Source organism: Aegilops tauschii, chromosome 3 (genome assembly GCF_002575655.3).
Source record: "Aegilops tauschii subsp. strangulata cultivar AL8/78 chromosome 3, Aet v6.0, whole genome shotgun sequence".
NCBI lineage: Eukaryota > Viridiplantae > Streptophyta > Magnoliopsida > Poales > Poaceae > Aegilops > Aegilops tauschii.
Window position 1 is genome coordinate 83,647,764 of NC_053037.3, and position 72,089 is coordinate 83,719,852.

Sequence of the window (72,089 nt, forward strand, 5' to 3'; positions counted from 1 at the left end):
TTCTATTTGTTCCACATCATAGTAATCATATATACCTCTAGCATAAGAAGCCAAGGTTTTATTATCATTAAAATTGCATGAAAAGGGAAGGTCTGGAGACTTCATCCTAGAGAAACAAGTATAATCATATCTCAAGCATAGTTGCCTAGCATACCACTTCAACATATGAATTTGATCCCATAATAGTTTCCTTTTTTGAGTCAAGCGATAATCCCTAAAGTATTCACGTTGGTCCAATGTGTCTCCCATTACATAATTGAATGGGGTTTTCTCAGGATTATCAAAGTAGTACATAATATCTTTCACATAATGAGCATCGAGGGTTTTAGGAGGTTCCCCATCTCCATGAGTAGCAAGTAAACCTAATTTTTTTGGTATTTCGTGTTCCATATCCATAACTAAAGGTAGAGAACAACTAAGAACATCAAATAAAAACTACTTAGTGATAAAGCAAACAAGCACACACGAGAATATTCACCCCACGCTATAACTCCCCGGCAACGGCGCCAGAAAAAGGTCTTGATAACCCACAAGTATAGGGGATCATTGTAGCCTCTTTCGATAAGTAAGAGTGTCGAACCCAACGAGGAGCTAAAGGTAGAACAAATATTCCCTCAAGTTCTATCGACCACCGATACAACTCTACGCACGCTTGACGTTCGCTTTACCTAGAACAAGTATGAAACTAGAAGTACTTTGTAGGTGTTGTTGGATAGGTTTGCAAGATAATAAAGAGCGAGTAAATAAAAAGTAGGGGCTGTTAAGGTAAAGAAGCAACTAAATTAGTTTTAGTAAAGAGTGTTTTGTTACGAGAAAGTTATTTGTCCCTAGGCAATCGATAACTAGACCGGTAATCATTATTGCAATTTTATTTGAGGGAGAGGCATAAGCTAACATACTTTCCCTACTTGGATCATATGCAGTTATAATTGGAACTCTAGCAAGCATCCGCAACTACTAAAGATCATTAAGGTAAAACCCAACCATAGCATTAAAGCATCAAGTCCTCTTTATCCCATACGCAACAACTCCCTTACTCGGGTTTGTGTTTCAGTCACTCACGCAACCCACTATAAGCGAATCATGAACGTATTGCAACACCCTACAGCGGGGATCCCTCACGCTTGCGTGACACGGAGAGCACCATAGGACATCACCAATAATAAAACATGCAACTCAAACCAATCTTGATCATCAAATAACCCATAGGACAAAACGGGTCTACTCAAACATCATATGATAGCCATACATCATTGGGAAATAATATATAGCGTTGAGCACCATGTTTAAGTAGAGAGTATAGTGGGTAAAAGAGGGGTTACACCGCTGCATAGAGGGGGGAAGAGTGGTGATGATGGCGGTGAAGTTGTTGGTGAAGATTGCAGTGATGATGATGGTGGCCACGGCAGCGCTCCGGCGCCACCGAAAGAGAAGGGGAGAGGGGGCCCTTCTTCTTCTTTTTCCTTGACCTCCTCCCTAGATGGGAGAAGGGTTTCCCCTCTGGTCATTGGCCTCCATGGCATGGGAGGGGCGAGAGCCCCTCCGAGATTGGATCTGTCTCCCTGTCTCTCTCTGTTTCTGCGTTCTCTTCTGCTGCCCTTTCACCGTTTCGTATATATATGTATGGAGATCCGTAACTGCGATTGGAATGAAATCTTCGCCGTGATTTTTTCCTAAAAATTAGCTTTCTTGCGGCCGAAGAAGGGCATCAACCGCCTTACGGGAGGCCCACGAGGGTCAGGGGCGCGCCCAGGGGGTGGGGCGCGCCCCCTGCCTCGTGCCTCCCTCGGGCACCGTCTCGCATTGATTTTTCTTCCCATATTCTCCGAATATTCCAAAAATAATCTCCGTCCATTTTTATCCCGTTTGGACTCCGTTTGATATTGATATTCTGCGAAACAAAAACATGCAACAAACAGGAACTGGCACTCGGCACTGGGTCAATATGTTAGTCCCCAAAAATAGTATAAAAAATTGCCAAAAATATATGGAAGTTGTAGAATATTGGCATGGAACAATCAAAAATTATAGATACGACGGAGACGTATCACATTTCTCCGATTTGGGGTCGAGCTTATCAGGTTGAAACTTTTTCACATAAGCATCGCCGCCCCAAACTTTAAGAAACGACAGCTTAGGTTTCTTGCCAAACCATAGTTCATATGGTGTCATCTTAACGGATTTAGACGGTGCCCTATTTAACGTGAATGTAGCTGTCTCTAATGCATAACCCCAAAACGGTAGTGGTAAATCGGTAAGAAACATCATAGATTGCACTATATCATATAGTATGGTTATGACATTCGGACACACCATTATGTTGTGGTGTTCCAGGTGGCATGAGTTTGTGAAACTATTCCACATTGTTTTATTTGAAGGCCAAACTCGTAACTCAAATATTTGCCTCCGCGATTAGATCATAGAAACTTTAATTTCTTTGTTACGATGATTCTCCACTTCACTTTGAAATTCTTTGAACTTTTCAAATGTTTCAGACTTGTGTTTCGTCAAGTAGATATACCCATAACTGCTCAAATCATCTGTGAAGGTCGGAAAATAATGATACCCGCCGTGAGCCTCAATACTCATCGGACCGCATACATCGGTATGTATTATTTCCAATAAGTCAGTGGCTCGCTCCTATTGTTCCAAAGAACGGAGTACTAGTCATCTTGCCCATGAGGCATGGTTCGCAAGCATCAAATGATTCATAATCAAGTGATTCAAAAAGTCCATCCGCATGGAGTTTCTTCATGCGCTTTACACCAATATGACCTAAACGGCAGTGCCACAAATAAGTTGCACTATCATTATTAACTTTGCATCTTTTGGCTTCAATATAATGAATATGTGTATTACTACGATCGAGATTCAATAAACCATTTATATTGAGTGTATGACCATAGAAGGTTTTATTCATGTAAATAGAACAACAATTATTCTTTGACTTAAATGAATAACCGTATTGCAATAAACATGATCCAATCATATTCATGCTCAACACAAACACCAAATAACATTTATTTTAGGTTCAACCTTGGAATCACTTCCAACACACATCATCACCTCGCCCTTAACTAGTCTCTGTTTATTTTGCATCTCCCGTTTCGAGTTACTACTCTTAGCAACTGAACCAGTATCAAATACCGAGGGGTTGCTATAAACACTAGTAAAGTACACATCAATAACATGTATATCCAATATACCTTTGTTCACTTTGCCATCCTTCTTATCCGCCGAGTATCTAGGGCAGTTCCACTTCCAATGACCATTTCCTTTGAAGTAGAAGCACTTAGTTTCAGGCTTGGGTCTAGCTTTGGGCTTCTTCATGGGAGTGGCAACTTGCTTGCCATTCTTTCTTGAAGTTCCCTTTCTTTCCCTTGCCATTTTACTTGAAACTAGCGGTCTTGTCAACCATCAACACTTGATGCTTTTTCTTGATTTCTACCTTCGCCGATTTCAGCATCGCGGAGAGCTTGGGAATCATTTCCGTTATCCCTTGCATATTATAGTTCATCACGGAGTTCTAGTAACTTGGTGATAGTGACTAGAGAACTCTGTCAATCACTATCTTATCTGGAAGATTAACTCCCACTTGATTCAAGCGATTGTAGTACTCAGACATTCTGAGCACATGCTCACTAGTTTTGCTATTCTCCTCCATCTTGTAGGCTAGGTACTTTGTCAGAGGTCTCATACCTCTTGACTCGGGCATGAGTCTGAAATACCAATTCCAGCTCTTAGAACATCTCATATGCTCTGTGGTGTTCAAAACGTTTTTGAAATCCCGGTTCTAAGCTGTAAAGCATGGTGCACTAAACTATCAAGTAGTCATCATACCGAGCATTGTCAAACGTTCATAACGTCTGTATCTGCTCCTGCAATAGGTCTGACACCTAGCTGTGCATCAAGGACATAATTCTTTTGTGCAACAATGAGGTTCATCCTCTGATCACGGACCAAGTCCGCATCATTGCTACTCTCATCTTTCAACTTATTTTTCTCTAGGAACATATCAAAAATAAACAGAGAGCTACATCGCGAGCTATTGATCTACAACATAGTTATGCAAAAACTATCAGGACTAAGTTCATGATAAATTAAAGTTCAATTTAATCATATTACTTATGAACTCCCACTTAGATAGACATCCCTCTAGTCATCTAAATGATCACGTGATCCATATCAACTAAACCATGTCCGATCATCACGTGAGATGGAGTAGTATTCAATGGTGAACATCCCTATGTTGATCATATCTACTATATGATTCACACTCGACCTTTCGGTTTCAGTGTTCCGAGGCCATATCTGCATATGCTAGGCTCGTCAAGTTTAACCCGAGTATTCTGCGTGTGCAAAACTGGCTTGCACCCGCTGTATGTGAACGTAGAGCTTATCACACTGTGACGCCCCCGATTTGACCGTACACTAATCATGCACGCAAATGTGTACGATCAAGATCAGGGACTCACGGGAAGATATCACAACACAACTCTAAAATATAAATAAGTCATACAATCATCATAATACAAGCCAGGGGCCTCGAGGGCTCGAATACAAGTGCTCGATCATAGACGAGTCAGCGGAAGCAACAATATCTGAGTACAGACATAAGTTAAACAAGTTTGCCTTAAGAAGGCTAGCACAAAAGTAACAACGATCGAAAAGGCAAGGCCTCCTGCCTGGGACCTCCTAACTACTCCTCGAAGCCGAACTCCATGTAGAATCATCCTCGGGATCTCTAGCTCCTGGACTCCAGCATCTGGTTGCGACAACCAGGTAGAATGGAAAGGGGGAAAAGAGGGAGAAAAGCAACCGTGAGTACTCATCCAAAGTACTCGCAAGCAAGGAGCTACACTACAGATGCATGGGTATATGTGTAAAGGGCCATATCGGTGGACTGAACTGCAGAATGCCAGAATAAGAGGGGGATAGCTAATCCTGTCGAAGACTACGCTTCTGGCCACCTCCATCTTGCACCATGTAGGAGAGAGTAGATGGTAAGTTCACCAAGTAGCATCGTATAGCATAATCCTACCCGGCGATCCCCTCCTCGTCGCCCTGTTAGAGAGCGATCACCGGGTTGTATCTGGCACTTGGAAGGGTGTGTTTTATTAAGTATCCAGTTCTAGTTGTCATAAGGTCAAGGTACAACTCCGGGTCGTCCTTTTACCGAGGGACACGGCTATTCGAATAGATAAACTTCCCTGCAGGGGTGCACCACATAACCCAACACGCTCGATCCCATTTGGCTGGACACACTTTCCTGGGTCATGCCCGGCCTCGGAAGATCAACACGTCGCAGCCCCACCTAGGCTCAACAGAGAGGTCAGCACGCCGGTCTAAATCCTATGCGCGCAGGGGTCTGGGCCCATCGCCCATTGCACACCTGCACGTTGCGTACGCGGCCGGAAGCAGACCTAGCCCCCTTAATACAAGCGCGAGCTTACGGTCCAATGCGGCGCGCGCCACTCAGTAGCTGACGTCAAAAAGAGCTTCGGCTGATACCACGACGCCGAGTGCCCATAACTGTTCCCGCGTAGTTGGTTAGTGCGTATAGACCAAATGGCCAGACTCAGATCAAATACCAAGATCTCGTTAAGCGTGTTAAGTATCCGCGAACGCCGACCAGGGCCAGGCCCACCTCTCTCCTAGGTGGTCTCAACCTGCCCTGTCGCTCCGCCATAAAGTAACAGTCGGGGGCCGTCAGGAACCTAGGCCCACCTCTACCTGGATGGAGCCACCTGTCCTTTCAGCCCCCTCATCAGAATCACTTGCGGGTACTCAACGAGCCGACCCGACTTTAGTCACCACATGTGTCATGTATATAAAGTATATAGAACATACCCATGATCACCTCCCGAAGTGATCACGGCCCAGTAGTATAGCATGGCAGACGGACAAGAGTGTAGGGCCACTGATGGAACACTAGCATCCTATACTAAGCAGTAGGATAGCAGGTAAGGGTAACAACTGTAGCAACAATGACAGGCTATGCATCAGGATAGGGTTAACGGAAAGCAGTAACATGCTACACTACTCTAATGCAAGCAGTATAGAGAAAAATAGGCGATATCTGGTGATCAAGGGGGGGGCTTGCCTGGTTGCTCTGGCAAGGAGTCGTCAACAGCGTAGTCGGTCGGGGCACCAGCAGCGACGTCGGTCTCGGTGTCTAGCGAGAGAAGAGGGGGGAAGAAACAATAAATATAATGCAAACATATGCATGACGATGCATGACATGACAATGAGCGTTGCTAGGTGTGCCCTAATCGCGGTGGTAGGTGATACCGACGAAGGGGAAGCATCCGGGAAAGTATTTCCGGTGTTTCGCGTTTTCGGACAGACGAACCGGAGGGGGAAAGTTGCCTGTTTGCTATGCTAGGGATGTGTGGTGGACGAACGGGCTGCGTATCCGCATTCGTCTCGTCGTTCTGAGCAACTTTCATGTACAAAGTATTTTCATCTGAGCAACGGTTTATTTTATATTGATTTTAAAAGAATTTATTAATTTCTGGAATTTATTTAATTATTTAATATATACATTATCCGAAACAGTGTTGCGATGACATCATGCTGACGTCAGCAGTCATCTGACACGTGGGTCCCACATGTCATAGACTGATTAGGGTAATTAGGGTTAACTAATTAATTAACTATTAATTAAACTAATTAATTAAATTAGATTAATCTAAATAGGGTTAATTAACTAATTAATTAATTATTTTTATTTTCTTTATTTATTTATTTATTTATTTATATATTATTATTCTTTTTAATTCCCTTCTTTTCTTTTTTTAATTACGTTCTGGGCGCGGGGCCCACCTGTCTATGGCCCATAGGGGGTTCGGGCCCAGGGCAGTGGCTCAGGGGCGCGGGGCCCCACCTGGCAGTGGCCCAGGGGCCACAGGCGGGCGCGGCGCGCGTGTGCGGCGCGGGCGCGGGCGCACGAGCGTGGGCGTGGGCGACGGGCGCCCGTAGCCTGCCCGGGGCAGGGCGGGGCCGTGGCCATGGCGGGGGGTTGCCGCAGCGGAGCACGAGGGCCACGGTGGGCGGAGGCGGGGCGAGCGGCGAGCGCCGTGCGGGGCGGAGGAAGTGGTCACGGGGCAAAGTGGCAGAGGCGACGGCGGTCGCGGGCGAGCACGGGATGGAGGGGCGGGTGCGGCACGGCGGAGCGTGGGGCGGTGCAGGGGCGAGGTGAGCGCAGGCGTGGGGTCTCGGCAAGGTGCGGGCGCGGCGGTGAGCGCGGCCGAGCGCGCGCGCGGGGCGCGGCGACCGCGGCGTGTGCGCGCTGGACAGGGGGGGTGCGGGGCAGGCGACGGGACTGCAGAGGCGGGGCGGAGTGCAGTGGCCGGACGCGGCCACGGCGGGCGCGTGCGGGCACGCACTGGCGGGGCATGGGGAAGAGGAGAAGGATGGGGGTCCTCACGGGGGGGGGGGGCGCGGGGTCTGGGGCAGCGGGGCTCGGGGTGGAAGGCGGGGATGACGTGCGTAGTGGGGGCAGGCCGGTGAGGGAGGTCCGGCGAGCGGCGGGGTCCGGCGTGGTCCAGGCGGCGTCGGTGGTGGAGGGGCGAGGGGATCGGCCTCCTCCCGATCCAGATCCAGCGGGGAGGAGAGGAGAGGAGTGGGGAATGTGGGGAGGGGACGACGGGGTGTCGGTGGAGTGGATAAGGGGAGTGGGGGCGCGGGGTGGGCCGGCCCATTCGGGCGGCTGGGGGCCCGCGTGGATGGCCAGCTGGGCCAAAGGGCCCAGCGGGGGGTTCCCTTTTTATTTTTTTTGTATTTGCTTGTTTTCTGTTTTTATTTCTTTTGTTTATTTTCCTTTTCTATTTTATTTAATTTTAGAGCACTTAAGAATTTTATAAATTTGTGTTTTCTTTACTATAATTATTTTTGTAATATTCGGCACCGCCCGAGCATTTTTGTTTCCACTTCTAAAAACTTTAATTGTTTGACTTATTTTGTATTTAAATTTTGAAACGTTTTCGAATCATTGCGAGGTTAGCAACAGTAACCAAAGTGACGTGCCATGATTAGCGTGGGATTACTGTAGCATGATTATCCGGGCGTTACAAATCTCCTCCACTACAAGAACCCGATCATCACATGGTGTCTCGGCACGACAAACTGTCGCAACGGTGCATACTCAGGGAGAACACTTATACCTTGAAATTTAGTGAGAGATCATCTTATAATGCTACCGCCAAACTAAGCAAAATAAGATGCATAAAAGATAAACATCACATGCAATCAAAATATGTGACATGATATGGCCATCATCATCTTGTGCCTTTGATCTCCATCTCCAAAGTACCATTATGATCTCCATCGTCACCGGCATGACACCATGATCTCTATCAACGTGTCATCACATGGTCGTCTCGCCAACTATTGCTTTTGCAACTATTGCTATCGCATAGCGATAAAGTAAAGCAATTACATGGCGCTTGCATCTTATGCAATAAAGAGACAACCATAAGGCTCCTGCCAGTTGCCAATAACTTTTACAAAACATGATCATCTCATATAACAATTTATATCTCATCACGTCTTGACCATATCACATCACAACATGCCCTGCAAAAACAAGTTAGACGTCCTCTACTTTGTTGTTGCAAGTTTTACGTGGCTGCTACGGGCATAGCAAGAACCGTTCTTACCTACGCATCAAAACCACAACGATTTTTCGTCAAGTGTGCTGTTTTAACCTTCAACAAGGATCGGGCATAGTCACACTCGATTCAACTAAAGTTGGAGAAACAGACATCCCCTAGCCACCTTGTGCGAAGCACGCCGGTAGAAGCAGTCTCATGAACGCGGTCATGTAATGTCGGTCTAGGCCGCTTCATCCAACAATACTGCCGAATCAAAGTATGACATGCTGGTAAGCAGTATGACTATTATCGCCCACAACTCTTTGTGTTCTACTCGTGCATATAACGTCTACGCATAGACCTGGCTCGGATGCCACTATTGGGAAACGCAGTAATTTCAAAAAAAAATCCTATGATCACGCAAGATCTATCTAGGTGATGCACAACAACGAGTGGGGAGAGTGTGTCCACATACCCTCGTAGACCGAAAGCGGAAGCATTATATCAACACGGTTGATGTAGTCGTACGTCTTCACGATCCGACCGATCCTAGCACCGAACGTACGGCACCTCCGTGTTCAGCACACGTTCAGCTCGATGATGTCCCTCGTACTCTTGATCTAGTTGAGGCCGAGGGAGAGTTCCGTCAGCACGACGGCGTGGCAACGGTGATGATGAAGTTACCGCGTAGGACTTCGCCTAAGCACTACGACAATATAACCGAGGTGTGTAACTGTGGAGGGGGGCACTGCACACGGCTAAAAGATCAACTTGTGTGTCTATGGGGTGCCCCCTCCCCCGTATATAAAGGAGTGGAGGAGGGGGCCGGCCGGCCTCATGGGGCGCGCCCCAAGGGGGAAATTCTACTCCTACTAGGAGTAGGTTCCCCCCTCTCCTAGTCCAACTAGGAGGGGAAGGAAGGGGAAGAGGGAGAGAAGGAAAGGGGGGCCGGCCCCACTCCCCAATTCGGATTGGGCTTCGGGGGGTGCGCGCCTCCTCCTCTCTTCTACTAAGGCCCATGAAGGCCCATTAACCCCCCCCCCCCCGGGGGGGGTTCCGGTAACCCCCGAGTACTCCGGAAAATGCCCGAACCTATCCGAAACCTTTCCGGTGTCCAAACATAACCTTCCAGTATATCAATCTTCATGTCTCACCATTTCGAGACTCCTCGTCATGTCCGTGATCACATCCGGGACTTCGAACTACCTTCAGTACATCAAAATACCTAAACTCATAATATCGAACGTTAAGCGTGTGGACCCTACGGATTCGAGAACTATGTAGACATGACCGAGACTTATTTCCGGTCAATAACCAATAGCGGAACCTGGATGCTCATACTGGCTCCCACATATTCTACGAAGATCTTTATCGGTCAAACCGCATAACAACATACTTTGTTCCCTTTGTCATCAGTATGTTACTTGCCCGAGATTCAATCATCGGTATCCTCATACCTAGTTCAATCTCGTTACCGGCAAGTCTCTTTACTCGTTCCATAATGCATCATCCCGTAACTAACTCATTAGTCACATTGCTTGCAAGGCTTATAGTGATGTGCATTACCGAGAGGGCCCAGAGATACCTCTTCGATTCACGGAGTGACAAATCCTAATCTTGATCTATGCCAACCCAACAAACACCTTCGGAGACACCTGTAGAGCATCTTTATAATCACCCAGTTACGTTGTGACGTTTGATAGCACACTAAGTGTTTGTCCGGTATTCGGGAGTTGCATAATCTCATAGTCATAGGAACATGTATAAGTCATGAAGAAATCAATAGCAATAAACTAAATGATCATAGTGCTAAGCTAACGGATGGGTCAAGTAAATCACATCATTCTCTAATGATGTGATCCCGTTCATCAAATGACAACTCATGTCTATGGCTAGGAAACTTAACCATCTTTGATTAACGAGCTAGTCAAGTAGAGGCATACTAGTGACACTCTATCTATGTATTCACACATGTACTAAGTTTCCGGTTAATACAATTCTAGCATGAATAATAAACATTTATCATGATATAAGGAAATATAAATAACAACTTTATTATTGCCTCTAGGGCATATTTCCTTCAGGAATGGCCTTCAGTCTTGCGCACCGCCACTCCCGGGAGGAGACCCGTGCGAGGTCGCGCTCAGACTCCTTCCGTCGGGAATCCATTACGTCCGCCGAAATAACGCATGGATCCGCCCATAGGTGTGCCATCAGCCCATCGCTACCTCACCGGAGGCGGTGCGGTCCGCCTGGCGTCCGAACGCGATGGCGGATGCGCAACTCCTCCGTTGGCGCGCCGAGGCCATGGAAGCACCATGGGTGTTGTCCGACGCAAACATGGCGCGGCGTACCGCCGTGCGAGGCAACGGGCGCAGGAGGTGGCGGCAGCCCTCGCAGTGGTGGGCGGCTGCGAGGCGGAGTCGCATTCTTCGGTGCCCTGTATGGTGCACCAGTTCGGGGACCGCAACCACCTCGTAGTGGATGTCGCTGGCTCGTCCCAGGATGGATCCATCGTTGATCTAACATCCACCGGCATCGTCCGGGTTTCGGGCCCGACAATGAAGAGTATGGCATGGGAAACAGTGGCACCTTGTGTAGCGGCCCCGCGGAATAAAAAGACGGCCCCGCGGGATAAAAAGAAGTCCATCCCCGTCGCCTAATAGGTTAAAAACCCGCGAGGATGCGGGTTTCCGGGCCCATTGCCATCTACAATTGTGCATGTCGTCGCTGGCCGGCTTGCAGCAACGCCGCCAGCCGGTGGTAGTACCAACCCCATCTACCGTTCGCATCGTTGCAGCGTCCGCGACCGTGCCATGCCTCGGTGTGAACCAGTCGCAGCATCGTCGACTGGGGTGACAACTATAAAGAAACTGTGCGTGAACAGTAATGAGTGTTCCATTGATGACGATGAACTGTACATTTACATTCCCTGAAAGGGTGCATTGCACAGCCGTGATGGTTTAAGGGTGACGGGATTAAAGGTTGCGTCAGTTAGGATAGAGAGAGAGAACGGGCGCATCCCCTCGGTGAGAAAAGCACACACGCATGTCGGTTTGGAAAAGCTGGGATTTCCTTTTAATTAAACTAATTAACTAAATCTTAACACTCCCCCTAATCTCTACTTTAATTATTCTTGTAAACATCATCATCATCATTATGATCAGCTTGATTAGTCTCCTCCAAAAAACCCTGTAGGAAAAATATGAGGAGATATGCACAATATGTCATCAAAAACTCCTTCCAAAAACCCAGTGGGAAAATAAGGAGAAACTGACATATCAAAATGCTTGCATTACTATTGCCACATTAAAAACCTTTCATAAGAAACCATTCAGGAAAAACTTATAAAGGAAAAGAGTGCAATATCAAAAGTCCGAGGATCACAAACAGATTATCATTTAGGGATACACCCCCCCGGAACTTTGCAAGTCTCGAAGTCGTTTCATACCAATTCCATTGATGTACTTCTCAAATAAAGAACTTGGTAATGACTTTGTAAACAAATTAGCAAGATTATCACATGACTTCGTTTGCAAAATATTTATCTCCCCAGTTTCTTGTAACTCATGGGGATAAAATAATTTAGGAGAAATATGCTTTGTAATATTGCTCTTTATATAACATGTTTGCATCTGTGTAGTGCATGTAGCATTATCTTCATAGATAATAGTGGGTGATTCCAATGATCCAATCCCACCTGTACTTTCAATAAAGTTTATCATTCTGCGAAGCCATGCACATTCACGTGATGCTTCAAACAAAGTAATAATTTCAGAATGATTCGTGGACGTAGCCACCAGAGTTTGTTTTGCCGACTTCCAAGAAAAGGTTGTACCTCCACTCAAGAAGGACAAAATCAGTCTGTGATCTGGCATTATGGGGATTTGATAGGTATCCAGCATCAAAATATCCCACCATGGTATTATCTTGATTTCTCTGATAGAACAAACCAAGATCTTTGGTGCCTTGAAGATATCTAAAAATGTTCTTCACACCAACCCAATGCCTCTTTGTTGGTGATGCACTAAATCTAGCCAATAAATTTACTACAAATGATATATCAGGCCTGGTGCAATTTGCTAGATACATTAGTGCTCCAATAGCACTGAGGTAAGGAAACTCAGGTCCTAATACCTCTTCATCATCACCCTTAGGTCTAAATGGGTCTTTATCTCTATCAAAAGATCTAACAACCATTGGTGTTTTCGATGGATATGCTTTATCCATATTAAATTTCTCAAGAATCTTTTCGATATAAGCAGACTGATGAACAAGTATTCCTGAAGGAAGATGTTCAAGTTGTAAGCCCAAACAAAATTTAGTCTTACCCAGATCTTTCATCTCAAACTCCGTCTTAAGATGATTAGTTGCCTCATGTATTTATTGTGTAGTCCCAATGATATTCAGATCATCCACATACACAGAAATAATACAAAATCCATTCTTAGATTTCTTAATAAACACACATGGGCAATCATTATTAATTAGTTGAGTAACCCTTCTGAAGAAGAAATATACTCAGTCGGTTATACCACATTCTTCCCGACTGCTTCAAGCCATACAATGACTTCTGAAGCTTTACACAATACATGTTGCGATTAGCCTTTGGATTCGAAAGCTTCACTCCCTCGGGAACTTTCATATAAATATCCGAATCTAGTGACCCATATAAATATGCAGTCACAACATCTATCAGTTGGATAGACAAATTCATTTTCACTGCCAGTGATATTAAATATCGGAACGTTGTTCCACTCATAACAGGAGAATATGTTTCATCATAATCGATGTCGGGTCTCTGCGTGAACACCTGTCCTACAAGCCTCGCCTTATATCTCACCACCTCATTGTTCTCGTTCCTCTTACGAACGAAAACCCATTTTGCTCCCACAGGGAACACGTGCTAAGGAGTGGGTATTACTGCAGCAAATACCCCTCTTTTTATGAGCGAGCACAATTCATCCTCAATTGCTGCCTTCCATTTGGACCAGTGTGAGCGCTTCATGCACTCTGCCATGGACTTAGGTTCGCAATCCAAATCAAGGCCTTCTGCCATTCTAGAGGAGAAATAAATGTCGACAACTGTAGTCTTTCTATTGTATGATTCTCCTGAATCAATATAGTTAATGGATATCTCATCAATACCTTTTGATCCTTCGTGATTTCCCTCAACAATTGGATCAAGGTCTTCCGATGTCCCAGCACCAAAATTTGTGTGCGCACCGGTGCCGGGTTCTGGATGTCCAACATCCTTCAGGTGTCCTTCAACCCTGGGTTGAATATCAACATCTTGTTGACTTGCATTTACTTTTTGAGGACTCCTCATTCCCCTTGGATGCTTCTGCAAAGCCTTGTCCTTTGTGTCCAGATTCCTCCCCCTCTTAGGTGGCTGAGTAGATCTATGGGTCACATCCACTCTCTCTGGCACATTCATAGTGGAAACATTTGATTTTGTGACACCTTTATAATCAGTAAATGCATCTGGCAGATTATTTGCAATATTTTGCAAATTTATAATCTTCTTAACCTCCAGTTCAGACTCATTCGTACATGGATATAAGGACTGGATGCCTTTCACATCCCAATCTATTTCTCGGCATTATTTGTGGTTATTCTCTCCCCCTAATGCCGGGAAATTGTCCTCATAAAAAATGCAGTCAGTGTACCAGGCTGTAAACAAATCCCCTGTCAGGGGTTCCAGGTACTTAATGATTGACGGAGAATTGTACCCCACATAGATCCACATTCGTCTATGAGGGCCCATCGGTGTACGCTGCGGTGATGAGATCGGTACATATACCCCGCAACCAAATTACCGCAGATGGGAAATACTTGGCTGGTTTCCACGGACTAACTGCAATGGGGAGACCGTATGATATGCAGTTGGTCGAATTTGTATCAATTCTGCAGCATGTAAAACTGCATGACCCCAACATGAAGCTGGAATATTACTATTCTGCAGGAGTGGTCTTGCTATCAACTTGATCCTCTTGGTAAGTGATTCCGCAAGACCATTCTGGGTATGTACATAAGGTACCGAGTGCTCCACAGAAATGCCCAAAGCTAGGCAGTAATCATTAAATGCTCGAGAACTGAATTCTGCAGCATTATCCATTCTAATGGTTTTTATCCTATGCTCAGGATGATTTGCTCTCAATTTAATGATCTGACCAATTAGCTTTGCAAAAGCATGGTTCCTTGTCGACAGTAGACACACATTTGACCATCTTGTTGATGCATCAATTAGGACCATGAAATATCTAAATTGTCCAGATAACGGTTGTATTGGATCACAAATATCTCCTTGAATGCGTTCAAGGAAATCAAGTGGCTCGTCCTTTAATTTCACATAAGATGGCCTTGTGATCAATTTCCCAGTTGCACATGATGTGCATATAAAATCTGATGATTTTGGGAACTTTCTATCTGTTATGTTGTGTCCAACAGAACCATCAATAATTTTTCTCATCATCCCAACACCAGGATGACCCAGGCGACCATGCCAAATCTTGAACTTATCAGCATTCTGAAAAACTATCTTGTACGCCATATGCGTCTCTGGTTAAATGTATGTATAATACAACCCAGAAGATAGAGAAGGCAAATTCTCAAGGACTTCCTTTCGAAATCCCTTTTGTTGAGTTATGAGTAGGCATTCAGCCCCACTCTCTTCATTAGTTTCCACATGGAAACCATTTTTGCGGATATCCTTAAAACTCAGCAAGGTACAAGTAGAATCTGGATACAGTAGAGCATCCGGGATTATTAATTTAGTACCCATAGGGAGTGTAATTGTAGCTTGACCAGAACCAACAATTACCGTGTCTCGACCAGCAATTATCATGACACTTCCATTACTCTTCTTGAGTGTCTGGAAATACTTCATCTCCCTAAGTATCGTGCTAGTAGATCCACTATCCACTAAACACGTTTCCTACTCCATTGTATTATTCCTTGAAGTTCTATAGAGTAAAAGAACAAAGTTCAGTATATAATCAAACTCATATAGAATCAGTACATACATTACAAACTATATATGGCTTGTACTTATTACAAGCCCTATGTCACACGACATAGCTAACACATTATGTCTAAGGACATAACTTATTTTACAACACATGTAATATGTCTAATGACATCATTACAATACTTAGACAAATGAGACTAAATCTGGTCTCCATATATGTCAGTAGAACCAAATTCCACTAGCATGTCATCGACATCTAGTATTGGATCTTCCACTTGCTGATTCTGCTCCTGGTTGTCCATGTTCGGAGAATCATCTCGAGAACCATCAACCGTAGGGGTGCCATCTTCATTGCCAGTGAAGTGTGCTTCATACTGGTTCCCCTGAGCCTTCTTGCCCTTTCCAAGTGACTGTTGGTACAATTCCACCAAATGCTTCGAAGTGTCACACTTCTTTGCAATATGTTCCTTACAACCACACCTGAAGCAACTAGTGTTGCTAGCCCTTTCATTCTTCTTGAAAGAACCTTTGCCCTTTTTGACTCCATACTTATTCTGCTTCTCATTACGCTTCCACTTTCCATTGAATGTCCTATGGTTCTTTTTGGAACCATTGAACCTTTGAGTATTCTTAGAGTTGAAGTGCAATTCAGGCAGAGGCATCGTTCCGGTTGGACGAGCCAAATTGTTCTGCTCAAGAAGCTCATTGTGCTTCTCTGCCTGAAGCAACGAGTAAATCAACTCAGAATACTTCTTATACTTTTGCCGACGATACTGTTCAGCAAGTATCCTCATAGAAGGATGGAAAGTAGAGAGTGTCTTTTCAATAAGATCAGCATCAGAAACTGCACTATTGCAGAATCTCAACTTGGAGTTGATCTTATGAACAGCAGAATTGTATGCAGCTACAGACTTGAAGTCTTGGAATCGGACTAGCGCCCATTTCCGTTGCGCTTCAGGCAACATCACCGCCCTTTGTTGATCATACCTCTCCATTAAGGAGTTCCAGAGTGTCAGAGGGCTCTCCTCCATCAGATACTCTGTCTTCAGGTCAGGGTGAAGATGATGTCGAATGAAGTGCAACGTTGAATACGTTATTATGTCTGTTATGGAGGAAGTCCCTTGGGCAGGTGTAGTTACAGCGGAATTGAGTCCCTTGGCTGTCAAATTGATTTTGACATCCATTGCCCATGTCAAATAGTTGGAACCATCGACGACAAGTTCAGCAAATTCTTTTTTAGATATGTCAGCCATATCCTGCATGCAATCATCATGCTTATTAATTTACTCTCATAGCAAATTAATTGTGTTGTAAATAAAACAATGCATGTATATTGATCAACATATAGCAATTGCCAAGTTGCCAAACATATATGTTGACATACATTGTACTTGTACAATACGGTAATACACACTAATTACTGAACAATACAATATAGTAATTTACATAAATTACTAAATAACTAGTCACAACTTCAAACTGCTAGTCAAAGAACTAAACAGAACTAAACACAAATTACTAAATATAGTAATCGCCGCCAGGCAGTCGAAGCACCATGATTTTGTCGTTGTCACACACGCCTCTGGTACTAGAGGTATCGTCGCTGCTACCAGGCCCTATGATGGATCGACCAACTCAAATTGGTACGGTTCTTATCCACGCCCTATGCTTCAGGCACAACATCGACCAACTAAATTGTGATGATGCTACCATGACATGTTTGACCTCTTTTATCAATTTATTGACATACGAAAATTTCCAACAATTTAGATTTAGCAAAATCGAAGAACACAGATATCACAATTAACCTGAGAGGGATTTCTACACGATAGTGCCCGTTCGTCCATCCATGTCATCAAAGTGTAGCAGACAGCCAGCACCCCCGTCGTACACTAAGGGCATGTACAATAGTTGAGACACCTTGGAGTCTGTAACAATCATCCACGTCACTGTAGACAGTACTAGGAAAAATATCATCTAGAATAGGTCGTCTATTTTCCATCTATAGCACCCAGGAAATTAGGATCTGAAAACTAACCTGGGCATCACGGATACTGCTGTTGGGCGGAGAAACAGCAGATTAGCACCGGCCTGAGCGTACAACGGAAAAACGGCTATCGGTAAGTAGCGACCTTTTTGGGATTAGACCGGCTGCCAAATTACAGACACCCTCGTTCTCTCTTCATATTCTCTCTCTTCCATCTAATAAAAAATCTCACGTGGCATGCGTTATAGACGCCTCACTGGATGCCGTTGTACATGCCCTAACGGACTGTGATTGGATAAGGGGGAGGGAGGCACCCCACCACGGGGAGGGCAGTTTAGACTACCCACAGCGGGAGTAATATACACTTATCTAGACAAAATAGATGATGGTAACATCACACTTATCTAGGCAAAATAGATGATGTGACATGTAATTAATGAAAAAATAGAGGCATGTGGTAACATAGCTAGTTACTGTAACATCACACATATCAAAAAAAGATGAGTCTATAACGTAATAAATGAAGTGATGCATGACACAACACATATGTTACTACCCACTGTGGAGGTAGTAACATAGACTAGTAACATATGCATGTTACTAGTCTAAGTTACTACCCGTTCTGACTAGTCTTAGATAGATGGAAGGAGTCTGTATTGGGTCCGTGTGTTTAGCATTAGGGAAATGTTTCTGTACGGCATGCCGGCCGAGTGATTCGGCCGGTCAAGCGCGAGCCGTGCGATCTAGTACAATCGTGTGTCTCCTGGACGTTTCCACGCGAGACAGTTTTCAGCCTTATCCACGCGTGAGTCGCTCTGATCCACACATTCTCCTGTCACCTCCTACCTCTGACTTCCTTCATTCCTCACGGGGGCGTCACTACCTGCACACGCCGCCGCCGCACCCGGCTCTCTCAGGAGAGCTGGGCACAGACCCTTCCCCTTCCCTCCCCGCCAGGTAGGCCGCCCGCCCTCTGCCCCTCTTCGACGCGAGCGGGCCACACATCCATAGCCTGCTGTGAAGCCTCTCCGAGGGAGACGACGACCATGGTTCGAACACAGCCATTGTAGTTAGATGGTCACAGCAAATAGCTCATTTGGTTCCAGCAAAGACGGTCGTCGGTCGCAGCAAATCACCCTCCCGTCGGGGCAAAACACGTCACCAATTGCTCGGTTCCAGCACGGCGACATGCGGTTGCAGCTTTTCTTCTCCCCGGCTCCTGCACCTCCTAGTACCGTTGTAGCTTTTTCTTCTTCCAGTACCGCGATGCAACTTTTCTACTGTATGGTTCCAGCATCGGTGGCATACGGTTGTAGCTTTCTACTGCCTGGTTCCAGCACCGGCGACATGCGGTTGCAGCTTTTCTTCTCCCCGGCTCCAACACCGGTGACTTGCAGTTGTAGCTTTTTCTCCCGCCGGTTCCAGCACCGCGACATACGGTTGTAGCTTTCTACTGCGTGGTTCCAGCATCGGCGACCTGCGGATGCAACGTTTTTTCTGTGATCTCGTCGTTAAGCTGCAACTGTCATCGCGGGTAGCTGCGACCAGCGACTGTTTTTTGTTGCTGGAACCTCCTGTTATTTTTGCTACAATCAACTTTTGTTGGATTTGATGTTTGTGGGATTTTTGTTGGAACAGAGTAAATTGTTGCTGGAACCGGCTGTTTCTCTTGCTACAATCAAATTTGTTGGATTTTGATGTTTTGTGGGATTTTTGCTGGAACCAGAGTAATTTGTTGCTGGAACTGGCTGTTTCTTTTGCTACAATCAAATTTGATGGAGTTTGATGTTCGTGGGATTTTTGCTGGAACCAGAGTAAACTATTGCTGGAACCGGCTATCTCTTTTGCTACAATCAAATTTGTTGGAGTTTGATGTTCGTGAAATTTTTGCTGGAACCAGAGTAAATTATTGCTGGAACCGGCTGTTTCTTTTGCTACATCCATTCATGACAGAGATACAACCCGGCCGGGATGGCGAACGATGCCTCGTTTTGCTACAAACCATCACCGGCGTCGACCCCGTGCTACAACCGCGTTGCTTTTTGCTTCAACCGACAACCGCAAAAGCTACTAACTAGTGAGGACTTTTGCTATGATGGGCGATGGGGGATGGCGAGCTACGCCGGGGGTATCGGGCATGAGCGCCGGCGAGCACGCCGACGAGCTGTGGCTGTCGCACACCGGAGCTGCAACCGTCCCGCACAGGAGCTATAACCCGCAGGAATGCATCTGTTTGCATGGGTGAAGCCTGCAACGAGGCCGGCCGGCAAGGGCTGCAGCCGGCGACTAGGACGGCCGGCGAGGACGGCGACCAGCGGCGGCCGGCGAGGGCGGCCGGCGAGGACGGCTGGCGAGGATGGCTGGCGAGAGGCGGTGACGGGAGAACACGCATGGCCGGTGAGATGGACTGGAGCGATGAGATACAGAAAAGATTCATTCGTACAAGTGTGTTGATGAAGACAACGACGTATCGAACGGATCAAATTGACCCAATCGGACGGCTGGGGCTAGTCCGGCCGAACTGTTCAGCCGGACTGCCGGCGCCTATCAGCGCCCTTAGCATTATCGGTCCTGCAGGTCATGCATATCGTATGCAAAGCAGTTTCGGAGATGAAATTACATGTTGCATCCATGGTCCAATTTCCCAGGCACTGAAGACACATCAACGCATGCATGCATAGATGCATCATGCATGGCAAAACATTAGACGTAGGGGTTATTAGTTATTCGATAATCCTAGTTATTACATGATGATTAGCTATATCTACTCATGGTGATTAGCTATATCTACTCAGGGTGATTAGAGGCGGGAGGAGAGGGGTAGGATTTGGCGCAGTCTGCAGAGGCGAAGGTGATGGCGCCTTGTCCAGGTCGAAGCCGACCCAGAAGTTCTGCTGCGCGATGTTACCGATGACCGCCACATTGTCCGTCGCCGCGGACATGGCCAAGCACGCGGTCCCCGGCTGCGGCTGTACGAACGCGTTCTTCGCCTTTAGGGTGATCACGGCGCCGCCGCCAAACCCCAGCGTCACCTCCGGGAAAAGCTTCTCCAGCACCCAGTCCTGAACCGTCCCGCCCACGTCGTAGCAAAGGTCCAGCAGCTTCTCCGGCGACTGCTTCCGCGGGAGCTTGATGCTCTTGCTGAGCTCCTCCACGATCGGGTTCAGCAGCGCCTTGTCGAGAAACGTCAGTGGCGTACCGGAGTCGACGATGACGGGGGACCGCTTCGGGGGTACGATGGTCGAGTTCCCGATCTTGACGGACGTGAGCAGGATGGTGTAGTAAGCGTCCACGGCCGAGGGGATCAGCGGCGTGGTCACCGCGCCCGGCTCCGTCACGGCGGCGCGGGCGCCGAAGTTGATGATGGAGGAGGCGTTGACGGAGAAGGGCGCGAGGCAGTACGAGAACCTCCGGCCGAGCGATGTCTGGGCGCCGATCTGGTCGATGAGGGAGAGGTTCCCGGCGCCGAGGCCGACGTTGCCGGTCAAGAGGAACGGGCTGCCGCCGGTCGTGTTCGTGTTGCAGCCGAAGTTGACTCTGGTTAGTTGCAGCTGCGGACGTTCGCGGCATCCAACACAGCCGCCGGGAGCGTCGTCGAAGATGAAGGTCTCGGTGGAGAGGATGCCGTCCGTCGTGGAGCCGTCACCGGAGGAGAAGTGGTACTGGCAGAGGGAGTTGGCGTCGCAGGAGGTGCCGCGGACCGCGTGGCACGAGGGCAACCGGCAGGCCACGAAGCCGTAGGACGAGGAGGAGGACGTGTCGAACGCGTAGCTCACCGGTGCGGCCCCAGCGGCTGGCGGAGGACCGGAGGTCCCATTGGTGCATTTGAACGACATGAGGTTGCTGCCGTTGCTGACGATGGCGAGCATCCGGGTGCGCGGCGTGCCGATGTTGACGTACATCAGGTATTCGTACGGACTGGACCTGATCTCAGCCACGCCGCCGGAAGGATCGCCGACGGTGTACGAGCGCGCCGTGGAACGCCGCACGGCGGCAATCACGCGGTCGTGCCAGGTGAGCGACGGGTCGTGGAGCGGTGACTTGGGAGAGTCCCGGTGGATGAACTCCGCACTAAACCCGGCGCCGACGTACGCCGTGCACCCGCACAGCCGCGCCGTCAGGACGACGCCAAGGAGCAAAACTGCCCGCCATGTCGTACCCGCCATTGTGTCCTAACTCTTCTTCTCTCAGTAGTAGCTCTACACCCGGTCGATTGCTAATGGCCTCTGCTGCTGGTGCAGTATTAATAGGGGGGGTGGGGAGACGAATGAGGTAAGCAAGAATTGATAATTCCCTGCAATAATTTGATTGGAGAGAGATTAGAGATTTGAAGGCGGTAATTAGGTTCGTGCTTAAAGTTTTTTTTGTGATCACTTGTTAATTTGCTAGCATGCGAATATCCCAGTGGCAACTGGCAAGACAGGCAGCTGATTGATTCTTTTCCTCCGCCAGAAAAATGGCAGGGACATTAAATCATTCAGAAACGGCAACGGTTAAACTACTGCATGATTTTCTCCTATTTTTTTCTTTATTATGTTCACCTCACTTTCTCATCTAAACTTAATAATTCTTTTGTGTTTTCCTCGTGAAAGAAAATGATTCTGCCAATACAGGAAAACATTTTTTTTTGAACACAGTACAGACGCAAGCGGTAATATACACGCGCATACACTCACCCCTATAAAGGCACACACGCACACCCTATCCCTATGAGCACCTCCGAAAGACTGAGCCGCCATATCATCAGAAATTTACGAAGTCACCGTAGGCTATGAAATTTACGAAGTCACCGTAGGCACCTCGTCGTCGACGGGAACGTCTCCTCCCACTGAATGCGCATCACCGTAAATACTGAAATAAATCCAGTAATAAATGCGAGCACCACGGCTTGAACCCTGGTGGGCTGGGGATACCACCGTCCCTCTAACCATCCAACCACAGATTGGTTTGCAGGAAAAACATATTGTGTCTTGTGTTTCTCAGTTACGCGAGAGTATTATGTCAGTCACTCGGCTTATGGCCCTCTAAGCCGTGTGTCGATGCCAAGACGCACGGAGCGGAGTCTCGGCGCACCACCACATACACCATGGTACTACTCGAAAACACTCAGCGTATTGGAAAAAAAACTTTGTGTATAGTGATAAAATTCAAGTGTTATTATGGCCCGCGCGGCGAATTACCACATCAGGTGGTCATGCTCACCGCACATGATGACATCGTGACGGCGTACATAATACATTTTCTTTTTAAAAAATCTGAAAACTCATCGTCTACGGCAAGCCAAGGGGTCGACAAAATGCACTCGGCTACATTGGATAATATCCGGCCAACCGTCCATTCGTATGATAAACTATTATTTTGGTTGGGTGACTGTTGCTACCTTGCTATATGTATCGATGCAATTACTGTTTTTTATGATCTAATACACTATGCTCCTTAATTTTGAAGCCGTCTCTTTCAATTGAGTTGTTCCATTTCTAATTTGGTTGATGAATTTGACTGGGTCAATAATTTCTCGAGGAGCTCTTCATTCAGTTAAGTTATTCAATACTGAATTTGATTCATGATTTTGATCTGGCCAATGATTTCTCGGATTAATCGGCAACAAACAGACTAAAAAATACAGAACACCAATCCCACACATACTCTCGCCATCTAGAAAGGAAATTAGCGCCAACATGTGACATCGTAGCATCAATATAATACATGCGGCCATCCACCAATGCAAAAACTACCACGTAAGTATGCTTTGATTTGCAGATCATAGAATGACACTGCCAAGAAAGCCCACAAATACACCATATTAAAAAAACATCTTCCCCACGCGCCAAGCCAAATAAGAAACAAAAATTACGAAATCCCAACAACTCCAATGGCGAAGCGAAGTGCACTCAACCCTTCTAGTATATACTACTACATATGTAGTAGCTTGCTTTCCTGCAGTTTTTATTCCATTACTTTTACGAGTGGAGTTGATTTGTTTGGTTTCAGATTTGCTAGATAGAACTGTTGAGAGCTGTGAGTACCAAATGTGTCTGCGTGATTATTTTTATGTTTTTTCATTTTTATTATTGTTTTACCTCAATTCACTCTTCTCTGCTGATCTACTCATGAAATGATGGTGTAGATGCACGAGCGTCTTGCATAATTCCAGGGATGACTCTAAAGGAAAAACAAACTAGCATGCTTAGTTGTTTTACATCAAAATTTGTATTATACTTAATGTGCATGATAAGATACTGTTTATATTTTTATTATCGTACATTAAGATATGTTGGTAGCTAAATCTTTCAGACTCATTGTTCTTTCTTTTGAAGGCCAGGGGTGCACATGGGATGGAATCCATTGGTTTGATACAAGATGGCGGTACGTTGATCCATTTCCTAAAGGTTACCATGAAGCATGGGATCTCGTGCTCATTCCAAGATGATGACACACACAGCAAATCAATGGGGAGCTGAGTTAGCATGAAGTGAGGAATATGAGAACATAATCTATTTTCTCCCGATGGAATGGAGAAGAAAGCACACAACTATAGAGAAGAAAGCCGAAGGAGCATGCATAATATAAACGGAGATGGGAGCATATAGAAACCAAGTTTTCAAGACTTGATTTTGGTGACCAAATCCTGTTCAGGGTTCAGTTGTGTATTGGGTGTCATTTTTGACACACTTGATGCATGATCAGGAATTCGTCCGAAACCACACGGCGAAGGGTCGAAAAACCTCCCGCATCTACATGTGGCCCTAATATATGTATAAATGGGTGGTGTGATGTTTAAATTTCCACTAAAAACATTGATGTGGCACTTGCTTCACAAACAGGACTATCCGACAGGGAAGTTCTGGACTTAGAGTTTGACACCTCCCATTTCGAGGCGGTGGGAGGGAATCTTGTGAAGACATGGGCTCAATGTTGGTTTGACATGTGTTGTCATGCTGCTTCTCCGCTGGATGAAAATTCGGCGCCGCGGTTATATGATGTTGTTCTGTGCGAGGAGAGGCTCAACGTTGCGCTGTCGTGATGCTGCTCCGATGGCGCGCGACCGCCGTCAAGTTGACTGTAATTGATAGGTATTGGAGAATACGAAATAGGAAATACGAAATAGTGATGGGATGCAGATGCTTTGAGATTGTGATAGCCACGTGTCACGTAGAGTGTGTCTAATTTCTTGAAGTGTGACTCCTGATTTCATATAATTTGTCACATTGCGTAGTTGGTCTATCCTATCTATCCCCGATAAGCTTTTGAGGTTTTGAAACAACGCGTGTCGCCAAGCACGGTTGAGAGGGTTAGCCACTGTGTATGCACAACCTGAAGGTGACTAGGAGGGAAAGGGGGGGGGGGGACTGAAATTCAGGAGGAAGGTTCCATGGGTAAGAGCAGGTACAATAGGGAGACATAGGCGGGCTATAAGATGCCACATCTGATTTTTACATAGTTGGAGAAGAGGGAAGAGAAGCGGTTGTAACACGTGCCCTAACACACTCTGCGAGAGAAAAAGATGGGTTTTTTTTTGGCGGGGGTAAAGGGAGTAGGATGGGTCATATATTAATAACATGGCATAGTAGAAGGACTAACTATTATACAAGTAGGCTATTAGGTTGGTTATATGTGATATGTCAACTACATATTTTCTTTTTTGAAATTGACAGCTTCATATATCTGGATGTTGGATATATTATTAACCATGCTCGAAATTTATCATTTTTGGGCAAGCAATGCTACACATACGGGGAGCATTTACGGGTTAAGGGAGAGGCTTAGCTGCGGTTTTCTGATTGGTTAGAAATCAGGATGGGGGCCCACCCCCTCTGAAATTTAGAGGGGGTGAGAAGATTAGTTATAAGAAGACCTGTAAAACCTCCGTAGAAGGCCCGTACATTTAGAATTATATTGTTTTGGGGCTTTGCAATTTTTATTTGTTCCTTTAGAATGCTATTAGTATTACTACGTATTTATGTTTTGCTTTGTATAGTACGAAATGTAGGCAGTATTTGAATAGGTTTAGCAAGGCAGTTTTATCTTGTCCCTGCAAAAAAGAAAGAAAAACAGTTTATCTTGCACCTGTAACGTATTTATGCGGCTACGCCAAGGTAAATAAATCCTTTCCTCACCTAAGGCTAGCCATAGTGGGGGTAACTCAGGTAGTAACTTAACACAACCCAAGACAGTTTTGCTTATGTGGCAAGTATTTAATGAGAAAAGAGGTGCTTGTGGTAACATAATATGTTACTGTAACATAGCGCTTCCCGAGACAAATGAGTCTATGAGCTAATAAATGAAACAACCTATGACACTACTACTATGTTAGAGGATCTCCAATAGATGGTCCAAAACCGGAGCTGTAAAATTTGGACCGCCAAAAAGTGCGTTTTGGAGCTCCGAAAAAAGCTCAACTCCAACAGATGGTCCAAAATGATGGTCCAAATTTGCAACTCCAATAGATGGTCCAAAATGAAGATGAAAACGGCCGCGCGGCTGCTACCAGCCACTGTTCAGCCGCGCTTTTGCATTCAAATAGAAACTAAAATTTGAAAATAAAGTGCATCATCATCATAGTTTCAATCAAAAGGGCATCACCATCATAGTATCAAATTTGTCTATCAAAAGAGCATCGTCTCAATCAAAGTTTTTCGCCCTAGAAATTAAAATGCACATGAATATCACTCATTTGGGTCATCAACACCACCGGTATTGTGAACCGTGGTACGATCATCATCTCCATCACCGTCTTTGTCGACGTTCTCAACAAGCGGTGAACTCTCGTTGCCGTGAGCTCCACCGGAACCATCTTCATTGCGTCTCATGTTGCCGCCATATCCACCTCCAACACCACTCATGTTGCCGCCATAGCCACCTCCCAAGCCACCCATCATGTTGCCGCCAAAAGCACCTCCCATGTCGCCAAAGCCACCTCCCATGCCGCCAAAGCCACCTCCCATGTTGCCACCGAACCCACCGCCCATGTTTCCGCCAAATGCACCACTCATGGCACCTCCAATCATGTTCATGTAACCTCCCATGGCACCACCCATGGCACCACCCATGGCTCCACCCATGGCATCTCCCATGCCTCCTCCCATCATCATTTGCCTCATGAGCATTTGCTTCTTCATGAGCATTTCATCGCGACAAAGTTTAACATATGCCTTTGCCTTGGCATCAAGAGTTGATGTGTCCATGAACATAAACTTGAGTGTCCTCTCTTCTACCATCTTCCTCTCGTCGGCCGCGGCCTTCTTCTCCTCTAGTTCCACCTTCCTCTCCTCGGCCGCGGCCAACCTCTCCTCGGCTGCCGCCCTCTTCTCCTCGGCCGCCGCCCTTCGCCGCTCCGCCTCACTCCTCTCCTCTATTTCCTTGAGCTTCAAGATTCTTTTTCTCTTCGGCATACTCTTTCCTTGCCATGACAATGGCATCAAATCCTTCTTTGAGATCATTGTCTCCGGCCTTGGTTCCCTTCACTTTCTTGGTTCCATCGGGTCTATAAGATTTTGTCGCGGAGTTAGGAGTGGGGGTCGTCTCTTCAATGGCATCATCTTCTTCATCCTCAACCAACACACTCTTCTTCTTCGACGAATTCAAAAGTCTCTCTAGTTTTCCACTTCTCCACATCCTTGAGCTCTTTGTAGCAATGATGAAAAGTGAAAGCTTTTCCTTTCCTTTTCTTCTTCTCGCCTTTCATGTTCCTCTCCCGAAACAATCCTTGTGCAATCATTTTCCACAATAGAACAAGCAACATATCATCATCAACATGTTGAACAAAGAGAAAATATTTGACAAAGCACGGACGAAGAGGAAATATTTACCAAATCACTATCACCGCAACCACTTGGGTTCATGCGAGCAACGTTTGCCAAGCAACCGGCCCACTTTGAGCATTCGGTGTTGATGGTGGACCAACGTTGGCGTAGAGAGTCGCTCGAACAGAAGATACCACTTGTGTTGCGCTCGTCGAAATACTCCTTGATGTGTTTCCAATAGGTGCTCACCGTTTGGTCGCTTCCAACGCTTGCATCTTGAGAGATTTTCTTCCAAGCGGTGCATATCAACACATCCTCCGCGGTGCTATAATTGCCACTTCTTCCCTTGACAATGAAGCCCTCATCATCCACATCAAGATTGTCATCATCATACTGGGTTTCATATTCTTGTGACTCATATATGTAATCATCATTTGCCACAGTTGTTGCGTGCATGAAAGCTTCATCATCAACACTACAATTGCACGCACAAGCAATCAAGGACACAAAAAATTTGAAACAACAAACGAGAGCACAACCGCAAAATTTATACCTTTGCGACATTTCGTCGAACATGTTGGAGGCGGTGGCCGTCGGCGTGGCCACATCTTCCTCCACGGCCGGCGGTGGCGGAGGGGGAGGTGGAGGAATGGATGTGTGGCTGCTGGAGGAGGCCGCCGCCGTCTTTGAGACCTTCACCGGCCGCGTAGAACTGTCGGCCGGGTTGCGGCTGCGGTTGGCCGGCCGTTTGACGCTGCCTCCTCGTCCCTTCGCCGGCTTCGCCGACTGCGCGGTGGCCACCGGCCGGGGCGGCGGCATGGCCGCGGATGCGGGCGGGATGGCAGCGGCGGCGGCCACGTGGGTCAGCCCACCGGCTGTGGCGGCGGAGAAGGCAGCGGGGTCGTCGGCATCGGCCATGGCGGCGCCGGACGGCGGGGGGCGGCGGCGGCCGGGAGGGTCGCGGGCGGGCGGACGGGCGCGGGCGGGCGAGAACGGAAATGAAATGGCGGTTGGGCGTTCGCGGGCGGCGGCTAGTTTTGGACCAGATGCATCTCGTGATGTATATTTGCATCGCGAGGTGTTGCATTTTACATCACAAGAAGGCCGCGGTCCAAATTTTTTTGCATATGGACCATCTGTTGGAGCAGCGTTTTTTGTCCCAGACGGTTCAAAAGTTAAGTATTTTTACATTTGAACCGTCTATTGAAGATGCTCTTGCTTTGCACTATGAAGGTAGTAATATAAGTTACTCCCCACTATGACCAGCCTAAAAGGCTAAAACTAGAAGCAGAAGCTACAGAGAGGCCGACGGAGGGGTGGGCCATGGATAGGAGGTAGCACAGTCTACACTGGCGAAGGTGGCGGTGCGCTTGTCGAGGTCGATCCCGATGTGCATGTTCTGCTGGGCGATGTTCCCCCAGATCATGCCCCCATCTTCCTTGTGGGCCTCCATCAAAGCCATGCACATCGTCCCCTCCCGCAGCATCACGAACGTGTTCTCCGCCTTGAGCGTCACCACCCCACCGCCTCCCAGGCCCAGCTTCACCTCCGGGACAATCTTCCCGAACGCCGTCTCCCCCACCCCGGACACATCGTAGCAAATAGGTAAATCCTCGTCCGGTGACTTCACCCGCCGGAGCTTGATACTCCGGGTCAGCTCCTCCACCATCGGGTCCAGCAGCTCCTTGACAAGTAACGTCAGCGTCGTGCCAGAGTCCACGATGATGCGGGCCCGCTGCGGCAACGTGAAGCTCCTGTCCCCGATCCTGACGGACTCGAGCGCGATGGTGAGGTATGCGTCGACGTCGGGGTGGAGCAGCGGCGTGGTTACTGCGCCCGGCTCCGTCACGGCAGCGCGGGCGCCGAAGTTGAGGATTGACGGGGTGTTCACGAAGGAGGGCACGAGGCAGTAGGAGAACCTCCGGCCGATCGACGTGGCGGCACCGAGCTGGTTGGCGAGGGAGAATTTCCCGTCGCCGAACCCAACGAGTCCATCCCCTGTGAAGGCGCCTTTCGTGGACGTGGAGCAGCCGAAGTTGAAATTGGCCACTTGCAGCTGCGGACGGCCGGGGCACCCGACGCAGCCGCCAGGGGCGTCGTCGAAGGTCAAGGTCTCCGTGGAGAGGACGCCGCTAGTCTCGGAGCCGTCGCCGTAGGAGTAAACGTACTTGCAGTTGGATTTAGCGTCGCAGGAGACGCCGGTGCCGGTGAACGCGTGGCACGTGCCGGACTTGCAGTTCACGCGGCCGAACGTCGACGACTTGGACGGGTTGAACACGACCCTCGGCGGCGCTCCCCCGGCGGCTTTGGGAAGATCGGTGGTGCCGTCGTTGCCGCATTTGACCCACAGGAGGTCGCTGCCGGTGTCGGCATAGACGAGCATCCGTGTAGGCGGCAACCCGATGTTGACGTACATGAGGAAGTCGAACGGCGGGATGGAGATGACCTCAGCAACGCCGCCGTCAGGAGAGCCAGTGCCGGCGGTGGCAGCGTACGAGCGTGCCAGTGCCGCGGCGCGCCCCGTGGAACGCCGCACGGCCGCGAGCATGCGGCCATGCGGGGTGAGCGACGGGTCGTGGAACGGCGACTTGACGGAGTGGTCACGGTGGATGAGCTCGACGCTAAAACCGTCGCCACGGCCGGCGTCCGCCGTGCACCCGCACATCTGCCCCGTCAGGAGCACGACGCCAACGAGCAGGACAGCATGAGATACCACACCCGTCATTTGTGCCCGAAATCCCAAGGATTAGCTCCACTGGTCAGAGTTGCGGGTGCCGTTGGTGCTGCGTACGTACTAATAAACGATGATGGTGTAGCATAGATGGTAATTAGTAAATGGGGAGCCGAGACGAATGGGGCAAGTCATGATTTGATATGAATTGTGATTGACTGCAAAATATAGTGCAGCGCACACTCATGCATGCATGAAGAATGAATGGTGATCGTACATTAATTTGATTGGAGAGGGATCATGCGGTTTCTATATTAGTTTTGTAGAAGCGTAATGTAGTTTGAATATAATCTCTACTCCTAATGGACGAGTTGGTTGAATAGTCCCCCACTTTCGTCTGGTTTTTTTTCGACTGGTTTTTTCGTCACCTCCCCACCCCACCCCACCCCACGCACGCACCCCAAAAAAACCACCCCGTAGGAGGAACGCCGTTCCTCTCGATCCCCTCCCGTCGCCGCCGCCGTCCTCTCGATCCCCTCCCGTCGCCGCCACCATCCTCTCGATCCCCTCGAGTAAGCGGCGCCGCCGTTGGCTCCCGATCTCCTCGATTAAACGCCGCCGCCGTCGTCTCTCGATGCCCTCAAGATCGCTGCGCCGCCATCGTCTCTCCATCCCCTCGAGATCCCAGATCCCACACCGCCACCGCCGTCGCCTCCTCCGCTGGCGACGCGGCGAACGAGAGACAAGGGGAACGATGGTCTCCACCGCGGCGGAGGAGGGCGAGGACCCGCGCTGGAGGAGGAACAACATGGGTGCGTATTTTTCTCGTCTGCAGCAGCAGCCTCACTAAGGTGACATACCACGCAAACCCCTTCCTCGCTGAGTTTTTGTGACTCCTTGCCGGTGAATGGCAGTTCATGATGCTTGTTTGCGCTATGGAGAATCGGAGCTATGGTGTCTCCCCCATCCCTCGTTGCGTCATGGCCAGCTCCCTCCATAGCACCACATCGGCTTATAATCACGTCGCGCTAGGTATGGGCCCACGGGAGCCAGCGCTCGGCGGCCCCAGGTCCGGTGTTCCTCGTTGCCGCCGTCGGCTCCGCCACCTACCTCGACGACGGGATCCAGAGCCTCCGCATCCTCCTCCTTCTGTTGGGCGATGACAAGGATCCGATGTTGTGTGCTGCTCCATCTACACGCCTTCTTTCTCATAGGAATCTGTATCGCAGGTTAGTCCTCGATCTTCCATGTGGCTTACTGAATTTGAAGTAGTGATTGAACTATGATCTGAGGCAAATTTGTGGAGAGATTCAGTAGTTGAAGCATCCCGATTGATAACATACACGTTAGTACTCTGAACCTCCAAATTCCCTGCTCTGTTCTTCCAGAAGATACATTATTAGATCCTTTTTTCCTGAGACGAGTCTACATTTTTATATGCTAACATTGCTGTTCATGAGAACGCAACAACACCATCAATTTTAACACATATTTTGAGTTTTACTGATTTGTCTGCAAGTAGAATTTGTGGATTATCAATTCAAGAAATGGGGGCACTGTTTGGGCAAGCCACTATTGAGATGTTTCCGCAAATGACATGATACACCATCATACTTTCTATTTTCTGCATTAGTTTTAGTTTATTGCGATATTTAAGTAAATGTGATCCCTTTTAATTAGCCCAAGTTTTTTTATAAATGGTAGTACGGTATTTCTTCTGATAGAATATATTAAACAATCCAAGTTTTGTTCTTGGAACTATACAAGTGCATCTCCTATTTTATTGTAATAGCATGATGCACTTAATTTTCTTATGAGTGATAATTCTATGTGATTATATGATTATTGGAGCTCACATTTTTTAAGCGATGCATCATGTGTTATTGATTTTAATTTGTCATAGACAATAGTAAAAGGGAAAATCTGGTTGAAAAGTATGTGGTGTACAGTTTATAAAAACTTTCCGGGCTCATAAAAATGAAATATGATTTAGTGTTACTAGAAGAGAGATCTTGATTCGTGGCTTTGATTTAGTTTGAGTTATTTATTTTAAGTTTTATGCTTCATAAATCAGTATGCTGATGCTTGGTACTATAATCATGTGACCTACGAGATCAAGGCCTGGATACACAAGAGGCAGTACCAAGCAGCTACTACTCTCCGGCGACAGCAACAACAAGGCATGTTGCCTTCTATTCTTTTTGGAACCTAGCTATTCGTGTGCTTTTCCTATCACCGTGAATCAAATAATAGTTGTCAAAGCTCTTGGCTTAAGACATTCAAATTTATACAAATATTTTCTTGAATAGCTGCTCGAATATTTTTCTTTTGCAAGGATCAAGTACATCTATGTTTCATTACTCACATCTCAAAATAATGTTCTGTAATCAGGATGCATGATTGGCATGGACCATGGAGTATGGATCATCTTGCCATGTTGTGTTCTTCTTGTGTTTAAGATTGTGCTTTTGCAGATGAAGTTGTTGATCCTGCTGAGGCGCGCCGCTGTCATCGGGATATTTGTGAGGGGAAGCGCCCTTTTCGAGAGATTCCAGAGAAGAAATATGTTTTGGGCACGCCGCCTCCTGGTCTGAGTGGTGTTTCAGCTGGTGCTCTGCTGGGGGTCTCTGTCCTGTATCTTCCTCGTGTGGTGCTTCTGTTTCACATGTCCATTGTCGGTCTTCCTAATTCTGTTGTCTTGCCTATAGTTGCTGCGGCCCCTCTCTTTGCTGGTGCATTGGCTGCTGTGCTAGATATTTCGTCTTTGGGCTCTTCTTGCTTGGTGGATATTCATATGTACGGAGATGCTGGCTGCCCATCTATTTTGCAAAGGACAATTTCTTCCAGTTCTAATGTGCGCACGAGTGGGGGGCGTCAGGGTTCGTTGTCAGCTAGCTGTCTGAATCTTCGTGCTTCGGATTTGTCTCATGATCTGCTGCACGTACGACACGTACGACAAGTATGCATCCTTCTCACGTGCATGTCCCCGTTGTTGATAATTTGGTGCTGGACTTTACTGTTGTTCAAGAGTAATTTTCCTTGACTTCGCTGTTCTCGCAAGCCATTTTTAATTGTTGTTTCCTCTTTGCAATAATTGTTTGTGAATTTGTTTAGGGGGACAACAGAATTCTACTGAATTGTGGCGGCGCCATCGAGAGATTCATGAATGAAATGTCCTGTGTTGGGTTCTTCAGGTTTACCTCTTGCCTTTTACTTTACCTCGCATTTTTGCATTTTGATTTATTCCTCCCCCCCCCCCCCCCCCTCTTAATTTGTTCCAGCCGATGGGGTGTCTCTCCCGGGTCTAGAGTCTAGACATGTTTCTTCCGTGTGGTTGCTTCCATCTTCTGGGGCCTCTTTCTCTCGGCCGCAGGTGTTGGCAGTCCAGCCACCACGGGTATTCTCCTCTTCGAGATATAGACCATCTTTTGTGTCTGGGAGTCGGCTAGACTTAAATTCTCGATCTAGGCACCTGGGTATGCTCCATTTAGTTGTAATTTATTGTTCATTCTCTGTTCTGCATGTTCAGTTGTTTGTCTAAATGCTCAGCTGCCGACGACACGTCATCGGGCCACCGCCACCGTCACTGTCGAACTGTTGTTGTTGTGTCGCCGTCGAGTTGCTGGCGTTGCAACGTCGCCGGCTGCTGCTGATATGATCACTGTCGAGCTGCGGCAGTGCTGCCTGACTTGGAGCCGAGAGAAAGAATAGGAAGAGATGTGAGAGAGGAGAATTTAGAGCTCTCTATTCATTTCTTTCTTGCTCATTGAGTTACAGGTCTCGTGGTTTTGTATGCCAACCCAACAGACCATGGCTGAAGGCCCCCACACACATTAACTTAACACAACCACTCCAAGCTGGCGCCACCACTTCCTACCCCTTACCGGTGGCGCACTGCTGCATATAAGTCCCCTCGGGCGTGACATCTCCACGTACACGCAGTGCTGCATGAATATTTTGACAGATCATTGTCTAATCAAATGCTCATGATTTAGATGAAGTGGCAAAATCCATATAGTAGTTGTTCTTCTCTGAATACAATAGTTTCATGTGGCTTCTGAGCTTGTGCCTTCCGGGATTTAAAGCGGCATTATCAGTACTCTGTACTTGTATGCATGATTGACTAACAAGATTGCACTACCACTTGTATTTCTTTCGTTAATATGCACGTAATCTACTATTCTTTCCGCATTCAGATTGTGCCTTGTGGTGTGTTTCTTTGATCCAGATTATGCCTGAACCAGCAGGAGCCTCCGAAGCAGCAAGAGAGTAATGGATGGGGAAACTGGCAGATCCGTTTGTGTGGACGACAGCTCGATGGTGGCAACTCGGCTAGGTTTGCCGTGAGAAGGCCAGACTACGCGAGAGATTTGGCGTGTGTAGTTTATGTTGTTGGTAATTACGGTGGAGTGTGGTTAGATTATCAGCTTTTTTAGATGCATAGGGCATCGAAGGAGCGGTGGATATGAGCTCCTACGGCAAAACTACTGCGCCTTGAGCAACGTCAGAGGAGCCGGCCCCGCTGAGAATACATTTTATTTTCTCTAGCCGATTAATTCCAATAATTAATGAGGGCTAATGCACCCCGGGAGCAGCTGCCAAGATGGAAGTTTGTAGCAAATAGGACGCCTTCCATCAAAGGGAAACTACGGCCAACTCCGCTCTGGTTGGCCGGCGATGCATGACGAGGCCAATGGACAGCTCGGTGCTACACAAATGAATCAAGGAGAACATATTAACAGACCAGCAACGTGCTAGGAGGCCAACAGGAGCATTACCTGGTGTTGACCGGCGGGCAAATGACATCATATATGTTTTTGTCCAACCAAGGTAACCCTCCAAACAGTGCCCTGATAGTCATATATTCCTTAATGTTTTGGCCTGGAAACAAGTTTAGTTGCAACTCTTTTGCTATCATGTTTTCCAAATTTCGTTCACTAGGGTTCCTTTCTTATTATCATCTTCCGGATATATATTAGGGCAAACGGATATATATTTGCTTCTTTTATTAGCATTCCGACAACACTCCAGCATAGACTCGTCGTGATACCTGGACGTGGGCTGGTAAACGGAGGTAACAGGGAGCCTCAACATCAGGACATCAAGAAGGAAGCTGATGATGATGATGAGTACGACCATCTTGGCATGGATTGCTGCGGCTGCCATGCCCATGTCCAGCAACATGTTGTCGTGCCAGTGCTGCAACCTTCTACTCCAAACACGGTCGCAAGCAATGTGATCATGAAGTTCTGGGATACTTAACATTCCCTATATTTTTCTAGCAATGTCTTAGTTAAGACGTAGATGCAAGGGCTCATATAAATCTCAATGAATTTATATTAGTTACCATGATAATTTGATTGTATATATGAGCATATCCGAATCATTTTAGGCTTATAATGGCATTTCCTTTAATGATTTATTTATAGAGTATTACAATGGTGACGATGGAGGGATTCTTATCTTTTTGTATACCATGTATTTTTGGTGTTTTATACCTTCACTGCGGGTCTCTAAATCTAAGAGAAAAAAGGTTATTTTCATTTTCTTTACTTCACTATGTTTCGTATACTTACAGTATGTTCTTTTTTTTGAGGGACTTACAGTATGTTCTTGTAACTGCATGATGGTAGCACTTGTTTTTTCTTTCTATTTGTTTCCTTTTATCCAAAATTTTAACTGAACTAGATAGGATGCCACATACTATTTTGCCTCTTTTGCGGGATTGCATGCTGATAAACTTATGAAACATATGGTATTAGGTGTGCATCTAATGAGATGGTGTGGTTGATTGAGATGATGCTAGAGTCACGCAGCGTGGCAACGAGACACTACAATAGTCATATTTTTCCTTGCAATTTTATTTGAACTTGATAAATACATGACTATTGTCGTGTCTGAAACCGAGCTCAAATAATCCTAAGTGAATGCAAGCTTTAGTTAGTCTTTGGTTTCCAGTCATCTTATATGTTCTTATTTCTCATGTTGTAGTACGACACATAGAATAATTTCATAATACCATATTTCAGTTACTTCCTATGTCACCAGAAAATGCAGTGGAGAAGAAGCCGGTTCACCACATGATCATTTATTTTGTTATTGTTTTTTAATAATTCTCCGTTGCATGTATAATCACAAAAAATAAAACACCTCCTTTCAGCATCCAAAGTTCAGATCTTGCACAAGCATCCCTGGGACACATGCTTCTGTACCTCAATTAACTTTGTTTTGACTCAATAACCTCCTCAGATAATGTGAAAGTGAAAAGGACGAAGAACATCATTTGGCAATGAGTCGAAAGAAGTGTGCAAAATGGAAACAGGAATCACTAACTTATAGTAGCCAAGTCATGCATGCTTGCTTGTTTATAATGCCATGAAAAGTAAGACATGCTACATTTTCGCACATTAGAAATTCTTATCTTTTCAAACATCTTCTTTAGTTAATTCTTCAACACAATGATGTAAGTACCCGTCACTTCTCATCTTTTGTGAATGACATTTGATTTTCTCACAATTGTTCTTTGCTATTTTTTTGGGTACAGAAACGGTCCATTTTACTTGTATTAAAGTGACATTTATGTGTAATGATACTTGCATCTGTGTGTTTTCGGAGAATGGAGAAAAAAATTGGTGATTGACTGTCCCGACAAGGGGATTCTAATTTTGATTGGCTCTTACTTAAATAATATGATCTGCAAAGTTCAAATGGTTGTATATTCGACCCATACTAGGAGTCTAGAAGTGATACTTTTGTGAGGAGTACTGAAACATGACTGGGTCAAGCGAGACGGAGAACGATGGATGAGTGAAAGAGATCAGAAAAGGTATTCACTCCCGACCACCTCATGCATACATGTGTAAGAGCTTGTCACCTCATACATATCTCTTGTAGCTATATAGGGCTCTTTTCGTATTCTAGGAAATTTTCAAATTATGTTTTACTAGGGATGTAAGTATCAGATGCTAGATATGTGATCTACTGATCTGTGTGATCTTTAGAGATTTTAGACTTTCAGGATTCAACCATCAGTTGTCTTCCTCGAATATTTCTTTATTTTTGTAGGGCAGTCTGTTCTTTTTTTAAGTCCTTGAAGCGCCATTCAGAACATGTGATCATGGTTCTCAAATTCATGTGAAATACATTCCTTTGATCTCAGTTTTATAGGGAAATTAACATGATCTCATTTTTATCATACTGACAATATATTATGTTATACAATAAAATACTGCTTGTAGCTATACATGGCTCTTTTCGTATTCTTTGAAATTTTCAAATTATATTTTACTAGGTCTGTTCTTTAAAAAAAAATCCTTGAAGCGCCATTTAGACCATATGATTGTGGTTGTCAAATTCATGTGAAATACATACCTTTCATCTCAGTTTTATCATGCTGACAATATATTATGTTATACAAGGTGATCCACAACATAGCTTGCAGCCTCCGAGAGCTCAGGAAGATGTGGAGATGATTATAGCTTGAAACATTGTGACTTTTTTCACTTAGTGGTCATGTAACATACAGTGGTAACAATGAATTCTTGCTCATTTGGTAAAACTTACATCTTAACTTGTCATGATAATTAACCATTGGCTATTCGATGATTAGCACTGTAATTAGTTATCTACCTTCCATGTTGCTCTTATTATTGTTGATCAAGCGAATTGGTTATTGCAAGCAGTTCAAGCTGATTAAAAGTTAATGTGGCTCGTTGTAAGTAATGATGAGGTTGGTTGAGTTGCTTTTCCATAACTACATGTATGTACATTTCTTGGACTATTGTGAATCAAACCACTTTCTACAGTTTCCAAATGCTGATGTTATCTGCACAAACTAACTATTAATCCATGTGCAACATATTTCATATTATTATCTTTTTCCAGGGAGCAACAACTTGCATATAACCTCAGTGTATTTCAGTCAATCTGCTCTTTTCATAAATGTAATGATGATGCAATATGTGATCCTCCATTTTTTTAATTTGTGTTTTTTTATAAGTTGTCTGAAATGGTTTGTCTCCTTTTTGTTTTATTCATCACCTGTCAACATTACTTTCCATTTCTCAAGATTTATATGCTCAATGTACACAGTAAATGACCAGTGTGTGGTGAGGTTGTGTAATGAATTTCGATCAGGTAAACTGTGGTTCCTTGGTATGTAAATGGTGTCTCCGGTGGGTGTGTGGATTTTTTTCTTCTAGATTACTTGATACAGGCTACTTGGTAAATCTTTGTAGAGTGAAAGCATAAAAAGAGAACCACCCTACTTCTGTCATTTTTTGTTTGCCTCAGTAGGTGAAACCCTTGCCTCTTATAGTACTTGTATCAGAAGACTGGAGCTATCTCAAAACTACTTAAACTCCATCCCTTTATCATGAAAAAAATACTTGTATATTCAAGATTACTGAGTGCGCCCGCGGGTGCACGCGGCTGCGGCCAGCAGGCACACGCGGTGGCTGCGCGAGGTCGTCAGGCGCCTCCCCCACTGTCGTCCACGCTGGTAGTAGCCTCCTCTGCTCTCCCTGTCATCATCGCGAGGTACGAGAGAGAAAGAAAGATTGGGTGGTTGCAGGTGGGACCGAGCGTGGTACCCGGGCGTGACCGGACCCCCTCCCGCCCCAGATTTGAGGTGGTTCTGAGGTATGTCGGCCAGTCCGGATGTTTAGGGATAAAGTGAGGGTCTGGTTGGGTAACTCTTTCTTGACCGGGTGGACGGTTAAGACATTTAGGGAGAAAGTAGGGGTTTTGGTTGTAGATGCTCTAAGTTATTAAGAAGCTAAGAAATTGATAGATCAATCTATGGACCTATTGTTGAGGAGGTAAAGGATTCCATGCGATCAAGGGAGGAGTTTAGAGTGGCAGGGGTGAGACGCTCGGCTAATGGAGCTGCTCATTGGCTAGAGAAGAAGGCTTGTGCGAATCATTCTATTGTTCGTGATGTTTTGGACTCGGAACATGCTTAGATGAATAAATACAACACAAGCCACTTCAACTAAGAAAAACTTTAGTTGGAATGGGTTGTGTTTTATTTATTCATCTATCTGAGTCCAAAACATCACAAATACAATCCATATAACATTATTGTGTTTGATTGTATGATGTGTGTTAGCTGATTATCAGAAAAATTGTGTTAGCTGAGACGACACTATTCTTAGTTATTTTAGCTCCATGAATAGCATCTTAAATTTTGCCAAAAGCCCGTGGCAACGCACGGGCATTCTACTAGTTAGTGATTACTTGTCAGTTTTGTAGAAGCGTAATATGATTAGTGATTGCTTGCAGGGAGGTGGTATTCTTTTCCGGTGATTCGAACGTTAACTCTTTGAGAAAAGGCCAGGAATAAAACTCATGGACAACCTGCATAAGTGCATATGACCCCCATCCCACATGCACACCTTAGGGTTTTTCTTTTACCTGGTACAATCGAAATCGCTCACACACACGAGCATACACTCACATCTATAAGTGCATGCACGTACACCTTACCTCTATGAGCATCTATAAAAGAATGAACCGGCAAATCATCATGAGATTGACAAAGTCGTCATAGACGCCTTCGTAGTCGTCGGGACCGTCTTCTCCTACTGTAGGCACATCGCTGCAAGGTCTGGAATAAATACAAGAAAATGCAAGCACCAATGTCAAGCCTAGAACTTAAAATCTGGTCGGCTGAGGATACCACTGCCCTCGCCACACATTAGATTTCAAGTGTATCTAGTATACTACTCCCTCCATTCACTATTGTAAGATGATTTGAATATTTGAATATAAACTATATATAAGAACCGAAATGAGTGAACAAATACACCAAAACGTGTGTACATACATTTGATTTGAAAAAAATTATACATCTTAGTGAATAGATGGAGTTACGACGCCTGCCTATATTTATAGTAGGACTGAATTTTTAAATAGGCAGGCATGATTTCTACTCCTAATGCCGTACGTCGTTTCGTTCTCTCCTACCCTCCCCCTCCCATCGAACGAGAGGCCACCCCTCGATCCAATCCCACTTCCACCGATTTTTTTTTTGATTTTTTTTTTTATTAACCGAGACAATCCCCAAATAAACCCCACAAAGGCCAAACAATATTAACCGATAGCATCCTTTCCAAACAATATTATCCTTTCCAAACAATATTTTCCATACACAATAGGAATCAAATATTAACCTATGGCATCCTTTCCAAACAATATTATCCTTTCCAAATAATACTTTTCATACACAACAGGAATCAAATCGCCCGAGCACGATTCGCCCGTTCATGTCCTTGGCGAAGCCGCTCAGGAGATCGCTCGACCGCACCACGACGCCGCCTTCATGTGCCTGCTGCTCCACCTTCCGGACAAGCTCGGCCACCTCCTCGCGCACGCCGCGGTAGGCGCTCACCCTGGCGGGGCTCAGCAGGTGGGGCACGACGATCGTGCGTACACCGCGCCAGTAGGCGTCGTGGGGGGCGAAGGCGATGTCCGTGCAGCCGTAGAGGAGCCACCGCGGGATGGCGAGCGCGGGCCGGTTGGCGAAGGCGTGGTCCTGCGGCTGCAGCACCTCGCGCGCCACGTTCGCGGACGAGACGACCAGGGTGGGCAAGGGGCCGAGGCGGAGCAGCATGACGGGCCTGTGCGCCGTGGCGAGTGCGTGCAGGGCATGGTGCGGGAGCGCGCCGGGCTGGTGGAGGTTGCCAACGATCGGGAGACCCCGCGAGGACGGTGGGAGGCGGTGCGCGGGAGGTTTTCTGGTTCGCGTTATGCTACGCACTAGCAGCAGTAGAATGCTTGAGACGGCCAGGAGGACTAGCGTGGGCACGGTGAGTTCCGGGCAACCATGCATGGTATTTGTATTTTGACTTGTGCATGGTATTTGTATTTTTGGCCTGGTTATACATGCATCTAAGTTTTGAGGGTTTATACAAACCATAGATGATCTAACGTGTTGTGATTTTTTTTTTTTGAGGAGTGTTGTGATTTCTAAATAATGCACTTTTGGGAGCTCTATATTCTGATATGCATATTAACTGTCAGTCATGTGAGGCTGCCCAACGGAAAGATGTGTGTTGCTTCTCATGCTCCTATTTTTCTACATCTTTTTGGGTCTTCTTGATAGATATATATTTCAGAGAAAATGTTAGGGTCACAATAATAGCAAACGAGTTCATCTTACCTGGGTTGCAGCTGATAAGTAAGAAGATAGATCATCAGGTGAGGCATATTGTCCCTAGGAATTTGTTGGCCTCGAGGATTGTTCCAGGAAGCACTTCTGATGGCAACATGATGTTGGGCCTCGTGAACATGGTAAGATACTTATATCACCATTTTCATCCATGCAGACTTGTTTTTATGATTCCTGTACTACTACCTCCTTTTCGGTTTATAGGGCTTATCTTAAAACTTTAGTTTTCCTATTTTATAAGGCTCAATTTAGTTGTTCCCCATCACAAGTTCAGATTTCAAGGTACATTAAATCATTGCATGCAAGTATTAAGAGAAAATTGACCAATGCATGTACTTTATGCATGCATGTATTTTAATTAATGCATTGGTAAACATAATTTTTTAAGGAAAACAAGAGCATTAATTGGGTGCTTTTGCAAACTACAAAAAGTATTCCACCACTCACCATCTACCTTGGTTGGTGAGATTTTTGCAGAAATATATTGAAGCACATTGCTATCATCATCCACTCAGAGCCTGCTGGGCGACGCCCTGCAGCAATGGTGCACGCTGCCGGCACCATATGATAGCTATGGTAATCGACGATGAGAAAGACGCAGGGGTGGCGGGATCATCACCGGTGGGGTCGTCGGGGAGAAGATGGAGGCAGATAAGAAAGGAACGGCTCGGCCGGGTGTGAAAAGGAGAACGAGAGAGATAGCAATGATGTGGTGCCGCACCACTGCTCTCCTACTGCTAGCTGAATTTTGATATTGTTTCTCCTATCTGAATTTCGCATATGCACGGCGAGGTGTTTCATGCTGGCCAACGTCACGCCGGTTACGAGGGGGATTTCATCATTTGGGAATCTCCTGGGAGAGGTGCTGCCCTGCGAGGTAAGAGGCATCCCTCTCCATGTGCTCGACGGTCTGTGTCCGGAAAGAATTTCATTATGCAAATAATTATTAATTTCTCCAAGAAAGTTACAACAATCTTTGTCTAGAAAGAATTTCATTCTGCAAATAATCCACGCACTGTAGCATATACATTATTAAGGAATTATCTGCCATATAAACCAACACTACCTGTTTCATGTCACTTCACAAGTGAGTAAACTAGATATTGGGACTGCAGTAACATTGTATATCTGAGTGTGTATCCTAAATGTTGTCTAGGCCATATGATAGAAAGACAATAGTTGCATGATGCAAGGATTAAAATCCTAGAAAACTTTCATTTTGCTTTGCTAACTTTTTAGCACTTATGTGGAATTCCGAAATGTAGCATTATTTTCTTGCAGTGTAACCAACGTCTATGGACCCGTCACAGGGTCATGCTGCATGTGGTTATGGCTGCATTGCGTGGAAGGTGCGAATGGAGAGCTGAAAGTAGAAGCACATGAGATGATGTACAATACGAGGAATGATGGTAAAGGCTAGAAGTGTGATGAAGGTTATGCCCGATCTGACCATTAGTATATTCTCATCAAGGCTACCTGTAATTTCTACTCTGATATAGATTTTTTATTGTGAGGGGTGTTTGTCATGAAAAATGTGATCTCTGCATGATACAATGTTGCTAGAGTGAAGATTCTATGCAAAGAATGACATTTCGCATATGCACGGCGAGGTGTTTGATGCCGGCCAACGTCACGCCGGTTGCGAGGGGGATTTCATTGTTTAGGAATCTCCTGGGAGAGGTGCTGCCCTGCGAGGTAAGTGGCATCTCTCTCCATGTGCTCGACGGTCTGTGTCCGGAAAGAATTTCATTATGCAAATAATTATTAATTTTCTCCGAGAAAGTTACAATAATCTTTGTCCAGAAAGAATTTCATTCTGCAAATAATTCACACTGTAGCATATACATCATTAAGGAATTATCTGCCATATAAACCAACACTACCTGTTTCATGTCACTTCACAAGTGAGTAAACTAGATCTTGGGACTGCAGTAACATTGTATATCTGAGTGTGTATCCTAAATGATGTCTAGGCCATATGATAGAAAGACAATAGTTGCATCATGCAAGGAATAAAATCCTAGAAAACTTTCATTATGCTTTGCTAACTTTTTAGCACTTATGTGGAATTCCGAAATGTAGCATTATTTTCTTGCAGTGTAACCAACTGAAGGAAATATGCCCTAGAGGCAATAATAAAGTTATTATTTATTTCCTTATATCATGATAAATGTTTATTATTCATGCTAGAATTGTATTAACCGGAAACATGATACATGTGTGAATGCATAGACAAACAAAGTGTCACTAGTATGTCTCTACTTGACTAGCTCGTTAGTCAAAGATGGTTATGTTTCCTAGCCATTGACATGGGTTGTCATTTGATTAACAGGGTCACATCATTAGGAGAATGATGTGATTGACTTGACTCATTCCGTTAGCTTAGCACTCGATCGTTTAGTATTCTGCTATTGCTTTCTTCATGACTTATACATGTTCCTATGACTATGAGATTATGCAACTCCCGTCTACCGGAGGAACACTTTGTGTGCTACCAAACGTCACAACATAACTGGGTGATTATAAAGGTGCTCTACAGGTGTCTCCGAAGGTACTTATTGGGTTGGCGTATTTCGAGATTAGGATTTGTCACTCCGATTGTCGGAGAGGTATCTCTGGGCCCACTCGGTAATGCACATCACTTAAGCCTTGCAAGCATTGCAACTAATCAGTTAGTTGCGGGATGATGTATTACAGAACGAGTAAAGAGACTTGCCGGTAACAAGATTGAACTAGGTATTGAGATACCAACGATCGAATCTCCGGCAAGTAACATACCGATGACAAAGGGAACAACGTATGTTGTTATGCGGTCTGACCGATAAAGATCTTCGTAGAATATGTAGGAGCCAATATGGGCATCCAGGTCCCGCTATTGGTTATTGACCAGAGAGGTGTCTCGGTCATGTCTACATAGTTCTTGAACCCGTAGGGTCCGCACGCTTAACGTTCGTTGACGATATAGTACTATGAGTTATGTATGTTGGTGACCGAATGTTGTTCGGAGTTTTGGATGAGATCAAAGATATGACGAGGAACTCCGGAATGGTCGGGAAGTAAAGATTGATATGCGGATAGTAGTGTTTGATCTCCGGAAAGGTTCCGGAATCCATCGGAAGGGGTTCCGGATGTTTCCCGAAATGTTTGGGCACGAGAACACTTTATCTGGGCCAAAGGGGAAAGCCCACGAGGTTTTTGGAAAGCGCAAAAGGAACCCTGGAGTCCGAGAAGGACTTTTGCCTTTCGGGTGAAACCGACTTTGTAGAGGCTTTTACTCCAAGTTTCGACCCCAAGACTCAACATATAAATAGAGGGGTAGGGCTAGCACCCAAGACACATCAAGAAACACCAAGCCGTGTGCCGGCAACCCCGTCTCCTCTAATTTATCCTCCGTCATAGTTTTTGTAGTGCTTAGGCGAAGCCCTGTGAAGATTGTTCTTCACCAACACCGTCACCATGCCGTCGTGCTGCCGAAACTCATCTACTACTTCGCCCCTCTTGCTGGATCGAGAAGGCGAGGACGTCACCGAGCCGAACGTGTGCAGAGCTCGGAGGTGCCGTGCTTTCGGTACTTGGATTGGTCGGATCGTGAAGACGTACGACTACATCAACCGCGTTGATATAACGCTTCCGCTTACGGTCTACGAGGGTACGTAGACAACACTCTCCCCTCTCGTTGCTATGCATCACCATGATCTTGCGTATGCGTAGGAAATTTTTGAAATTACTACGTTCCCCACCAACGTCAATGGACCCATCACAGGGTCATGCTGCGTGTGGTTATGGTTGCATTGCGTGGAAGGTGCTAATGGAGAGCTGAAAGCAGAAGCACATGAGATGATGTACAATATGAGGAATGATGGTAAAGGCTGGAAGTGTGATGAACGTGATGCCCGATCTGACCATTAGTATATTCTCATCAAGGCTACCTGTAATTTCTACTTTGATATAGATTTTTTATTGTGAGGGGTATTTGTCATGAAAAATGTGATCTCTGCATGATACAATGTTGCTAGAGTGAAGATTCTATGCAAAGAATGACATTTAAGAAGGATGTAGTTAAAGGTAAACCTTGATCGAATATTTTAACTTTTCATGAGGATCTTTTCATGTAGAGAGACATATAAGAACGTTTGTGGCAAGGAGCCACAGATATGGCTACACGGGACACAATTTTATGTGGAGGTCGCCTCGGCACGAGAAATCGGCCCGGGATGGCTAGGTCAACGACGCGGCTCACCTAAGATAGAAATCAGCATGGAGGTTGCCCTCAACACCGAAAATCTTCCTTGAATGGCCACGGCCGGATCCCGCTGCTCACCGAATTCTTCTGGAAAAGATAATCGTACCCGGGAGTGGAGGGGGCGGGCGACATAGCGGTGAAGGGAATGGGAGGCGGAGTTGAGCATGGAGGGGAGGTGACAAGGACATGCCATGGCCGGGAGATATTGCGGCTGCGACCCGTGCGGGGAGAATGAGATGTGTGAGTGAGGACTTGCCGTGGGGTGAGAGAGTAAGAGGGGTGAAATAGTTAAAGCTTTGTAGGAAAAGGTGTAGTTTTTTATAGGTAAAAGTTTGGAGCCGGTGCGTAGGCCGAACTTTCCGCCAGCTCACGCGCCACGCTGGCTCACGCGACACGGAAACAACCACCCCCGCCCGAGACGCCTGTATATGGTGGGTCCCGCGCGACTTTTCCTCCTTTTCTTCCATCTCCATCCCATCACGGCTCTGCTCCTCCACAGCCCCTCCCCCCCCCACGCTACTCGCGACCTCCATAAGCTCTCTCACCGGCGGCGAGTGCTCGCGCGCGACGGCGCCCAACGCCGCCTCTCCTTCATGGCTGGTGAGCCCCTCTCCCATCCTCCTCCTCAATTCGTATCCCCGCTAGCTCCCCGTGGCCATGGCCATCTACAACCCTCGGGTCTCAGCCAAGGCCTCTGTCCAACTAAGGCTTCGAGTCACCGCCGGCAAAGCTACGTGAACCGTCTACCAGGGCGCAGCAACCAGAGCTGCAAGCCTGCAACCATGGGCACACGCTGGACGGCAAGGACGGGGCGGCGCTGGTCCTAGAAAAAAACTAATGTCACAGTTTTTTGCTACATGCTTCAACCGCATAACATTTTGCTACAACCGGCATATCATTTGCTACAACTGGCGTCACCTTTTGCTAGAGCACACAACTGGCATCGCGGCTTTGCTACAACTAGCGTCGCTTTTTGTTATAGCCGGCATCACGTTTTGCTACATCCATCACAACGGAGCTGCGACCCCGTGACGGCAACGATGACTTTTTTGCTGCAAGCGTCGTAGGTTTTTGCTACATCCGGTAATGACTTTTGGTACATCCATTCTATTCTAGACGCAATGGCTGCTACCTGCAACCGCGACCTACAACCGACGACGACGGTGACTGACTTTTTTGTTGCAACCGTTGTCTCCGTTCGATACGGCCGTGCAATAGAAAGCGGCAATGGGCAACCGTTGTCTCTCATGTTGTCTCCGTTCGCTACGGCCGTGCAACCCACAGACGAAGTTTTGCTGCATTCGTGGATCCGGCGAGAAACATGAGAGAAGACAGCGGCGACCGGCGGCGAGTGCGGCATCCAGCAGTGTGGGAGCGGTAGAGAGAGAGGGTACAGGTGAGGGGGCGGTTGCTGGCGGGCCAGGAGGACGTCCATGTGACTGGGAGCAGCGCCTGCGCGGAGAGGAAGAAGGAAAGGTGGAAGTCAACGCGCGGATCGGACGACTGCTCGCTGGATCAGACGGCTGGGGCTCGACCGGCCGAACCGTTTGGGCCGGCGCGCTGGCGCCTAGCGTCGCTCTTTTTTTATATATTAGGGAAACGCGGCCGTTGGCTTTTTTTCATATATAGGAAAAGTTCGTGGACATTGGAGATGCCTTGTTTATGAAACAGTGAGTTCTTGGACGACAATGTAAGACCAATTGCTTTAACTTTGTACTTAATAATATAAAACATAATATTGATGTATTAAAATATGGAATATAGGTGATAAATGCTTACATATATTGTATGCATGCTCGAGATTATCTACGAGACAAAGCAGGTGAAAAGGTACGTATTGTTAGCACTATCGTCAAATATTAAAACTCTAAGGCATTTAGTGAAATTACCGATTTGCTAAGGAATTCAACAATGCACTCAAAATAGCGCAACCCGGTAGAATTTCGATATATCTAGATGGCAACGCATATTTCCAATTGGTATTCCAATGAGCATGGACTGGTTTTCCAATATATATTTAGGAGGCAGGCAAGGAGAATGAGGATGATGTCATGTCTTTTTGTGGTAGTGACTAATGAGTAAACAGAAAGGAAAATAGATAAGAAAGATTATCCTGTCTTCCCACAATTTTGGTATGTATATAAAAGAACATTAGGTGTATATAGAAAAGCCGAGGGATTGACTTTTGTTGGAGAAGATAAAAGATAACCACAACTTATGCTCATGTGTTCATCTATGTTTCTCTCGCGTCCGCGCCCGTAGCAACGCACGGACATTCTACTAGTAAAAATATAAAGCACTAATGGATAGTATTGAATGGTCCTTTTTTTTCTTGGGTCTGACCGGCTTAGAGTTGAACATGAGAACACACATTCTTGCACATGAATGGTTCACATTGCAGTGTTGCAATACATGCTAAGTAATGATTGATCATTTGTGCTTGGTTTGATAATGGATATGGTTTGATAATAACCGTATTGTATAAATCTACATGCACATATCCATGAGGTGTCATCTTAAAGCAAGAAATTGATAGCCCTTATAAGCATAGTCCAAGATATTGTTGCCAATAAATTAGGGCCTTTTTAATATGGAAGATATGGGAATTTGTGACAAAATAGCATGGCCGAAACCTAAGCATAGTTCTAAATCAGATTTCTAAGCCACTCTATATGTTTTTGTTTATGGGTGGAGCCAAATACAGATAATTAAGAAGCAACCGCGTGTCTCATACGCAACTACCATTCATCCCCACGTCGGTTACTGAATGGTAACTAAGGGTGTCCCCATGGATGCGGCTAAGTCGGTCTCCGTTTACCCCCCCCCCCCCCCCCATTGAATGATCCGGGAAGGAGGGAGATAAGCATTGTCACCACCGACCTCCACTTCGCAGTTCGCACCTTCTCACCAATAGTAACAACCTTCCGTCCAAAGGAGGCATATGCATGTTCGATGGTCGACTTCACCCAATATCAACAAGATCACTAATATAAACATATAAAGAGGTTACCAAATCATATTATCATACAATCGTAAGCCTACTAAGGTTCCTCCATATGCCCGAGAACTGGGGTAACAGGATGAGTCATGATAAATATGGTGGCAGCGTTAAAGTAATATGAACGTGAATCCACACCGACTAATGTACTACAAAGAGATGGAGTTGAAGTGGTGATGATGAAGCTGGATGGTGATGATGCTCTTCAATGCGGTGATGTGGCGAAGGAGACCCTGAATCAACCCCCCTCTGGAATCCTTCTGAGGCTAGCTAGAGTTCTTCGTTCTGGATCTGTTTTCTGGTTCTGTGACATCTTTGATCTTCAATCCATCTGCACGGGGGGCAAAGTAGTTGACGAGGCGGAGGCAGCGGCAGGCGGTACGACCGCTGGTACGAGCACGTGTGCTCGTACCATACGTCGTCTTTCGCTTTGGAGGATTTTGTATGAGCTTTTTCTTCTCCCATTTGTTTCACCCTTTTTATGGCAGTGTTTTATCACGTTAATTAACATGATTTTATCACCATAAATTGAGTTCTTTCCTTAATGTTCTAGATTATTCCCGTATATGATATCCTGGCGATTGCATACAAAAAGAAGTACACGAATGCAGTAAAGTCCAAAAAATCTTATACTACAGAACGAAATAAAATGTGCAAATCATCACAAAAATTGGAGGGTGCAAAAAAGTGGCACCACATGTAACAACTTAGTAGTGGCGGGCGTTTTCTGGCGCCCGCCACTGATTTGTATTTGTGCAAAAACAAATCTTATCGAGCTCTTTTTGTTTTCTCGGAATATTTTTGTTTTCATTTTTTGTGGGGTTGAATTTAGTACGTAAGTACAGTCATGTCAAACTATTGCCATTTTTTAGTTAATTTCTTATTTTTAAAGTATTAAATGAATGTCTAGCCATTAAAATGAGCAAAATGCTCTATGATTAAAACAAGATACACAACTGAGGACTGAAAAGAATGGAACTTGGAATGGTGTCATAACGTGACCCCTATAGTGTGTGGTCAAAATTTGAGATCGTTATAGGAAAAACATGATGCATTTCGTGTACAAATTGAAGAGTCTCTCTTGAAATATCAGAGTTTCTAACGGAAACTGTCAACTTTTGCAATGTTGAATATATACCAATGAAAGTCCCATGCTCAAATTTCCAACTATTTTGGGTTGATTTGACAATTTTAGAGCATTATATGAATTTCTAGACATTAAAATGAGCAAAATGAACTTCAATTCAAAAATATATGCAAATGAGGTCTGAAAAGAATGAAACTTGGCATGTTGTCATCACATGATCCACATAAGATGTGGTAATTTTTTTAGGGATTAGGGCGGGGGGGGGGGGGGGGGGGGGACTTGATGCACTTCGTGTACAAATTGAAGAGTTTTTTGTGAAGTGTCAGGGTTTTCGAATGTAAAGAGTCGACTTTCATAGAGAAATATTTTCTTTATACATCATTTCTTTGATAATTTTTTATGTTCAATATATACCACTGAAAGTCCCATGGTCAAATTTAGGACAATTATGGGTTGATTTGATGATTTTAGAACATTATTTGAATTTCTAGCGATTCAAATGAGAAAAATGCTATTCAATTCAAAATATATGCGCAAATAAGGTCTGAAAGGGATGAAACTTGACATGATGTCATTATATGACCCCTCTAGGGCGTGGTAAAATTTGAGGGCGTTACCGGAAAAACTTGATGCACTTTGTGTACAAACTGAAGAGCCTCTCATGAATTGTCAATGTTTCGAACGAAGAAGAGAATTCTTTTATTTATAAATCATTTCTCCGTTAAACTTTTTCTACATTGAATATACACCATTGAAAGTCTCATGCTAAAATTTGGGACTATTCTGGGTTGATTCAATAATTTCAAAGCATTATATGAATTTCTTGCCATTGAAATGAGCGAAAGGCTCCTCACTTCAAAAAAACAATATCGAATGTTGTCCGAAAACGACGAAACTTGGCATCATATCATTATATGATTCCTAGAACCTGCCTCGCCGCCCGCTAGTTTCTTCTGAACGTTGCCGGCAGACTGTTACGCCTCCACCGCCTTGCAAGTGTTCGACGGTTTGCCTACGTGAGTTTTTTTTGTCTCATTTTGTTTTGGCCAATTGAATTCAACCAAATTGTTACAATTGAAGATGAAGCGGCTTTTATCATGCATTTACTTCATTTGAAACTTTGGGTGTGTTTGAATTTCAATAACTTAGTTTGTAAACTATGAATTCGTAATATTCGTGAACTGCGTGAACCTTAATTATTATCTTTGGTTTTTAAGATGTGTGCTAATATGTAGTTGGAATGGATTAAGTAAACTAGAATTTGAATAATCTGGGGAAAACAAAATATTCCTCCGCTAAATTTAGGGATCGGTTAGAAATAACGAAAACTGAGGAGTAAAATACTCCACTGAGGTTTACCCGGCTGTTTACCCCGCTAAAATTGACAAACAACCAAAATTTAGTGAGCACGCTTCGACTGGGCTTGTTGGATCTTCCTCTATTTTTTTTGTCGTTTTAAGAGGAGAATAATATTTTGAGAGTGATTTTTCTATATCTTGTATGTAGATCATCCATGATTGCTTTGATATTCATGCTAATTGTTTATTTGTTGTTACAATTTATTTGGTTTCATAATGTTTCTTTTCTTTTCTTATTTCAATGTGTACATCATGTTTCATTGTTTATTAACAAAAAAATAATGCACTCGCTTCAGATTAGTTTGATGATACACAACGAACATTATGATTCACTTTGGAACGAGAGAAAAACCTGATATAACACTTCGAAACATGACAAATTTTGACAACAAAAAAAGGTAGCACGAATCTCATTTCTCGTAATGTTTTACTCCTATATATTTTGCAGATGCATGCGATCACAAGCAAATATGTCAACTAGTAATGCTGACCAGATATACAGAGAGCCGGAAGGGGTGGGGGCTGCGGAGTTCCTGGCGCAGTCTGCTGCGGCGAAGGTGACGGTGCCCTTGTCGAGGTCATAGCCGACGTGCATGTTCTGCTGCGCGATATTCCCGATGATGGACACAGGAGTATCCTGCTCAGACGCCGCCGCCACCGCCAAGCACAGAGTCCCCTCCTGCACCTCCAGGAACGTGTTCTCCGCCTTTAGCGTGACCGTCGCGCCGCCGCCGAGCACCAGCGTCACGTCAGGGATCATCGCCGCCACCTGCCCCTTTCGTACCCCGCTCACGTCGAAGCACAGTGGCAGGAGATCTTCCAGCGACTTCGCCGGCGGGAGCTTGACCCTCCGGGTCAGCTCTTCCACCAATGGGTCCACAAGCTCGTTCGCGAGGTACGTCAGCGTCGTGCCGGAGTCGACGATGACGGGGGACTCCTGCGGCGCCGCGAAGGTCTTGTGCCCGATCTTGACGGACTGGAGATTGACGGTGTAGTAAGCCTTCACTTCAGATGGGATCAGCGGCGTCGTCGCCGCGCCCGGCTCCGTCACGGTGGCGCGGGGGCCGAAGTTGAGCACGGAGGAGGCGTTGATGGAGTAGGGCACGAGGCAGTAGGAGAACCTCCGGCCGAGCGATGTGTCTGCGCCTAGCTGATTGACGAGGGAGAGGTCGCCGCCGCCGAGCCCGACGAGGCCGTCCCCGATGAACGAGCCGATCATGGTCGTGGCGCAGCCGAAGTTGACGTTGGCCACGCGTATCTCCCGATCGCCGCGGGTGCCTTGGTCGTCGGCGAAGGTGAAGGTCTCCGTGGAGAGAAGTCTGCTCGTCCGGGAGCCGTCGCTGTAGGAGTAGAGATACCTGCACTTGGAGTCGGGGTAGGAGGCATCGGGGAGCGCGCGGCATGCGACGGAGCCGCAGCTCACGAGACCGAACGTCGTCGAATTGGAGGAGTTGAACTGGACGCCCGGCGGCGGCGCGGACGCGGGCGCGTTGGCGGGGGCGGGAGCGCGAGCGGGCGCGTGCGCGTGACGGGCGGCCGCCAGACCAGGAGCGCCGTCTCCGTTGCTGCAGTTGAGCCAGATGAGGTCGCTGCCGGTGTCGGCGATGGCGAGCATGCGGGTAGGCGGCGTGCCCACGTTCACGGACATCAGGTACTCGAATGGCCTGGAGGTGAGCTTGGAGACGGCGCCGTCGGCTGATGGTGCGTCGGCGCGGGCGTAGGAGCGCGAGAGCGCAGCGGCGCGCGGCCTCGAGCACGCGGGCGTGCGCGGTGAGCGACGGGTCACGGTACGGCGACTTGACGGAGTCACGGTGGATGAACTCCACGCTAAACCCATCGCCGCCGGCGTACGCCGTGCACAAGAACATGTGCGCCGTCAGGACGACGCCAACGAGCAGGAGAGCGCGGGATGTCGTCGTCCCAGGCATTGTGTGCTGACTCAACTGCGGGATTGCTTTGCCAATGGTGTGTAGCTGCTGCTGCTATGCAGAGTATTAATAGGGGAATTGGCGTACGATTAAAATGGCATGTTGATTAATGGGGAGACGAATGGGGCACGTCGGTATATGGTATGAACTGTGATTGCGGTCAGCCAGCTTCTTGCTAGTTATACGTACGTGCTACACTACGCATGGAATTCAGGGTGGATTCCATTGGAGACCTGAGACTGGACTTTTGGGCAATATTTTGTACTCCCAGATTTCAGCTGTTTTATAAGATTAATTAACATTCAAAATGGCAATGTTTTATATAAGGTTAATTAACATTCAAAATGGCAATGTTTTGGAACAGATTGTACGGTTCAACCTTGTTCTCATACAAACGACATGCCCGCGGACGCCCGGAAAAGTTGGATCGCACGAGGCGATCAAGGAGGCGACTAGGGATCCCTTGCGCGCCGCCGGTGACGCCGCCGGTTCCCTCTCTCTCCGTCGGCCGCTCCGGCGGCGGGAGGGAGGGGGAACCTCGGGTCTGTTCACTAGGTGGGTGTGGTAGGGTTAGGGTTGAGGGAGACGCTGCCGAGGCCGTTGCGGTGGTGTCGCGTCGGAATAAGTTTCTCCAGGCTCCGTTCGCGGTCAGGCGAGGCTTTTGCCTTCATCTAGGAGCCAGCGGTGTTGGGGATCCCCGGATCTCGTCGAGGTCGCAGGCTATGGTGGTTAGAGGTCCATCGGCACTGGCCGTTTGGATCCTCAGATGGGCGATGGAGGCAGGGAGACGAAGACCTTTCTTCTTCCTTGTTGGTATGATTTGCTGCTGCTGTTCTTCTCCTTCCTCTGTGCTGATGCTGGTGGGAGATCCTGCTTTGCCCGGGCGGATGGCCCGGCCGTGGTGCTGGACTGGTCGGATGACTCGAGTTCTCTTCCTTTCGGAAGGGACACTTTTCGCGGTACTCAAAGCCAAAGATGGCGACGGCTGTTGCAGGTGTGTTGGATTGATGTCCATGCCCTCTCAGCGCCGCTGTCAAGAAAGGAGGAAGCAGCGTGGCGGCAATTGTACCGTGGTCGAAGATGATGACCTGCTTGCGACTGGTTGCAGATCCTTCTGCTGCAGGGGTCTTCTCTCAAGATTCAGGGATGATGACACAGGGCTCCGGAGATCTTCTTGTGTTATGGTTGTCTTAGGGTACTCTAGGTGTTCATGGTCCTTTGTGTTTGCGTTTCAGTGTGCTTGTAAGGGTCACCTACTTTGTACTGATTCGTGATTTGAATGAAAAATTTCTAAAAAAAAACCTTGTTCTCATACTTGAGCAGCGTCACGTCTATTTCCCATACATCTGCTCAATCCGATGGTATTTCCACATGGTAGATGGGGCTATACTCTCTCCACCTCGAAGACCTTCCTGTGAACGTGATGGTGAGCTTGATATTGGCCATGTTTGTGCCTGTGCGAAATCCAATATTAGCATATGCTTGTTAATTGAGAAAATCACAATACTTGACTACCCAAGCTTTTCTTCTGCAACATGAAATGTAAACTTTAGTAGAAGATTGCATTTAAAAAAATTCATGTAAAACAGTAGTAAGATCCTTACTTTCAGGTAAGCTAGCAAACCTCCTGAAACCAAACAAGAGATTATTTCCTTTTACAGATGGAAGTATCTAACTTCACACAAGAAGGCCATACCTCAACACTGCAAAAATTTATGGTGACTTTTTTTGACCGTCTTTTTTGTGTGAATAAATTCTTGTATTACTCCAAACACTCAAGTTTTACGATCAACTCCAAAGACTTCTAAAGTGCCGAGAGGGCCTGATCCAAGCCAAACAACAGTTGGGCGTTGGGATCCTCCGAAGTTTGCCATAAAATGACTAGACTTATTTTGGCTACGGTGAATATGAGTAATACAAGAATCATGTTTATCCATACTTCTCTTGATTTCCTCTACCAAAAAAAAAGCATACTTCGTATGTTACCTTCTCTACTCTTGATCATCATGACTACCTCAAGGCAACCACATTCAACATCAAATGGTAGCGAACACCATTGCAGTGCCAAAGATAAATTTGCGTGGAGTGCAAGAAGCTCAAATTCCAGGGCGTCATTGCATGAAAAGATCTGCCTGCACGCACAGAAAACAATTGCACATTCATGATCTCTAAGCACCATACCAGCCCCTACTGCACCATTTATGAAAGAGCCATCTACATTAAGCTTGTTACATCCATACACAGGTGACCACGACACATTATCACATGCAGGATTGACAATTTTGGATCCATACTGATGGAACAGAGTGTATAAAGGTAGCTGCATAAAAATCTCTTGGATACCTAGACTGGGAGGGGGGTGCGAGTGAACAAGCTCATCTTTGATGAACCAAATCTTCCAAAACAGTAGCAACAAACTCTCATCCCCTCATTAAGATCACATAGTAACAATGAGAACCAATCATCCCCGGATGCACTAATAGCATTTAACGCTAGCAATGACCATTCAACAATAAGCGAATTCCAGAGTTGCCGTGCATTGGGGAAGGAACTAAAGACATGGAATGTATCTTCTTCCTCCAACCGGCATCTTAAATAAGTTTGAACAGACAACCATGTTCCTTTTCATCTTATTGCATGAAATCGCCAAAGTATTTGTTTCAAGCCGCCAACCAAAAGAGAGGACCTTTGGGGGAGCCGGAGTAGACCATGTTACGAATATGCAACTTGTATTACTAGGAGGCCAAAGCCATCATATATACATGTCAAATAGGATGCCAAAAAAGGCTAGAATACAAAAGGCCAAAGGCCATCATCAATATAACTCTAACACCCTCCTCAAACTCTTGGTGGATTCATAACACTAAGTTTGGAGAGATGAAATCCATGTTGCGCTCTAGTCTAGGCCTTCATGATGAAGTCCGCTAGTTGTAACTCGAATGGCACATACTGAAGAGCAACAACATGATCCTGCACATCAGCGTGCACATAAGAAGCGTCAACACCAATATGCTTAGTAAGCTCATGCTTCACAGGGTCCCGCGCAATACTGATAGCTCTTGTACTGGCAGACAAGAGGGTTGTAGGTGTAGTAATATAAACACCAAATTCCGCCAGTAACCATCATAACCAAGTCATCTCTGCCATCAAAAGAGCCATAGCTCGCAACTCGGCCTCTGCACTCGAACGGGAAACTGTAGTCTATTTCTTCGTCTTCTAGGAAATGAGAGAACCACCAAGAAAAACACAGTAAGCAGAAAGTGAACAAAGATCCAAATGATCACTAGTCCACTTAGCATGTGAATAGGCCTGGAGCTGTAACAAGCTGGAACGAGGAAAAAGACGATGAGAGATTGTGCCACAAAGATATCATAGAACACGAAGAAGGTGACTATAGTGAAATGAAGTGGGCGCAGAAACAAACTGACTCATAATATGGACAAGATAGTAGATATCCGGACGAGTGACAACAAGATAGACAAGACTCCCACAGAGATGACGATAACGTGTTGCATCAGACAAGAGCTCACCAGAAGAAGCGCGAAAGTGAACATTTAGCTCTATAGGAATCTCAATAGTGCGCTCATCACTAAGAGCTGCATGAACATGAAGATCATGAATATACTTTTCTTGGAGGAAAAAGGCATCAGAGGTGGAGGAAACCTCGATCCCTATAATGTAATTAAGAGGACCAAGATCAGACATAAGAAACTGTTCATTGAGATGGGCCTTGAGAAAGGGAATGTACTCAGAATTGTTGCCAGTGATGATCATGTCATCAACATATAGAAGAAGAAGAGTGGGACCACGAGAAGAAAGGTGGACAAACAATGCTAGATCCTGAACACTGGGCGAAAAACCAGATGCATTGACCACAGAGGCAAAACGCTCAAACCAAGCACGGGGGGCTTTCTTATGGCCATAGAGAGAGCGACGAAGACGACAACCCATGCCATCAGGAACTGAATACTCAGGTGGTGGCTGCACATAAACCTCCTCACGTAACTCACCATTAAGAAAGGCAATCTTAACATCAAGCTGAGACACGGGCCAATGGCGAACAGAGGCCAAAACGAGAAGTGTGCAGATAGTGGTCATATGGGCCACGGGAGCAAAAGTATCATCGTAATCACGACCATGCTCCTACTGAAAGCCACGAGCCACAAGCCGAGCTTTATAACGCTCAAGAGAACCATCAGAGTGAGTCTTAATCTTGTAGACCCACTTACAAGTAGTGGAACAAACATGGGGATGAAGAGAAACCAGATCCCACATGCTGGTGCGCTCAAGGGAAGCAATCTCCTCTGCCATTCAGGATGAACAACAACATCTCGATAAGAAGTAGGCTCAAGAACGGTCGAAAGACCATAGCAAGAAGGAGAATATCGGTTGAGGGCACGGACCATGCCGAGAACGAAGACTATAAGTCGGCTGAGAGGAGGAAGACGGCACCCCATAAGTATAGGGAACATCAGTAGACTCATCCACACCACGTGGATGACTAGTATAATGGAAAGAAAAGGAGGGGACAGGTGGAATCACTGGAGGTGGAGATGGGGAATGTATCGATGATGAAGGTGGAGAAGGGGAAGGTATCAGTGATGAAGGTGGAGAGTCATGCGATGAGGAAGGAGAAGAAACCGTGGGAGAGGACGACATTGGATCTGCAACAGCGGGGCGAGGAGTAGGAATACTGGGCACATATGGAGGTGTATCCGGAAACGTAAGAAAAAGAGATGTCCTCCATGGAAAAGGCCGAGGAGGATGGACGCGGGTAGAAGGGATGTGACTCATCAAAGGTCACATCCCGAGAAATACGCATCCCACGACCGGCAGAATCCTAACACCGATAGTGAAATGATCAATATGGTTGACTAGAGGGGGAGGAGGGTGAATAGGCGACTAACAATTTTAAGCTTCTTTTAATAAATTGAGGCTTGACAAGAAAGTAGGTTGTTCAGATATGCAACTAGGTGGAGAACCTATATGCCAAGCTCAACCACAACACAAGCAAGCACAAGATACAAACACAATAAGTGTGACGCCCGGATACTTAAGCTACAGTGAACCTCTGCTAATGATGCCACGTCCCCTCGATTACTATTGCTAATCTCGCGTTAGTTCGAAACCAATTCGGATTCAAATTAAAAATCAGGCAAACAACAAAAGTTTTCAAACTTTAAAACTAAAATGTTCGAGTTGTGCCAAAAGGATGCAAAGGTAATTGTGGTGCAGAAACCCCACTTTTGTAAAATGTTTTACTACTCTAAAATGATTAAGACAGTAGTTCAAATGATTAAATAAGTGCCTTTCATATTTTAAGAAATGCTAAACTATTTTTATTTTGAGGTAAAACTTCTTAGAATAGTGGATTATTTTGAAACCCTATTTTTGGAGCTATTGTCATATTTTACTAAACTAAAAATAAAGTGTAACTAAAATAAAACAGAAAAGAATAAAAAAACAACAAAAGAAAATAAAAGCCCCCCCCCCCTCGCTGGGCCTCGGCCCGGCTGGCCATTGGGCTAGCCAAGCCGGCCCAGCCGGCGCCCCACTCCCCTCCTCCATATCCCCACTCTGGGGAAACCCTAACCCGTAACCCCCCCACTCGCCCCCACTACTCTCTATGTTGGAAATATGCCCTAGAGGCAATAATAAATGGTTATTATTATATTTCTTTGTTCATGGTAATTGTCTATTGTTCATGCTATAATTGTATTGTCCGGAAATCGTAATACATGTGTGAATACATAGACCACAACGTGTCCCTAGTAAGCCTCTAGCAGACTAGCTCGTTGATCAACAGATAGTCATGGTTTCCTGACTATGGACATTGGATGTCATTGATAACAGGATCACATCATTAGGAGAATGATGTGATGGACAAGACCCAATCCTAAGCATAGCATAAAAGATCGTGTAGTTTCGTTTGCTAGAGCTTTTCCAATGTCAAGTATCTTTTCCTCAGACCATGAGATCGTGCAACTCCCGGATACCGTAGGAGTGCTTTGGGTGTGCCAAACGTCACAACGTAACTGGGTGACTATAAAGGTGCACTACGGGTATCTCCGAAAGTGTCTGTTGGGTTGGCACGGATCGAGACTGGAATTTGTCACTCCGTGTGACGGAGAGGTATCTCTAGGCCCACTCGGTAATGCATCATCATAATGAGCTCTATGTGACTAAGGCGTTAGTCACGGGATCATGCATTGCGGTACGAGTAAAGAGACTTGCCGGCGACGAGATTGAACAAGGTATTGGGATACCGACGATCGAATCTCGGGCAAGTAACATACCGATTGACAAAGGGAATTGCATACGGGATTGACTGAATCCTCGACATCGTGGTTCATCCGATGAGATCATCGTGGAACATGTGGGAGCCAACATGGGTATCCAGATCCAGCTGTTGGTTATTGACCGGAGAGGCGTCTCGGTCATGTCTGCATGTCTCCCGAACCCGTAGGGTCTACACACTTAAGGTTCGGTGACGCTGGGGTTGTAGAGATATGTGTATGCGGAAACCCGAAAGTTGTTCGGAGTCCCGGATGAGATCCTGGACGTCACGAGGAGTTCCGGAATGGTCCGGAGGTAAAGAATTATATATAGGAAGTCAAGTTTCGGCCACCGGGAATGTTTCGGGGGTTACCGGTATTGTACCGGGACCACCGGAAGGGTCCCGGGGGTCCACCGGGTGGGGCCACCTATCCCGGAGGGCCCCGTGGGCTGAAGCGGGAAGGGAACCAGCCCCTAGTGGGCTGGGCGCCCCCCCCCATGGGCCTCCCCCCTGCGCCTAGGGTTGGAAACCCTAGGGTGGGCGGGCGCCCCACTTGCCTTGGGGGCAAGGCACCCCCTTGGCCGCCGCCCCCCCATCTAGATGGGGTTTGGCCGGCGCCCCCCTCCCAGGGGGCCTATATAAAGGGGGGGAGGGAGGGCAGAAAAATCACAGCCTTGGGTGCCTCCCTCCTCCCCTGCTACACCTCTCTCTCTCGTAGAAGCTCGGCGAAGCCCTGCCGGCATCCCGCTACATCCACCATCACGTCGTCGTGCTGCTGGATCTCCATCAACCTCTCCTTCCCCCTTGCTGGATCAAGAAGGAGGAGACGTCGCTGCACCGTACATGTGTTGAACGCGGAGGTGCCGTCCGTTCGGCACTCGGTCATCGGTGATTTGGATCACGGCGAGTACGACTCCGTCATCCACGTTCATTGGAACGCTTCCGCTCGCGATCTACAAGGGTATGTAGATGCACTCCTTTCCCCTCGTTGCTTGTATACTCCATAGATGCATCTTGGTGAACGTAGGAAAATTTTAAAATTATGCTACGATTCCCAACAGTGGCATCATGAGCCAGGCCTATGCGTAGTTACTATGCACGAGTAGAACACAAAGCAGTTGTGGGCGTTGATGTTGCCAATTCTTCTTGCCGCTACTAGTCTTTTCTTGTTTCGGCGGTATTGTAGGATGAAGCGGCCCGGACCGACCTTACACGTACGCTTACGTGAGACAGGTTCCACCGACTGACATGCACTAGTTGCATAAGGTGGCTAGCGGGTGTCTGTCTCTCCTACTTTAGTCGGAACGGATTCGATGAAAAGGGTCCTTATGAAGGGTAAATAGAAATTGGCAAATCACGTTGTGGTCATACGTAGGTAAGAAACGTTCTTGCTAGAAACCTTCAAACCACGTAAAAAAAACTTGCAACAACAATTAGAGGACGTCTAACTTGTTTTTGCAGCAAGTGATATATGTGATATGATATGGCCAGAAGATGTGATGAATGATATATGTGATGTATGAGATTGATCATATTCTTGTAATAGGAATCACGACTTGCATGTCGATGAGTATGACAACCGGCAGGAGCCATAGGAGTTGTCTTTATTATTTTGTATGACCTGCGTGTCATTGAATAAATGCCATGTAAATTACTTTACTTTATTGCTAAACGCGTTAGCCATGTAAGTAGAAGTAATTGTTGGCGTGACGACTTCATGAAGACACAATGATGGAGATCATGATGATGGAGATCATGGTGTCATGCCGGTGACGAAGATGATCATGGTGCCCCGAAGATGGAGATCAAAGGAGCATAATGATATTGGCCATATCATGTCACTATTTGATTGCATGTGATGTTTATCATGTTTTTGCATCTTATTTGCTTAGAACGACGGTAGTAAGTAAGATGATCCCTTATAATAATTTCAAGAAAGTGTTCACCCTAACTGTGCACCATTGCGAAGGTTCGTTGTTTCGAAGCACCACGTGATGATCGGGTGTGATAGATTCTAACGTTCGAATACAACGGGTGTTGACGAGCCTAGCATGTACAGACATGGCCTCGGAACACACGCAATACACTTAGGTTGACTTGACGAGCCTAGCATGTACAGACATGGCCTCGGAACACGGAGGACCGAAAGGTTGAGCATGAGTCGTATAGAAGACACGATCAACATGGAGATGTTCACCGATCTTGACTAGTCCGTCTCACGTGATGATCGGACACGGCCTAGTTAACTCGGATCATGTTTCACTTAGATGACTAGAGGGATGTCTATCTGAGTGGGAGTTCATTAAATAATTTGATTAGATGAACTTAATTTCATGAACTTAGTCTAAAATCTTTACACTATGTCTTGTAGATCAAATGGCCAACGTTGTCCTCAATTTCAATGCGTTCCTAGAGAAAACCAAGCTGAAAGATGATGGCAGCAACTATACGGACTGGGTCCGGAACCTGAGGATCATCCTCATAGTAGCCAAGAAAGATTATGTCCTAGAAGCACCGCTAGGTGAAGCACCAATCCCAGAAAACCAAGACGTTATGAACGCTTGGCAACAGCGTGCTGATGATTACTCCCTCGTTCAGTGCGGCATGCTTTACAGCTTAGAACCGGGTCTCCAAAAGCGTTTTGAGAAACATGGAGCATATGAGATGTTCGAGGAGCTGAAATTGGTTTTCCAAGCTCATGCCCGGGTCGAGAGATATGAAGTCTCCGACAAGTTCTTCAGCTGTAAAATGGAGGAAAATAGTTATGTAAGTGAGCACATACTCAGAATATCTGGGTTGCACAACCGCTTGACTCAGTTGGGAGTTAATCTCCCGGATGACGCGGTCATTGACAGAATCCTTCAGTCGCTTCCACCAAGCTTCAAGAGCTTTGTGATGAACTACAATATGCAGGGGATGGAAAAGACCATTCCTGAGGTATATTCGATGCTGAAATCAGCGGAGGTGGAAATCAGAAAAGAACATCTAGTGTTGATGGTGAATAAAACCACTAAGTTCAAGAAGGGCAAGGGTAATAAGAACTTCAAGAAGGACGGCAAGGGAGTTGCCACGCCCGGTAAACCAGTTACTGGGAAGAAGTCAAAGAATGGACCCAAGCCTGAAACTGAGTGCTTTTATTGCAAGGGAAGTGGTCACTGGAAGCGGAACTGTCCCAAATACTTAGCGGAAAAGAAGGCCGGCAACACCAAAGGTATATGTGATATACATGTAATTGATGTGTACCTTACCAGTACTCGTAGTAGCTCCTGGGTATTTGATACCGGTGCGGTTGCTCATATTTGTAACTCAAAACAGGAACTACGGAATAAACGGAGACTGGCGAAGGACGAGGTGACGATGCGCGTCGGGAATGGTTCCAAGGTCGATGTGATCGCCGTCGGCACGCTACCTCTGCATCTACCCACGGGATTAGTTTTAAACCTCAATAATTGTTATTTAGTGCCAGCTTTGAGCATGAACATTGTATCTGGATCTCATTTAATTCGAGATGGATACTCATTTAAATCCGAGAATAATGGTTGTTCTATTTATTTGAGAGATATGTTTTATGGTCATGCCCCGCTGGTCAATGGTTTATTTTTGATGAATCTCGAACGTGATGTTACACATGTTCATAGTGTGAATACCAAAAGATGTAAAGTTGATAACGATAGTCCCACATACTTGTGGCACTGCCGCCTTGGTCACATTGGTGTCAAGCGCATGAAGAAGCTCCATGCAGATGGACTTTTGGAGTCTCTTGATTACGAATCATTTGACACGTGCGAACCATGCCTCATGGGTAAGATGACCAAGACTCCGTTCTCCGGAACAATGGAGCAAGCAACCAACTTATTGGAAATCATACATACCGATGTGTGCGGTCCAATGAGTGTTGAGGCTCGCGGAGGATATCGTTATGTTCTCACTCTCACTGATGATTTAAGTAGATATGGGTATGTCTACCTAATGAAACACAAGTCTGAAACCTTTGAAAAGTTCAAGGAATTTCAGAGTGAAGTTGAGAATCAACGTGACAGGAAAATAAAATTCTTACGATCAGATCGTGGTGGAGAATATTTAAGTCACGAATTTGGTACACACTTAAGGAAATGTGGAATAGTTTCACAACTCACGCCGCCTGGAACACCTCAGAGAAACGGTGTGTCCGAACGTCGTAATCGCACTCTATTGGATATGGTGCGATCTATGATGTCTCTTACTGATTTACCGCTCTCATTTTGGGGCTATGCTTTAGAGACTGCCGCATTCACTTTAAATAGGGCTCCGTCGAAATCCATTGAGACGACACCGTATGAATTATGGTTTGGGAAGAAACCTAAGCTGTCGTTTCTAAAAGTTTGGGGATGCGATGCTTATGTCAAGAAACTTCAACCTGAAAAGCTCGAACCCAAGTCGGAAAAATGCGTCTTCATAGGATACCCTAAGGAAACTATTGGGTATACCTTCTACCTCAGATCCGAAGGCAAGATCTTTGTTGCCAAGAACGGGTCCTTTCTGGAGAAGGAGTTTCTCTCGAAAGAATTGAGTGGGAGGGAAGTGGAACTTGATGAGGTGATAGTCACCCCTTCCGAACCGGAAAGTAGCGCAGCGCGGGAAAATGTTCCTGTGGTGCCTACACCGACTGGGGAGGAAGTTAATGATGATGATCATGAAGCTTCGGATCAAGTTACTGAACTTCGTAGGTCCACAAGGACACGTTCCGCACCAGAGTGGTACGACAACCCTGTCCTGGAAATCATGTTGTTAGACAACGGTGAACCTTCGAACTATGAAGAAGCGATGGCGGGCCCGGATTCCGACAAATGGCTAGAAGCCATGAAATCCGAGATAGGATCCATGTATGAAAACGAAGTATGGACTTTGACTGACTTGCCCGATGACCGGCGAGCCATAGAAAACAAATGGATCTTTAAGAAGAAGACGGACGCGGATGGTAATGTGACCATCTACAAAGCTCGACTTGTCGCTAAGGGTTATCGACAAGTTCAAGGGGTTGACTACGATGAGACTTTCTCACCGGTAGCGAAGCTGAAGTCCGTCCGAATCATGTTAGCAATTGCCGCATACTATGATTATGAGATATGGCAGATGGACGTCAAAACGGCATTCCTTAACGGCTTCCTTAAGGAAGAGTTGTATATGATGCAGCCGGAAGGTTTTGTCGATCCTAAGAATGCTAACAAAGTATGCAAGCTCCAGCGCTCAATCTATGGGCTGGTGCAAGCATCTCGGAGTTGGAACATTCGCTTTGATGAGATGATCAAAGCGTTTGGGTTTACACAGACTTATGGAGAAGCCTGTGTTTACAAGAAAGTGAGTGGGAGCTCTGTAGCATTTCTCATATTATATGTGGATGACATACTATTGATGGGAAATGATATAGAATTCTTGGAAAGTATAAAGGCCTATTTGAATAAGTGTTTTTCAATGAAGGACCTTGGAGAAGCTGCTTATATATTAGGCATCAAGATCTATAGAGATAGATCGAGACGCCTCATTGGTCTTTCACAGAGTACATACCTTGACAAGATATTGAAGAAGTTCAATATGGATCAGTCCAAGAAGGGGTTCTTGCCTGTATTGCAAGGTGTGCAGTTGAGCACGGCTCAATGCCCGACCACGGCAGAAGATATAGAAAAGATGAGTGTCATCCCCTATGCCTCGGCCATAGGGTCTATTATGTATGCCATGCTGTGTACCAAACCTGATGTAAACCTTGCCGTAAGTTTGGTAGGAAGGTACCAAAGTAATCCCGGCATGGAACACTGGACAGCGGTCAAGAATATCCTAAAGTACCTGAAAAGGACTAAGGATATGTTTCTCGTTTATGGAGGTGACGAAGAGCTCGTCGTAAAGGGTTACGTCGACGCTAGCTTCGACACAGATCTGGATGACTCGAAGTCACAAACCGGATACGTGTATATTTTGAATGGAGGAGCAGTAAGCTGGTGCAGTTGCAAGCAAAGCGTCGTGGCGGGATCTACATGTGAAGCGGAGTATATGGCGGCCTCGGAGGCAGCGCAGGAAGCAGTCTGGATGAAGGAGTTCATTACCGACCTAGGGGTGATTCCCAATGCGTCGGGCCCGATGACTCTCTTCTGTGACAACACTGGAGCTATTGCCCTTGCGAAGGAGCCCAGGTTTCATAGGAAGACCAGGCATATCAAGCGTCGCTTCAACTCCATTCGTGAAAGTGTTCAAAATGGAGACATAGATATTTGTAAAGTACATACAGACCTGAATGTAGCAGATCCGTTGACTAAACCTCTCCCTAGAGCAAAACATGATCAACACCAGGACGCAATGGGTGTTCGATTCATCACAATGTAACTAGATTATTGACTCTAGTGCAAGTGGGAGACTGTTGGAAATATGCCCTAGAGGCAATAATAAATGGTTATTATTATATTTCTTTGTTCATGGTAATTGTCTATTGTTCATGCTATAATTGTATTGTCCGGAAATCGTAATACATGTGTGAATACATAGACCACAACGTGTCCCTAGTAAGCCTTTAGCAGACTAGCTCGTTGATCAACAGATAGTCATGGTTTCCTGACTATGGACATTGGATGTCATTGATAACGGGATCACATCATTAGGAGAATGATGTGATGGACAAGACCCAATCCTAAGCATAGCATAAAAGATCGTGTAGTTTCGTTTGCTAGAGCTTTTCCAATGTCAAGTATCTTTTCCTTAGACCATGAGATCGTGCAACTCCAGGATACCGTAGGAGTGCTTTGGGTGTGCCAAACGTCACAACGTAACTGGGTGACTATAAAGGTGCACTACGGGTATCTCCGAAAGTGTCTGTTGGGTTGGCACGGATCGAGACTGGAATTTGTCACTCCGTGTGACGGAGAGGTATCTCTGGGCCCACTCGGTAATGCATCATCATAATGAGCTCTATGTGACTAAGGCGTTAGTCACGGGATCATGCATTGCGGTACGAGTAAAGAGACTTGCCGGTGACGAGATTGAACAAGGTATTGGGATACCGACGATCGAATCTCGGGCAAGTAACATACCGATTGACAAAGGGAATTGCATACGGGATTGACTGAATCCTCGACATCGTGGTTCATCCGATGAGATCATCGTGGAACATGTGGGAGCCAACATGGGTATCCAGATCCCGCTGTTGGTTATTGACCGGAGAGGCGTCTCGGTCATGTCTGCATGTCTCCCGAACCTGTAGGGTCTACACACTTAAGGTTCGGTGACGCTGGGGTTGTAGAGATATGTGTATGCGGAAACCCGAAAGTTGTTCGGAGTCCCGGATGAGATCCCGGACGTCACGAGGAGTTCCGGAATGGTCCGGAGGTAAAGAATTATATATAGGAAGTCAAGTTTCGGCCACCGGGAAAGTTTCGGGGGTTACCGGTATTGTACCGGGACCATCGGAAGGGTCCCGGGGGTCCACCGGGTGGGGCCACCTCTCCCGGAGGGCCCCGTGGGCTGAAGTGGGAAGGGAACCAGCCCCTAGTGGGCTGGACGCCCCCCCATGGGCCTCCCCCCTGCGCCTAGGGTTGGAAACCCTAGGGTGGGGGGCGCCCCACTTGCCTTGGGTGGCAAGGCACCCCCTTGGCCGCCGCCCCCCATCTAGATGGGGTTTGGCCGGCGCCCCCCCTCCCAGGGGGCCTATATAAAGGGGGGGAGGGAGGGCAGCAAAATCACAGCCTTGGGCGCCTCCCTCCTCCCCTGCTACACCTCTCTCTCTTGTAGAAGCTCGGCGAAGCCCTGCCGGCATCCCGCTACATCCACCATCACGCCGTCGTGCTGCTGGATCTCCATCAACCTCTCCTTCCCCCTTGCTGGATCAAGAAGGAGGAGACGTCGCTGCATCGTACGTGTGTTGAACGCGGAGGTGCCGTCCGTTCGGCACTCGGTCATCGGTGATTTGGATCACGGCGAGTACGACTCCGTCATCCACGTTCATTGGAACGCTTCCGCTCGCGATCTACAAGGGTATGTAGATGCACTCCTTTCCCCTTGTTGCTTGTATACTCCATAGATGCATCTTGGTGAACGTAGGAAAATTTTAAAATTATGCTATGATTCCCAACACTCTCCTCCCCCGATCCGATCTGGATCGGGGCACCCCCCTCGCGTCCGCTCATCGTCCCCGCCGCCACCTCGCCGTCTCCCACCCAGGCGCCGCCCCACCATCGACGCCACCGCCGGATCCTGAAGGTCGCGTCACCCACCCCCGTAGCGCTAGACCGCCCGTCCCCGCCTCTCCCTCGCGCTACTCCCTCCCGAGCTGGACGCCATCGCCCCACCGCCCTCGTCGCCGGCGGCCCAGACGCCGCCCCGTCCACACCACCGACGCCATTCCGCTTCCCCGAGCCCATGGCCATGCCCTGCAGCTCCTCTGTGAGCACCCCGTCAGGCCCCTCTCCTCTCTCCCTCGCACGCCCATGCTCGCCCTCACCCTCGTTGTCCGTGCGCGAGACACCGCGTTCCTTGTCCCTGCCTGCGCGCTGATCACTGCAGCCTGTGCACGCGCCCGTGCGTGGCCTCACTGCCTCTGGCCATCCCGCAGCCACCATACGGCGCGCCTCCTCGCGACGCACCTATAGCCCCAGCCACATCGCAAACCGTCGCCGGAACCAAGCGCGCGGTCGTCGCCAGCAAGCTCAGCCTCATCGCCACTAACGTGCTGACGTGGCGTGGACTAACCCCTATTTCAGCACTAACCCGAACACCTAAACAGGCACTGACATGTGGACCCTCCCTAATTAACTTAAACATAAATAATCTGCTTCACTAATCTAACAACCTAGTGTAAATGACACGCGGGCCCCCACCACTAAATAAAATGTCTAGTTTAAACTGTTAAGTTAATAGCCACTGACATGTCGGGCCCACTAGCTAATTAGTTTAAGTTAAAAAATTAAAAACCTGTTATTAAACTCTCTCACTGACCAGTGGGGCCCGCTGTTCTGCTGACTAGGCTGCTGACTCAGCCCTGGCCCACCAGTCAGCCTCTGATGACTGGGAAGTTGACCAAGTCAACTGGGCCCCCTGTCAGCCTCTGTTGCATATGGCTGGGTACACTTCCTGTGTGCCCATAGCATTTAAATATTAATTTAATTTCGAACTAAAGTAGATCCAGAAATTAGAAAATCATTTAAAACTTTGAAAATTTAATACTCCCTCCGTTCCTTGATATAAGGTGTATAGATTTTTGAGAAAAAATCCGAAATATAAGGTGTATTACGTTGCACCACTCATTTGGATAATTTTTTTTGGGATTTGATTACATTTTCTTATACTAGGCAAGTTCCTCTATTTTCTCATGCCAATTAGTCAGGTGTAACCTCGCCCAAAACTTGTGAAATTTTCCCTCCATGTGCGTTCTTTAATTTCCGTGCCAAAAACTATACACCCTATATTTAGAAACGGAGGGAGTATAAAATAAACCGTAACTCGGATGAAAATACTTTATACATGAAAGTTGCTCAGAACGACGAGACGAATCCGAATACGCAGCCCGTTCGTCCGCCACACACCCCTAGCATAGCAAACACGCAACCTTCCCCCTCCGGTTCATCTGTCCGAAAACGCGAAACACCGGGAATACTTTCCCGGATGTTTCCCCCCTTCGTCGGTATCACCTCCTACCGCGTTAGGGCACACCTACCACCGCGCATTGTCTTGTCATGCACCGTCATGCTTATGTTTGCATTGTATTCATTGTTTCTTCCCCCTCTTCTCTCCGGTAGACTACGAGACCGACGCCACTGCTGGTGCCCCGACCGACTACGCTGTTGACGACCCCTCCTTCTTGCCAGAGCAATCAGGCAAGCCCCCCTGATCACCAGATATCGCCTACTCTACTCTCTACTGCTTGCATTAGAGTAGTGTAGCATGTTACTGCTTTTGGTTAATCCTATTCGGTTGCATAGCCTGTCATTGTTGCTACAGTTGTTACCCTTACCTGCTATCCTACTGCTTAGTATAGGATGCTAGTGTTCCATCAGTGGCCCTACACTCTTGTCCGTCTGCCATGCTATACTATCGGGCCGTGATCACTAGGGAGGTGATCACGGGTATATACTATATACTTTATATACATGACACATGTGGTGACTAAAGTCTGGTCAGCTCGTTGAGTACCCGCAAGTGATTCTGATGAGGGGGCTGAAAGGACAGGTGGCTCCATCCCGGTAGAGGTGGGCCTGGGTTCCTGACGGCCCCCGACTGTTACTTTGTGGCGGAGCGACAGGGCAGGTTGAGACCACTTAGGAGAGAGGTGGGCCTGGCCCTGGTCGGCGTCCGCGGATACTTAAAAATAACACGCTTAACGAGATCTTGGTATTTGATCTGAGTCTGGCCATTTGGTCTATACGCACTAACCAACTACGCGGGAACAGTTATGGGCACTCGGCGTCGTGGTATCAGCCGAAGCTCTTTTTGACGTCAGCGACTGAGTGGCGCGCGCCGCATTGGACCGTAAGCTCGCGCTTGTATTAAGGGGGCTAGGTCTGCTTCCGGCCGCATACGCAATGTGCAGGTGTGCAATGGGCGATGGGCCCAGACCCCTACGCGCATAGGATTTAGACCGGCGTTCTGACCTCTCTGATGAGCCTAGGTGGGGCTGCGACGTGTTGATCTTCCGAGGCCGGGCATGACCCAGAAAAGTGTGTCCGGTCAAATGGGATCGAGCGTGTTAGGTTATGTGGTGCACCCCTGCAGGGAAGTTTATCTATTCGAATAGTCGTGTCCCTCGGTAAAAGGATGACCCGGAGTTGTACCTTGACCTTATGACAACTAGAACTGGATACTTAATAAAACACACCCTTCCAAGTGCCAGATATAACCCGATGATCGCTCTCTAACAGGGCGACGAGGAGGGGATCGCAGGGTAGGATTATGCTATGCGATGCTACTTGGTGAACTTACCATCTACTCTCTTCTACATGCTGCAAGATGGAGGTGGCCTGAAGCGTAGTCTTCGGCAGGATTAGCTATCCCCCTCTTATTCTGGCATTCTGCAGTTCAGTCCACCGATATGGCCCTTTACACATATACCCATGCATATGTAGTGTAGCTCCTTGCTTGCGAGTACTTTGGATGAGTACTCATGGTTGCTTTCTCCCTCTCCCCCCCCCCTTTTCCCTTCTACCTGTTTGTCGCAACCAGATGCCGGAGCCCAGGAGCCAGACGCCACCGTCGACGACGACTCCTACTACACCAGAGGTGCCTACTACTACGTGCAGCCCGCTGACGACGACCAGGAGTAGTTTAGGAGGATCCCAGGCAGGAGGCCTGCGCCTCTTTCGATCTGTATCCCAGTTTGTGCTAGCCTTCCTAAGGCAAACTTGTTTAACTTATGTCTGTACTCAGATATTGTTGCTTCCGCTGACTCGTCTATGATCGAGCACTTGTATTCGAGCCCTCGAGGCCCCTGGCTTGTATTATGATGCTTTTATGACTTATTTATGTTGTAGAGTTGTGTTGTGATATCTTCCCGTGAGTCCCTGATCTTGATCGTACACATTTGCGTGCATGATTAGTGTACGATTGAATCGGGGGCGTCACAAGTTGGTATCAGAGCCAACTGCCTGTAGGAATCCCCCTTTCCAACTCCTTGGCCGAAGTTGAGTCTAGTCATTGAAAAAGTTTTTACTAACATGGCCGTGCAGCTTACGGGCCCACGTCGCCATTGGGTGGTATTAGGATCTTTTATCCTCGACCTATACTCTGGGACTCTGACCTCTCTTCTATTCGGGTTAAATGAATTTTGCTAAATCTAACATTAGGATCTCGTTATCACTTTCACCCGGAGAGCCCCTTATTACTGATGATCGTCTGCTGCACGTGAAGACCCTGAAGACACTCTCCGCTGTTAACCCGAGAACTTGTCTTCATCGCTTTTGCAATTCCCTTCCATCGATAAACTCCTATGGATAGCCACGTATACTCGCCATTCATACAATGTTTCCCAGTTGATCTTGTTATTACAAGATACCCCGAAATTCTCTCTGTTGTTCCGAGAATCCTTTGAGCTTACTGCCTTACTGTTCTTTGTCACCTGAATACCCCTACGGATAATTCTCGCTTTTACCGAGTATCCGCTCATCCCCAGTTGATTCAAGTATTTCACAAAAGTGTTCAAAATACCATTCGATCTTCCGAAAATCCTCAGGAGCCTTTTTGCTCTTGGAATTCTTGCTTACTTGCATTATGATTAATCTTAAGTTCGTAATCTTATTGGCATCTCTTGTCATTATTATTTTGAGTCCATTGATTCAATTTGTTGTGAATGCTCGCAATCCTCAATCAGAGCCTAGAATTCATCCTTCCGGCTCGGACGTCATTTTGAACATGAGCTGGTTGTCGACCAATCAAATTGCCACCGTTTGTGCCTCTAAGTCTATTCAACTTACTTGTCTTTTGATCAGAGCATCTGCTTTTGATCCCCCAATTTGGAAATCATAATTCCTTGCGTTTAAGGTCTCGAATTATCCAGATTTTTCTATAATCCGATGCCTTGGCATTATTTCTTCTTCTGGCTGAACATATATACTCAAATCAGTTTCTTTGCGGTCCGCCAGATCCTTTGGTGGATTATTATCAGACCGTTCCTGCATATTCTCAAAACCTTGAGTTCTTCCCCTGATACACCATGCCTTTGGGAAATTGTATCCTCTGTTTTCTCAACCATGCTCTGTTTTCGAGCTGGTGGTATTTACTATTGAAGCTTGTGGTATATGTTTCCACGATACGGGTTGAACCTATGCCTTCCTTAATATGTGTGAACTCGGAAGTTTTCACGAGTCATACTCATCTGGTATTTCACGAGGTAAAACTTTCAACACTAATGCCTTTATCAAGGCGAGAAGTGAATGAAAGGTTATACGTTGAAGAAGTGGGAGTCGACCTTGAACCTTGCGTTCATGCCCATGGACACGATGTATAACTTATCATGGAAGCTGCTCGTAAAAATAATTACCCCCTTGTTATAAGTTCATCCTGTATCCGTGGTTCGATCATTTATGATCGTGGTTTCCAACCATGTTCTCCTTTA

The 72,089-nt window shown here is 46.5% G+C and overlaps 4 protein-coding genes and 2 pseudogenes across 4 annotated transcripts; 1 reads left to right on the top strand and 5 right to left on the bottom strand.

Moving 5' to 3' along the window:
- Positions 1–15,761: 15,761 nt before the first annotated feature.
- On the bottom strand, positions 15,762–19,943 carry LOC109749988 (uncharacterized). Its single transcript, XM_020308928.1, has 3 exons — positions 19,767–19,943; positions 16,704–16,820; positions 15,762–16,607 (listed from the first exon to the last, which is right to left on the bottom strand). The coding sequence occupies exons 1-3, from the start codon at positions 19,941–19,943 to the stop codon at positions 15,762–15,764; spliced, it is 1,140 nt and encodes a 379-aa protein (XP_020164517.1).
- Positions 19,944–20,338: 395 nt separating this feature from the next.
- LOC109749986 (aspartic proteinase CDR1-like) lies at positions 20,339–21,717 on the bottom strand (annotated as a pseudogene).
- A 6,871-nt stretch (positions 21,718–28,588) lies between these two features.
- On the bottom strand, positions 28,589–30,019 carry LOC109749989 (aspartic proteinase CDR1-like). Its single transcript, XM_020308929.1, has one exon. The coding sequence runs from the start codon at positions 30,017–30,019 to the stop codon at positions 28,589–28,591; it is 1,431 nt and encodes a 476-aa protein (XP_020164518.1).
- A 700-nt stretch (positions 30,020–30,719) lies between these two features.
- LOC109749991 (uncharacterized) lies at positions 30,720–35,312 on the top strand. Its single transcript, XM_040402220.3, has 5 exons — positions 30,720–30,777; positions 32,020–32,145; positions 32,440–32,924; positions 33,080–33,159; positions 34,194–35,312. The coding sequence occupies exons 1-5, from the start codon at positions 30,720–30,722 to the stop codon at positions 34,399–34,401; spliced, it is 957 nt and encodes a 318-aa protein (XP_040258154.3). The 3' UTR covers positions 34,402–35,312.
- A 4,681-nt stretch (positions 35,313–39,993) lies between these two features.
- Positions 39,994–40,577, bottom strand: LOC109749984 (cytochrome P450 71A1-like). Its single transcript, XM_020308926.2, has one exon. The coding sequence runs from the start codon at positions 40,575–40,577 to the stop codon at positions 40,185–40,187; it is 393 nt and encodes a 130-aa protein (XP_020164515.2). The 3' UTR covers positions 39,994–40,184.
- A 10,624-nt stretch (positions 40,578–51,201) lies between these two features.
- Positions 51,202–52,749, bottom strand: LOC109749990 (aspartic proteinase CDR1-like; annotated as a pseudogene).
- Positions 52,750–72,089: the final 19,340 nt, after the last annotated feature.

Bases quoted from the DNA above. Each gene is read 5' to 3' on its own strand.
- LOC109749988 (XM_020308928.1), bottom strand. From the start codon at position 19,943: ATGCGTGTTCTCCCGTCACCGCCTCTCGCCAGCCATCCTCGCCAGCCG. The intron at 16,821-19,766 runs GTTATAGCTCCT...GATTGCATGCAG, and splicing joins AAACAGATGCATTCCTGCGG to GATATGGCTGACATATCTAA. The intron at 16,608-16,703 runs GTAACTACACCT...CCTGACCTGAAG, and splicing joins CCAAGGGACTCAATTCCGCT to ACAGAGTATCTGATGGAGGA.
- LOC109749989 (XM_020308929.1), bottom strand. From the start codon at position 30,019: ATGACGGGTGTGGTATCTCATGCTGTCCTGCTCGTTGGCGTCGTGCTC.
- LOC109749991 (XM_040402220.3), top strand. From the start codon at position 30,720: ATGGTCTCCACCGCGGCGGAGGAGGGCGAGGACCCGCGCTGGAGGAGG. The intron at 30,778-32,019 runs GTGCGTATTTTT...ATTTATTTTAAG, and splicing joins CTGGAGGAGGAACAACATGG to TTTTATGCTTCATAAATCAG. The intron at 32,146-32,439 runs GCATGTTGCCTT...GTGCTTTTGCAG, and splicing joins CCGGCGACAGCAACAACAAG to ATGAAGTTGTTGATCCTGCT.
- LOC109749984 (XM_020308926.2), bottom strand. From the start codon at position 40,577: ATGCTGCTCCGCCTCGGCCCCTTGCCCACCCTGGTCGTCTCGTCCGCG.